The 66,813-nt window shown below is 40.3% G+C and overlaps 1 protein-coding gene across 4 annotated transcripts; it reads right to left on the bottom strand.

Moving 5' to 3' along the window:
• Positions 1-20,279: 20,279 nt before the first annotated feature.
• Positions 20,280-26,319, bottom strand: ZBED5 (zinc finger BED-type containing 5). Of its 4 annotated transcripts, none has more exons than XM_032426890.1 (3): positions 25,334-26,319; positions 23,648-23,762; positions 20,280-22,609 (listed from the first exon to the last, which is right to left on the bottom strand). In XM_032426890.1, exon 3 carries the CDS (start codon positions 22,435-22,437, stop codon positions 20,353-20,355), a length of 2,085 nt encoding a protein of 694 aa, XP_032282781.1. In that variant the 5' UTR covers positions 22,438-22,609; positions 23,648-23,762; positions 25,334-26,319; the 3' UTR covers positions 20,280-20,352. The 4 variants fall into 4 exon arrangements, with proteins under 4 accessions (XP_032282781.1, XP_032282780.1, XP_032282779.1 ...); XM_032426889.1 differs by having other exon boundaries at positions 20,280-22,578; XM_032426888.1 differs by having other exon boundaries at positions 25,003-25,553.
• Positions 26,320-66,813: the final 40,494 nt, after the last annotated feature.

Below are 66,813 nucleotides of genomic sequence, written 5' to 3'. Positions count from 1 at the left end.
ATCACATCCAGCAGCAACATTCCCCCTAGTTAGGACAACCAAATGTCTCTTAGCATTATCAAAATGTCCCGGGGAGGCAAATCACCGTCCAGTTGAGAACCACATTAGACCCTGATACCATGTTGAGCCTTGCTCATGGCATATGCAGGTTCAGCAATACAGGGGAGATGCAGTAGCCAAAGATGGGTTGACCTACAGTCATGATGAGATAAATAATTGACATCAAGATTACACATTCTGGTATCTAGGAGGAGCGTCTTGACCTACAGAATGCCAGGCAAAAACTTCCCTTTCAGTATGAGACATTATGGGTTCAGCTGTCCTTGAGACTAAATATCCAATGATTAGGACCAGACAGCTATTTCTGGGACAAATGAATAGGGAAGATAATTCCATACTAAGTCTCACTCAAAGGGAAGATAAAAATCTACTCAAACAAGTATCTATCAGGGATCTACAGTACACCTGTGTCAACATATAGGGGATGAACAGGTCAAGCCATGAAGAGCTGGGGCAGGTAGACATAGATGTGAAACCCCTTCTTTTAGGTTTGGGCTTATTCATTGGTATTAGGGTGCTGGGCTAGATAGATAACTCAATTCCAAAGTTATAGCTATGAGATAAGGGAAGACATTTTAATATATATTTAATATAATGTATATTATTCAATATATATTTCTTAGTGTCTACTATGTGCCAAGTACTTTAAAAACATTATCTCACTTAGTTAGTCCTTAGGGCAACTTTGGATTACTATCCTCATAGTATAGCCAAGGTTTAGAGGAGTTAATAACTTGCCCGAGGTTATACAGCTAGTATGTAGATAAGCCAAAATTCAAACCCAAATTTGTCTGACCCCCAAAACTTTGATCTTTCCAATCACTATGATGTCTTCTAAGGTGTGATAAGGAAATGATGTGAAGGAAATTTCAGTTTCAGTAAGGGGTGGGGTAGGGGAAATGAGTAGGCTCTGGGTCAAAGAGGAATTGTGTAAGGATGAGTCTTTACTCATACATACAAAGGTTCTTAGCAAATATTTAATGAAAGTTTGTAAAATAGTATTGTGTTTAATTAAGGGATTATGTTTGAGGGAGGCACTGATGAATGCTGGGTATCTAAAATATAAATAACATTTTTATCCCTGTTCTTTTTTTAAAAATTTTATTTTATTATGTTATGTTAGTCACCATACATCATTAGTTTTTGATGTGGTGATCCACGATTCATTGTTTTCGTATAACACCCAGTGCTCCATGCAGTACGTGCCCTCCTTAATACCCATCACCAGGCTAACCTATCCCCCCACCCCCCTCCAAAACCCTCAGTTTGTTTCTCAGAGTCCATAGTCTCTCATGGTTCATCTCTCCCTCCGATTTCCCCCTCTGCATTTTTCCCTTCCTTCTCCTAATGTCCTCCATGTTCTTAAAGAATTCTCAAACCAATATAGCAGATACAACTTACAATTCTACAGAATAATAATAATACTTGATGTGAACAAAATGCTATGGGAGCTGTGGGCTGATGCTCAACCACTTTCTAATCTGAAAAAACTGGGCAGGATTCTAGATGTGATTGAGTCCAATGGATCTTGTGAGAAATGAATTCAGAACTGAGCCATGTGAGGAGAAAGGAAAGATACATGGAATCTAATTTGCTTGTGTGGATTTGGCAGAGGTGATATATGTGATTCTGGAGCTAGCGGTTTCCTGTAACAGCAGTAGCAGCAGCTGCAGCAAGTCATGCAGTTCTGTGGTGAACAACAATGGCAGCAGCTTCCTACAGCAACAGTAGTGGGAACATTTCTAATCATGGTAGAAATACCATGGTTTTAAGGGCTGAAGGTTATTCCAAGGAGTTGGACCTAGAAGTTGCTCCTCTACTTCTTTTAATGATTTTGTAAGCACTCAGTTCCTCATTTTAAATCTCTTTTTGCCTAAAATAGATGATTCTGTGTTATGCAATTGAACACTGATGCAGTAATAAGAAAAGTTGTTAATGAATGATTTTCCAGGAAATGGGAATGTGGGATGCCTTATCTGACTTGGATGTATCTGAAGGCAGCGGGGATCTGGTTACTATTAGTGGAGACTGGTAGTCTAAGATACACAGAAGAGAAACAGTTATTTAAATGATCACCTATGGACTAAAATAAACTAGTAAAATATAAGCTAAACACCATTTCTGCCATCACATGGAAAGAGTCTCCCTGAGAATAAAGACAACAGAGAAAGGCAGAGTCAAGTGATGGCAAGGGATAGATTCTTATAGACATTTGAGTCCCTGGATCCAGGCCTATCTGTAGACTTTTCAGTTACATTAGAAAATACATTCCATTTTTGCTTTAAAAAATTATCATCTGGGGACCCTGAGTGGCTCAGCCGGTAAAGTGTCCGACTCTTGATTTCAGCTCAGGTCATGATCTCTTGGTTGTGAGGTGGAGCCCTGTGTTGGGCTTGCACTGGGCATGGAGCCTACTTAAGATTCTCTCTCTCTCTCCCTCTGCCCTTCCCTTGCTCTTTCCAAAAAAAACAAAACAAAACAAAACAAAACCAAAATTATCATCTGGTGTTATCCAGAATGAACTGCCTATCAAAAGTAAGACTTTGATGGACCAACTGGCTGCTAAGTCAGAGTATTATGAAATGCACAAGAAATACAAGGGTAGGGATTACTTCTAATTGTGCTAGAAAAACCTAAAGAAAATTATAGGCTCAAGATTTCACATTTTTAGCTTAGGACATGTTAAAAAAAAAAACAGGGGTTTTCTATGATTGCTCTAAAAACATCCTTTATCATTTTTTTTAAAAAAGATTTTATTGATTTATTTATTTGACAGAGAGAGAGCACAAGCAGGCAGAGCAGCAGACAGAGGGAGAGGGAGAAGCAGGCTCCCGGCTGAGCCAGAGAGCCCAATGTGGGGCTTGATCCCAGGACCCTGAGGTCATGACCCAAGCCAAAGGCAGACATTTAACCAACTGAGCCACCCAGGAACCCCATATATCCTTAATCTCTTAAAGCCACAGGTCTAACACACCAAAAATTAGAAATGGAATCTTCTTTGTAAAATGCTGAATTATGAAAAAGGTAGAATTAACACCTTCACTTGATCTCTGATGTGGAAGTTTTGGTACCGACAGTAAGAGAGTTGTATTCCAAACAAAAATGGTATCCTGTGCTGCCAAACTCCACCGAGTGTCCCTTGCCTGCAGAAGTAGCTCCCTTCTTGCCCTGGTCTTATCTTCCTTGAAAAGCCTAGAGACCTTATAGTAACCAATTTCCAAGATTTCAGTGATTTGTACCTCTTAGTATTAAATGCCCAGTGTAGTCCCCTCCCACAATGAAAAGGGCTGACCTTTATAACCTATAGGATATCACAGAAATGATGGTGTGTGGCTCCCAAGGCCAGGCCATAAAAGACAGAAGTATGAAATCTATGAAAAGGTTTCTGAAGAAACAAACATTGAAGAGGGTTGTCATTTGTATTGGATCATCCACCCCTACTTATGACCCCAAAGGACCTAGAGCATACCCTCTCTTTACCCTATAGCATGAACAAATAGATTGAGGAGTACAGCACAAGCATCCCTGAATGTTACTGTAATAGCTGTCCTCTGGGGATAAAGGTTGCATGTGTTGCCATTCAAATGGGTTTTCTAATTTCAGTGATGTTGAGGGATCCTGAGGTCAGGTAGCAGAACATAACTGCTATAGACACAGTGGGCACAATTACCAATAAAAAGTTGTACCAGAGTAGTAATTGAAAGGTTTTGATCTACAGAGATCTTTGGTGGTGGTTAACTTTTTAATGGAGTTTCCAGTATTAAAATAGAAGGGTAGCTCACTAAGGTCATACATATTTGTGTAATTGAACAATCCCTAGGTTGGGAAAACAGAAGCTAGAGATACCACTAAGAGTAATGCAATAGCTTTCACCCATTTCCTAGTTCTGGAAAGTTCACAAACCCAGAGGCCCTTGAATACGGAGTATGCTAGGTACCTATGAGAAAGGACCTTGTGATAACATCAAAAGTATGATGTATGAATCTCTCAGCCTTTCCCCAAAGGGACATACAGTTATTTCCTAGGATAAAAGTATGCAGTGGTAGGAGGGAAAGGGGGAAGACATGGACCATAGTGTTAATCCCTGGTGACCCAGAATACTATGCACACAAGACTCACTGGTCTTATTGTATATCCCCATCATCCAGTAGCAGCTTGCCTTTAGAACTCTTGAGTGGTCTTCTGAAGACTCAGTTCCAGTGTCAGCAGGGAGGGAACAATTTGCAAAGTTAGGGTGTTGTCCTACAGCAGAGATTAGCAAATTAGAGTCTGAAGGCTAAACCTGGCCCACATCCTGTTTTTGTACAGTTTTAAGAATGGCTTTTACACTTTTTTACATTTTATTTATTTATTTGGGAGAGAGACAGAGACAGAGACAGAGAGAGCATGAGCAGGAGGGAGGGGCAGAGGGAGAAGCAGACTCCCTACTGAGCAGGGAGCTCAACATGGGGCTTCATCCCAGGACCTTATGATCATGACCTGAGCCAAAGGCAGATGCCTGACTGAGCTCCCCAGGTACCTTGGCTTTTACATTTTTTAAGGGCTGTAAACAAAAACAAAGAATATATGACAGATACCATATGTGATCCTTAAACCCTAGAATATTTACTATCTGGCCCTTTACAGGAGAAAGTTTGCCAACTCCTGTTCTACAGTATTATGTGTTGTGAACTAGCAACTAACATAGAATGTTGTTTCTCCCTTATCTACGGCACAGGAGCTGGGGAACCCAGGAGTGAGACAGACAGCTCCCACTCATACCTATTGATCTACCCATAAAATGTTTTGCTTTCTATTCCCATAATTTTGAGGTTTGACCATTTAAAGGTCTCAATATCCAAGGGAGGAATATGCTCCCCAGCAAACTCAACAATGGTTCCACTTAACTGGAAGTTTATACTACTAGTTGATTATTTTGGGATCTTCTTGACATTCGAGCAATAGGGGGAAAAAGAGGTTATAGTGTAGGCTGGGACAATTTATCCTTGATACCAAGGGAAAGTGTGATTGCTGCTACATAACAGGAACAAGGATGAGAAATGTCTTGAAACCCGGGAGATGCTTTGGGTCACCTCCTAGTATTGCTATGTACAGTGGAAAATAGGAAACTATAGCAACTGAATTTAAGCAGAAGCGCCAAGGACTCATTCCTGAAGAATGAAAATTACCACATCATGTGAAAACCCCAACCAGCTGTAGATACTGGCAAAATGAATATGAAATAATGATGGATGTTATTAAAAAAAAAAGCCTCAAGACCAGTTATAGAAATGAGGATATAGTAGCTATCCATCTCCTTTGTTCTGTTTTATATGTATCTATATACGTTAATCATACCCATTGACTTGTTTTCATCCTACTTGATACAGGTATATTTGCAGTTTAATTAATGGTATTGTACTGGTGTTAATTTATTAATTTGTGTAATTTTAATATGGTGATATAAGATGTTAACATTACAAGAAGCTAGGTGAAGAGCATCTGTACTATGTTTGCAGCTTTTCTGTAAGTCTAAATTTATTTCAAAATAAAAAGGTAAAAAGCACAATTATAAAAACATAAAATATGTATTATAATTTAGACATACATATAATAAAAAGTGATGAAATTTTAGATGCAACCTGGCAATAAAAAATAAGATGCACTTAATGTTTGATCTTTTTAAAAAATACAGATGGCATTAGATATTTCTTCTAAATTACACTAGTCATACCAGGATTTTCTTCTATTATTTCTTCAGTTAATGCTGCCTTAAAATTCTCTCTCATCTCTTCTTTGGAAATATGAAATATTGGAATCTCTGGATTTTTCCTTCATCTTAAGCCACCTCTCCTTCAATATCTTTGTTCTTTTGGAATAATTTTTCAGCTTATTCTTCCAGTTTTGCTAATTTGCTTTTCCTCAAAGTCCACTTGCAGCTTAGACCATGCTTTATTTTTTAATTTAAACAATCTTTAACTCATTCTTTTTTCATGAAATTTAGATACAATATTCTCTCACAGTCTCTCATATTCCTCTGAGGATATTCTGCATAAGGATTAAAATTTTAAAGTACATGTAAGGTGCTTATTAGAACAATGCCTGATACCACACCCATTATGCAGTAAATAATTATTATTTCCAAGATCCTCCTCTGCTTTCTCTAATAACTATTTGCTTGGGTGTTAGTTCTTTTGTTGATTGGTATCAACTTTTCATAGCATTGGTTTTCCTTGGGTATTTGGTGGTTCTTGATTTTGTATTGATCTTCCTTGGGTATCCCTTCCTCGGGTGGTTCTTCGTCTTGGTATTCCTTGTTCTCTGTGCATGATGCTGTTTGTTTACCATAGTTTGCTCTGATGATTGTGAGGGAGGGCACAGTAACTAATATTCTGCGTGTGAAGTGAGGCTTCCTTTCCTGGATATAGTCTCCTGGGGTACAGCCTGGCTCATCTGCCACAAGCTTCTAGAGTCAATGAGCTTGCTTAGGGGCAAATACCATTCCAGAGTACCCTTAACTTTGAAGAATGAATGGATGGAGAAACCAACTCAACCAGAGGTTTCCAATTCCATTCCTTATGGTTGCTCTAGGACACTGTGCCCTTCCCCTCCACCCCAACCCAACTCCCTGTTATCCATTGCCTCTGAAGCCTGACTCTTGCTCTGATTTCATATGCCCTCTGACTTTCAGGGAGTCCTCAAAATTCCAAATCTGCTGGCAATCCTGGGCTCCAAAAATCCTCAATAATCTTGATTGGGTTTTTTTGTTTGTTTTTACAATTCTGTGCCTTTGTCACCTGGCAAATTGAGATTCATGCATTAAGACTCAAAGTACTTCTTCGATTCATACTTCTTTTTTTTTTTTTTTTTTAAAGATTTTATTTATTTATTTGAGAGAGAGAGAATGAGAGAGAGCACATGAGAGGGGGGAGGGTCAGAGGGAGAAGCAGACTCCCTGCCGAGCAGGGAGCCCGATGCGGGACTCGATCCAGGGACTCCAGGATCATGACCTGAGCCGAAGGCAGCCGCTCAATCAACTGAGCCACCCAGGCGCCCCGATTCATACTTCTTTAACCATATTTCTTCTCTGAACTTACATAGCTTCTTGTATACACCTTTATTGTTATTTACAAATGTCTGTATCCTTTCCTACTAAACTGAATAAATCAACAAATAAAAGATATGCTTTCCAAAGGTCCATCAATGACACTAGTATGCCCACCAGATTCTCTTCCTTATATGGTCTTGTTGAGAGGTGACTTACACTTCATGTGCTTTTTAGATGATGAACATTCAGATATTACTAAAATTTGAAATTTATGGTACCATGGACAGAGACTGAAAAAAGTTTAACTTGTCCTATGTATGAAGAAAATGATTAGGATGAACAATCCTAGGAAAAACAATTAGGATGGAAATGGCTTATTTTATCTTACAAAACAGATAATTTTAACACTTCAGAATGATTCATTTCTAGACAAGTTTATGCTAACCCTACGTTATTACCATGTATTCAATGGGAAAAGAGTAATAGAACACTGTGGGCTTTGTCTGGCAGATGTTATTTGGAATCTCAGGTTTGCTACTTATTAGCTTTATCAAACTGGATAAGCAACTCGAACATTCTGACCTGTGGGAGGGCGGTCTTCTAAAATGGCTCACAGTGCTGACTCCTGATATTCATGCCTTTGTGTAATACTCTGTTTTTGGTTGGGGGATATATTCCCTATGCTCTACTTTTCATCCCTGTGACTCATGTATTTTATAATTGGAATTTTGTACCTCTTAATCTCCTTCACCTATTTTTCCCAACCCCTAAAACTCCTGTTCTTGGGCAACCACCAGTTTGTTCTCTGTGTTTGAGTCCGTTTCTGTTGTAATACTCTCTCCTCTTGAACGTGGGCTGGATCTAGTAACTTGTTTTTGTTTGGTTTTTAAAAATCAATAGAAATTCATTTTTTAACTGTTCTTCTGGAGGCTGGGAAATCCAAGATCAAGGTACCAGCAGATTCAGTGTCTGGTGAGAGCCTGCATGCTGTTCACTTAGTGACTTGCTTTTAATGAGAGAAGACAAGAAAAGTGATGGGATAATACTTCCAAAATTAGGTTGTAAAAGTTTGTGACTTCTGTCTCACTGGCTGGCACTTTCTCACTTGCTCACTTTGATGAAGGCAGCTGGCATGTTGTAAGCAGCCCTATAGAAAGGTCCATGTGTTAAAGAGCTGAGGGCAGCCTCCCACTCAGTCCAACAGCCAGTGAGAAACTGAACCCTGCCAACATGAGTGAGTTTGGAACTGGATCTTCCCCAGTGGAGCCTTGACAGGACTGTAGCCCTGGTCAATAACTTCACTGCAGCCTGTGGAAGACTCTGAAGCAGAGTCTGAAGGTAAGCTATACCTAGGTTCCTGACTTACAGAAACTATGAGATAATAAGTTAATTTATTATACTGTAGATAATGCAAAGCCCTAGCTCATCTCTAAAAATGGAGCTGATAGCCTACCTCATAGAGTTAAATGAAATAATGTATATAAAACATTTGGCATCTAATATATACTTTTTGGGGTGGGATGGCGGGATGGGGTAACTGGGTGATGGGTATTAAGGAGGCACGTGTTGTGATGAGCACTGGGTGTTATATGCAACTAATGAATCATTGAACACTACATCAAAAACTAATGATGTACTATATGTTGGCTAATTGGACATAATAAAAAAGAAAAAAAGATTTAAAAAAAAAGGAGTTCTATAGTTGAAGATCTCTGGAAAATAGTGCCTACAATATACCCCACCCTCTTAAAGTTACACAATGCATGTAAGAGCCAAAATCCTGCTATAAAAACAGCAACATTTAATATCCTTAAAAAAATAATATATACTTAAAAAAATTTTTTTTACCAACATTAAGTTTTGGGTTATTTATTGTGCAGTAATAGTAACCAGGACATTATTCATACCTTTATGATAAATATTTCACAAAATGTGTGAAATACTTAGAAGAGTGTCTAGCTTATATTAACATTTAATAAGTATTAGTACTTATTCTCCAGATTAGATACTATTACCAGCACTAGAATTCAAACTATGTTTCCCTTTTAAAAATTTGAAAAACTATCATCCTAAACTTTTTTTCCCATTTCTGCCATTTATTCTTTTTTCAAAAATTTAAATTCAATTAATTAACATGTATTATTGGTTTCAGAGGTACAGGTCAGTGATTCATCAGTCTTATATAATACCCAGTGCTCATTACATCACATGCCCTCCTTAATGTCTATCACCCAGTTACCCCATCCCCCCACCTCTCTCCCCTCCAGCAACCTTGGTTTGTTTCCCATGATTAAGAGTCTCTTATGGTTTGTCTCCCTTTCTGGTTTTGTCTTATTTTTTCCTCTCTTCCCTTATGATCCTCTGTTTTGTTTCTTAAATTCCACATATCAGGGGTGCCTGGGTGGCTCAGTCGTTAAGCGTCTGCCTTCGGCTCGGGTCATGATCCCAGAGCCCTGGGATCAAGCCCCGCATTGGGCTCCCTGCTTGGCGGGAAGCCTGCTTCTCCTTCTCCCACTCCCCCTGCTTGTGTTCCCTCTCTCGCTGTGTCTCTCTCTGTCAAATAAATAAATAAAATCTTAAAAAAAAAAAACCTTCCACATATCAGTGAGATATGATAATTGTCTTTCCCTGGTTGACTTATTTCACTTAGTATAATACTCTCTAGTTCCATCCAAGTCATTGCAAACGGCAAGATTTCATTTTTTTGATGGTTGAGTAATATTCCATTGTGTGTGTGTGTGTGTGTGTGTGTGTGTGTGTGTGTGTGTGTGCACGTCTTCTTTATCCATTCATCTGTCAATGGACATCTGGGCTCTTTCCAGTTTGGCTATCGTAGACATCGCTGCTATAAACATTGGGGTGCAGGCGCCCCTTTAGATCACTACACTTGTATCTTTGGGGTAAATCCCTAGTAGTGCAATTGCTGGGTTGTAGAAAAGCTCTATTTTCAACTTTTTGAGGAATCTCCACACTGTTTTCCAGAGTGGCTGCACCAGCTTTCATTCCCACCAACAGTTTAAGAGGGTTCCCCTTTCTCCACATCCTTGCCAACATCTGATTTGTTAATTTTAGCCATTCTGACTGGTGTGATAATATACACATTTTTAAAAAGGTAACTCTTAACTCAAGTCCACTAAGTATCTCTACCAGGCAATGTCTTATTATAACACTGCTGACATTAAAATAATGATTTTTAATAATGCTATAGCATTTTGCAGTGATTTTACATACATCTTATTTTTCAGAGCAGGAACATGATTAAAACTATGGCATAAGAAATATATATGGTCTCAATCCTGGGTTTCTGCCCCAGAGTTCCTAAAACTCTTGGAATTTCCTGATAGGAAATTCTTTTGTCCTTCATTAGGAGTCCCTTCTGAGTTTATGTTAAAGAAGTGACTTAGGTAGGGCTCCTAGATAGCCTCAGGATGGGGCTAGTCACCAGAAAGACCTAGTGGTCAAAGAGTTGGAACTTTCACACCTACCCACTGACCTCTGGGAAGGGAGAAGTGGGGGAAGTCTACAGATTAAATCTCTGTAAAAACTCGTGAACAAGTTGAGCTTCTGGGTTGGTAAACATGTGAAGATGTGGGGAGAATGGGCACCCCAAAAGAGCATAGAAGCTCCTTGCTCCATCGTATATACCTTGCCCTGTGCATCTCTTCCATCTGGCTGTTCCTTACTAACATCCTTCTATAATAAACTGGTAAAGGTAAGTAAATGTTTCTCTGAGTTCTGTGAACAGCTCTAGCAAATTAATTGAACTGCAGAGGGTTGTGGGAACATCTGATCTTTAGCCAGCTGCTAGGATGACAACCTGGACTTGCTATTGGTGTCTGAAGGGCAGTCTTGGAGGACTGAGCTCTTAACTGTGGGATCTGACACTATCTCTAGGAGTAGTGTCAGAATTGAATTAAATTGTAGGACATCTGGGGTTCCTGGCTGGCTCAGTTGGTGGAACATGTGACTCTTGATCTCGGGGTCATAGGTTTGAGCCCCTCATTTGGTGTAGAGATTACTTAAAAATATAACCTTTAGGGGCGCCTGGGTGGCTCCGGTCACGATCCCTGGGTCTTGGGATCTAGCCCTGTGTCAAGCTCCCTGCTCAGTGGGGAGCCTGCTTCTCCCTCACCCTCTGACCCCCTCACTTGTGCTCCCTCTAATAAATAGTCTTTAATATATATATATATACACATATATACACACACACACACACACATATATATAATCTTTAAAAAATAATTAATTGTAGGACATCTGGTCAGTGTCTGCTAAGAATTGGAGAACTGCTTAGTGTTGTTGAAAAAACCACATACTGGAAAAAGGTGATTATTTCTCTTTTACAGATGAAGAAACAGGGTGAGAGAACTTAAGTGACTTGTCCAAGTTTCCACAAGTAGAAAGTGTCAGAGCTGAGATTCAAACCTAATCTTTTCTCTCCATTACCATGTTGACATTCAACACTTAATCAATAACAATGAAGTGTTGGGGATTATTCTAGGCCCTGAGAATAGAGAGGCAGATAAGAAAGTCAACGCCTCTGCCCTCAAGGAGCTTATATTCCTTTTTATACTATAAAACTGGAAATAATTTTTAATGAAATCTTTCCTGTTTATTCTGGATTCATTTTTTAACATATTATGACTTAGAAATGCAATGTGTACTTTACCATCAACTTTGTCCTAATCTGGGTAAATTTCACCAGTAATGTAATACAAAGCAGAGCCATGGTTGTTTCAGTATTTGACTGGCTAAATATTAGGTAAGTGCTCCATGCATACATCAAATAATTCTTCAGTGATTTTTGTAACAGGGTTTATGAAAATAAAGTTTGAACTTCAGGCCTTTCTTTCATAAGCTCTATTCATCTCTCGTTTTGGCACAGACTTTAGTTGATAAAAGTCTGTTTTCTTGAGTACAAAATTAAGCAAAATAGGTACAATTTTGGTGTTGCACTATTTAAGGAGTGCTGGACTTACTAGATGCTTGCAGGAACACTGAGAACCTCCTAACTTGTAGTCAATTTATTGTAAAATTAGTAAGACTCAGAACTTTAAGCTCACAACAGACTAGAGCTCTATGTATATTGTATCTGACTTGACATTGATGCCTTGAGAGTACCTTGTTTTCTAGAACAAGTACACAGTTTGTCAGAGAAAAATTTGTTTCCAAAGCCTTTCGGAAAAGGGATGTTGGTTTAGTTCCCGATAACAGCTGTCTGGTCAATGTACGGTGCTTTGATAGACCATATTTATATTTAAAAGCTGGAATGGGTACTTGAAAAGCGAATTGCTGTTAAGATAGATGTGTTCTAGAGTGATCTTCACTGCTGCCTCCTTAAATAGGTGCTTGGTAAGGGGAAAAAGATGGTGAATGAATGTTGCTGAGTCAATCTGGGAGCTTCCAAAAGTATTTGAGGCTTTGACAATATACCATGACTCCCTAATTTTATAAAAGATGATGTCTAACCTTTTCATTTATACATATAGAACAATAAAAAGCATTTTGCATTTTAAAGGCCCTTCTCTAAACCCAAAGTACTTTGTGTTAGCAATTAATTCTTCCATAGTTGTATCATGGTTATATAACCCACCACAGAATTGCCTAACATCTATGAAGTGCTCTGGAAATTGACATGAGTGATTTTTTTATTTTTTAAAAGATTTTTTATTTATTTACTTGACAGAGAGAGAGCGAGCGAGAGAGGGAACACAAGCAGGGGGAGTGGGAGAGGGAGAAGCAGGCTTCCCACTGAGCAGGGAGCCCAGTGTGGGGCTCAATCCTGGACCTGAGCTGAAGGCAGACTCTTAATGACTGAGCCACCCAGGCACCCCAAGAGTGATTTTTTATTTTTTTAAAAGATTTTATTTATTTATTTGACAGAAAGAGACACAGTGAGAGAGGGAACACAAGCAGGGGGAGTGGGAGAGGGAGAAGCAGGCTTCCCACGGAGCAGGGAGCCTGATGGGGGGGCTTGATCTCAGGACCCTAGGATCATGACCTGAGCCAAAGGCAGATGCTTAACGACTGAGCCACCCAGCCACCCCTCAAGAGTGATTTTTTAAAAAATATTTTCTTTTTAAATATTCGAGTTCGAGTCCACAACTCGAACTCACAATCCCAAGATCAAGAGTTACATGTTCCATCACCGAGCCAGCCTGGTGCCCCAAGAGTGACTTTTTTTTTTTTAAGAGAGGGAGGGAGAGCGAGCATGTACAGAAGAGTAGGGGGGGAGGAGAGCAGAGGGAGAGGGCAAGAGAGAATCTTAAGCAGGCTCCATACCCAGTGCAGAACCCAATGTGGGGCTCCATCTCACCACCCTGAGATCATGAGCTGAGTCAAAATCAAGAGTCAGATGCTTAACTGACTGAGCCATGCAGGTGTCCCCCAAGAGTGATTTTTAAAATATTGTTTTTGGGGGTGCCTAGCTGGCTCAGTCAGAAGAGCATGTGACTCTTGATCTTGGGGTTGTGAGCTCAAACCCTGCATTGGGTGTAGGGATTATTTAAATAAAACTTAAAAAAATATATATATAGTTTTTGTAGCATGGTGGAAAGCCTTGGAACAAAATTTTATTCTGTCATCCCAAACCAATTCAGTTCTTTATCACTGAGACTAGAGTTTACCTTACATATTTTGGGCGGGGAAGTAGGGGCTACTTCTTTATAAGAAATCTTGAAATCATCTGGTGAGGGAGTTCAAAATTAAGTTGAAAAATAATTCCAACAGTTAAATTCCTAAGGGTGAGTTCCTTTTGTTCCTCTACCAAAAATTCTGGAAGTCTCTTCCTTGAGGGACAGGGGAAAGGTGACAGCAAAAAGGACATGGTGGTAGCATGAAGTGTTACTAGATGAGGCTTGGAAACCCAACATCATCTCTTCACTCAATATATACATATTTAAGACCAAATCTGGGCATTTTTATACATCAAAGACTTTGATTAATGCACTACACTTACTTATGACAAAAAATAATCACCATTAAATCTTACATGCTCCCAAATTTAGATAGTTGCCAAATTTGTGCCACAAAGCCTAGCATGGAGCTATATGGGATGAAAAGAAGTCCAACGTATGTTCCCTGGTCTTATGAATGAAAATGGAGAATCTTTCAACAAATATGTACATTTTCTAAAGGGGTCTCTAATGTTCTAGGTCTCTTCAGAAGTGTATGAAGGGCCCAGTAGGACCTAACTTTGAGCTCTTCAAAAGAGAGGGTCCTATAGAGTGGATACTGTCTGTACTAAAGATTATAATAGCTCTTCCCTCAGTGCCCTCTGACATATTTACAAATACCCCTTGGAGACATTAACCTAACCCCCAACCTCTTCTTTTTGAGAACCACAATGGCTTCCTATTGTACTTGAAATAAAATCCATACTCCCTCTAATACCCTAAGAAATCTGATTCATTCCTACATCTTTGACTTCTATCATGCTCATGGTGCCCTTTATTCCATACATTCTAATCTGTTCTTCAAAGATACCAAGCTCTTTCTGTATCAGGGTGTTTGCATTTGCTTTCTCTCCATCTGGAGTATTCTTTTCCCAATCCTTCATTTGAAAGTCTCCTTATCTCTCAGGCTTCAGCTCAAAGGTCACTTTCTTGAAGACTTTCTCAGATTAACTCAGTTAATACGCGTCTTCTTTACTCTGACATTAACCTGTTTTTATTTTCTTCACAGCACTTAAGTTTTTCCCGCTAGAATGTAAATTCTTTGAGAGTAAATGACATCTTTACGCCCTTTTGTGTTACTATGGATCTAGTCCAAGTTTTGATATTTCTTTCGGCATGTCTATGGAGTTCTAGGAAGGTAGAGTCAAAGGTAGGCGCTTAGGTCACCACCTTAAACCTGAAATCTTAGCTTGTTTCGGGGAAAGGTTTGTTTTGCTCAAAGGGATTTGTCAAGAAAGCCATGCTAACTGCTATGTGACCAATTTTACCTGGTCAACAACTAATTCTTCCAAGAAGTTAAAACAATCCCTTAGGGAACTTTGTTTACAAACTTCGACAGAAAGTGACCTTTAAGAAGGACTACTCATACTATTTCTGCCTGATTATTGCCCCAATAAAGAATATGACTTATTAAACTTAAAAAAAATATCACACTGTATTTACCAGGGTCTCCAGCAAGTTAAAGAAAAAATAAGTTTGTTCTCAAGGTTAATTTCTAATTTGAATCATATACCTGATTCACAACTAGCCGAACCTTAGCTAGTAAGCAAAATACATTTATCAGGTTGTCCCACTAAGAGAAATAAATGGCACTCGATGATACCTAATAACGTCAATATATGCAACGATTTTGTTTCTGGTCTATAAAATATTACCTGTGGCAGAATTCTGAATGATAAAACTATAGTGGATGACTAAGTAACCAGAGATCAGGCTATCTGTTTGGGATGGCACTCATCTCATCATTGTGGTTAAGCTGACCAATAAATTCTAGTTTTATATTGCTTTCCCTTTAGACTACTATGTTATGACGATTTCGCCAATGGTAATAGAAAATCCAATGTAAGCTATCTTAATAAAGGGCATTTATTGGCCTACGTAACAAAAAATTACAGGCAGGATAGTGATCAAGTATGGTTCAGTCAGGCCTCTGGTTTAATTTCTAAGTTTTTGGCTCTGCCCTCCTCTATGTGTTGGCTTTATCCTTAGGCTAGAGAGATGCAGCAATTCCAGGTCTCCCAAGTACACAGGACCTTTAAGTGAGGAAACATCTTTTCTGAAAGCCCCTATAGTAAACAATCTGCCCTTGCTTTTCACTAGCCTATACTGGGTCACATAATACTCTGGACCAGTTCCTGTGGTCAGAGTAATACTATGCCTTAATACACTTAGATCCAGATTTCTGAACAATTTTTATAAGTGCAATGGCATTACACTCACCAGTGTGTTTCAAATGGCGGATCATGATCCAAGAATGCATCATGAAATTAATCTTTGGGTCCTAAACATCATTTAAAAAATTAAATAGATTTGAGATTGCATTGCACATATGAGGAGTATTATTTTATGAAACTTTGGTGCTCACATATACACATCTGGATTATAGTGTAAAATCTGCTTCTTATTGTGAATTAGGGTCAAAAAAAATGTTTGAAAGCTTCCATCTTAGGCAAAGTAGGTTCACTCCCCTATTGGAGTGGAGTCGGCTGTTGCTTAAGTACATGGATTATATAAGGAAAAAAATGGATACCTGAAAGAAAATTGATAGTTTGGGAGAGGAAAATAGATGCTGGGGATAGAGTCAACAATTTCTACTGCAGCCTGCCTGACACTTTATTATTTAATCTATACTGGATTCCAATACAGTCATAACCAAGCGTATTTTAATTCTTCCAATGTTTTCTCAATTTCAAAGTATACCTCCCTTCCAAAAAAAGCACTTCATTCCTTCCCCAGTTAAGTATCCATGGTGGGGCAATTTATAAATTTTGTCTTTTGGTTGGTAGAAAGTATTATGGTAAAATACTCATTGAAGCTTGGCTTCTAGGAAAAAAAAAAAAATTCCAAATAACTGAGAAAATCTTTATCATCACCCTAATCTTTATTTAGGTTTAAATTTGGATCTTATATGACAAGAACTTTAGAGCTCATTTTAGTTTAACTAAGTCAAGAAACTAAGGACTACAGAGGAGGATGAACTTATCTAAGCCAGTTAATTAGTCGCAGAACACAAGTCTCTTGACACCTGCTTCAGAATTCTTTCCATTGTACTAATTAACAGTGCAGTTATATCAACTTTAAAAAATGAAAGCAAGTACTGAACGTGAGTAAATTCCAGAGGCACCTAGATTTACACTTCTGATGGATTCTTTCAAGAGTTGTAGGTAAATTATATTTTTGGGAGTAAAACTGCATTTTTAAGGAAACATGGGAGCTTATTTACAAAATGCCACTTCTGAAGTCTTTGAGAGGCAAAGAATAGTTATCGCTTTATATGTTTAAGGCAGGCTAAGAACTTGAAAGCTAATTTTTATAATGTTACAGTATAAACTGTATTTCACCTTAATACTTCACCTTTTAAGGTACGGAATTCAATTCACTGAGTACTTTTTGTATGATTAGAAACTTACTAAGTTCTATGAATGATCCTAAAGAAGTCCTAGATACAAGAAATTACAATCAGTGTATTTATGTATGTGTGGTACTAGGAAACAATCCTCATTAAGAAATCAAGGCAATTTCAATTACTTTAATTTTCATTTCTATTAATTTTTAAGTAAACTCTATGCCCAATGTGGAGCTCAAACTCATGACCCCAAGATTGAGAGTCACATGTTCTACCGACTGAGCCAGCTAGGCGCCCCACAGTTTCAGTTACTTTAAATTCCAAGTGGGAAAGTCCTTTTGGGTTAGATACATTAGATGAACTGTTTCATGCACAGGCAGAAAGGGTAGCTGTCATTTGAGGATGCCGTAAGAGTTTTTTCAGTCCCCAAATCCCTGCCATTATGAAGAACGCCACCCATCTCTTCCTTTAAGAGTTGTTTCCTCTTTTGGGTGAAAGGGTTTGTAAGAGGCTTCCCTCTAGCTCCAGAAAGAGCCTCAGTATGTGGAGTCTTGGGGAGTACTGACAGTGCTCAAGACTTTGCTTGGCTTTTATTTAAGAAAGGCAAAGTCTGAAGGGTAGGTAGGGTTTAAACATAAAAGAAAAGAATCTTCTGTTTTGGGATTCAGTCATGGTACCTACAGTAGGTTTGGGTAATATAGAAGTTGCTGTCTGGAACTAGATTTGCCTATCATCCAGGAGGTCCCAGGTCCACCTTCAGGTGCTAAAAGTCCGCTCTCACTAGCCATACATGGTATCCATAGCTTAGTCTGAGAGGTTACAGAACAGATGAGAAGTTGGCATCAAGAACCAAGTTGGGTAGTGTTGGCAATAAAGTGATCTATTATCAGATTGCAGGGTCCCAGTCAACAGATTTGGGTTTAATGCAAGGATCTAGACTCTCAGAGGAGGAGGTTACAAGTAAAGAATTGGAAAAGAGAGGTCTTACATCTCAAGAGGGTGATACCCTGGACAAATAACTTAAGGGCTCAGGTTCAGTAATCACATGAGTCTCATTATCAGACTTGAAGTATCAGCCAGACACGGACATTATGGCATTGTATATGCCTCTCAAATTAGGGTAGATTTAATTCTAGGATTAGTTGACAAAAATTACTGCATGTATGAGCAATTATGATGAATCTTTTTTGAGAATTAATTTTCCTTGATGGCAATTTAATCCCTATTTTTACATAGTTTTATATTAAAGCAAGCAGTCATATTTTGAAGTAGACAGCTAATTTTAGGTGACTCTAGAGAAGAAAATATAGGATTTTAAACAAATGTCCAGATTTTAGTAGGGAGTTTTATACTCCTAAGTCACTGTTTGATGCTCTTAATAAAGGTTTGAAAGGCAATGCCCACAAAAAGTACCATCTATGGGAAAGACCTGTTCTTTGTTTTCTTAAGTAAGCTCTGCACCCAGTGTGGGGCTTGAACTCATGGACCTTGAGATCAAGAGTTGCATGCTGTATTGACTGTACCAGTCAGGGACCCCACATTTTAAATTACATTCTGCTACTTAATGTGTGACCTTAGGCAAATTCAAAAATTACTTAATCCCATAGGATTGCTGTAAAAATTATTGGTAACATACAAGCCATCTAGTAAGATAAAATAGGTGATTAATAATGTGACAAAACCTGGGCTAGAAATGCTTAATCTTGCTGCCTTAGATTAGGTCAGGCCCTATGGACTGGAGGGCTGTTAGTCTCCAGAGAACAAAAACCCAGACTAGAAGTTAATGTGGAAGTAAAGTTTAAATGGGACATGGCTGGATATGGAAGAGAACTAATATATGTTGTATATCTTTTCCTATCACCAACTGTTAGGAATTTTAGATAGGTAGTCATTTAATCTTATTAATAACCCTCAAAGAAGGCATAATTTTACAGATGAGAAAACTGAGGTGCAGGAAGCCTCAAACTGCCCAACATTAAATAGCTAATTAAGCAGTGGAGCAAGTCCCCCAGTGTAGTCATGCTACCACATTCTGCCTTAGTGAGAATCCTTCTACTCCCCAAAATGGGAACTAGGTTTGAGTAAGTGAGATTAAATAAATAATGGCTACCTATATAGGAGTAACATAAAATATGTGACATTGAGCTGGTGGCCTGTGATATGTGATGTGATGTAGGAAGAGATCCTAGGGACAGGAAAGTCAGACCTCCTTCATAGAACTCTAAGGATAAACTGACAGGGGTTTCAAGTCTAATCATCTTCAAGTACAGTAAAACCTCATTAGTCTATAGTATATGGAATTTACAATACTCTACATAGGAACTGAGAAACAATGAAAATACCTGGTAACATTCTTCATACTTCCCTCTCCCCCAATAGTTCAATTTGGATCAAAGCTGTGACATTATTTTGTGATTTCTGCCTAATCACCACACTGAATTCTAGGTAAAATAATTGAGCCAAAACCACAAAGGGTAACTAACATTCTCTACACATGCAGATATACAAATATAAACTACCATATCCTATTCCATTTTTTGATTCACCAAAATTTTTTCCTTTACTGGGAATTTTACTTTAGTAAGGCCTTTTGCTAGGCAATGGAGACACAGAGCTGAATAAGACCTTGTAAGAGCTTAGTCCAGTAACACTGGGAATCATGAGGCCACCAAGCAGATCATAGTTGAGACAGGCACAAAAAATAGGGCCAAAACAGAAAGACATAGAGAATCAAAGTACCAAAGATAAATTAGGTCAAACTATTGAAAAGCAAATAGGAGTTTGTCAGGAAACAAGGGGAAGGAATATTTTTTGAAACCTGAAAGCATGAAACAGTGTAATGTATTTAGGAAGGCAGCTATGCTCACCACTATACCACCAACGCTGTATTTAGGGAATGGCAAGGCATTCCATGTGATTGGAGAGCTGCAGGGTAGGCAGGACTAGAAAAATTCATAGTGATTGGATCCTAAAGAGATACATTATGCTAAGGAACTGGGGTTTTATCTTGTGGATCAACATTTCCCACAGTTATGACCATGGAACTCTTTGAAATTACAATGTGAAGAAGAAATACTACTAATTAATAAATGCTTAAAACTTCTGATTCTTTAGCTTTCTTAAAATCTAAGAAGTATAAAAAATATGAATCATTTTATTTAAAACCCCAAAATACCAGAGATGAAATCATCTTTTATTTTCATCTTATATTTGGTTATCAAGAGACATGCAAAAACCCTCTAATTTTAATGAGAACAGTGTTTTTGTGTCTTTTTATCACATATCCGCTTAATATTAGGTGTAATGTTGCTAAGTCGAATCCGCATATGAGGTGCAGCATCAAGTCTTTTCCTATATTTCGTTTTTGTTGCAGCATAATATGAAAATCCTGTTTCACACAGGTGCATTGTAGCAAAAGGAAGAAGTACACGAACCGCACGTCTTGCAATGCTTGGGTACTCTTGAATTAGGCTACTCCAAAAATCATTTAGTGAAAGTTCACTGAAATTTTGTTTCACTTGAGAATCAGATGTTAAATCAATCAGGCTCTCATAGTCCCGTGCTACTAATGAGGCTGGTTTAACAGTTACTGTAAATGGATTTCTAACCCAAGTGTTATTGTCATTTGTTACAGGAAAATATTTTAACAGAGTAGAGCGCAAACCCCTTAGATGCTGCACAATGGCACTACAAATATCTTTATCAACTGTAGAATTAATTTCAGTCAAAAAGTCACTGAGTGTAGGAAAACAATCAAAGTTTTCTTCTTCTACAGATGAAGCCCAAAATTCCAATTTTCTTAACAATGATGACATTTTATCAAATACTGTAAAAACTGTTACATTTTTCCCTTGCATTGATAGATTAACCTCATTTAATTTAGTAAAAATATCTGCAAGATATGCAAGTCTTAGCAGCCAAGATGAATTTGTTAAACAGTCAGACAGTCGAAAAGCAGAATCCATGAAAACCAATAGTTCACGACGAAGCTCAAAAAGTCTTACAAGAACTTTACCTCGGGAAAGCCACCTCACTTCTGTATTCAGAAGAAGTGCTGTGTGCTGAGCACCCATTTCCTCACATAAAATTTTTAGTAGCCTGGATTGATGTGGTCGAGCTTTAATGTAATTGATGATTTGTACTGCCTGATCTAGCACATTTTTCAGAGATGTAGGCATTATTTTAACTGCTAGTGCATGTCTATATAATAGGCAGTGACTACTGGTGCTTTCGGGAGCCACATATTTTATCAAGGTGACAGCCTCAGCAATTTTCCCGTCCATTGCCCTAGAAGCATCACTACAAACATCGACACATTTTTCCCATTCAATTTCATGTTTCTGCATAAAACTGTTGATGCAGTTGAAAATTTCTTCACCAGTAGCATTACTTTGCAAAGATTCACATAGGAGTAGGTCTTCCTCAATAGATTTATTAAACCTATAACGAACAAACACAAGCAGCACAGCAAGTCCTGAAACATCAGCTGATTCATCTAGTTGCAGTGAAAACCCATCACAAATTTTCAGTCTACAAACAAGCTCTTCTTCAATGTCAGCAGCAAGATCCTTAATTCGACGTGCAACAGTACTATTTGATAGTTGTACTGCATCTATTTTTTTACTATATTGTTCGTCAAACATTCGCATCACAACATCTTTTGCACAAGGCTTGATAAGCAATTCTCCAATAGTATGAGCCTCTCCACTCAGGGCTATATGGTAACTTACATTGTATGATGCCTCTGTAGCACTTTCATTATCTGTATTGACAATTTTAGGTGTTGGAGGTTTGTTATTTTCAGGTGAATCAAGATGTTGCTTGAAAAAGCTTATGTCTTTGTCTTTATAGGCAGCATGTTTAGTTTCCAAATGTCTTCGAAGCTTACTAGGGGCCAAAGAACTATTTGATAAAATTTTCTTACATAACACACACTGAGCATGAGGTGCATCTCTATTTCCAAAGTAAGTAAATCCAAAAGACAAATAACTTTCATCATATTTTCTTCTTTTTGGTTTCTTACTAAATGTTGTTATTTTGTTGGAACTGGACATAAATTTGACCCTGGAAAGCTCACCTTCTGATCTTTTAGAAACTGAAGGCTGCAGCTGTTCATCCTCGCTTTGTAATATTCCAACCTTTTGATCATTTGATTCAGACACAATTTGATAACAAAAAGATTCTACTTCTTGTTTAAGACTTCCTTGTTTCAGCAACAGATCCATAGGCAATGTGTTTGTAGTACAAAACATGGTTAATTTAGAATAAACATTGAGTATCACAAATGTGTTGAAATTATATGACAGGATACACAGAAGATGAGCAATCATCAAAGAGATGATATAGAGCAACACATCAGTTAATTTGTAAATGCTGCCTATGCATCAATGCGCAGATGGAACATCACACGTTCGTGTATCAGGTGATTTCTCATTCGACTTCCTGGTGCTCTCAGGTATGGCACACCTTTTCTTAAACGTAGATTATCACATAAAAATAAAGCTATAGAAATGAGTTTAGTAGTCTTAATATTTTAAAATAAACTATAAAGAAAACTATTGTTAGCATTGATCTTTTCCTCAGAACACTTATTAACATAGAGAATATTAATGTTCTATAAAACACAATTTGGGAACCACTGGGCTAAGAAATAATGAAGAGTTGATAAGTATATTTTTAAGGAAGGGACCTTGAGGAATATGTTCCATGGCAGGGGTTGGCAGACTTTTTCTGTAAAGAGCAATATAGTAAGTATTTCTGATTTTATGGGGCATATGGTCTCTGTTGCAACTATTCAACTCTATAGTTGCAGCACGGTAGCAGACATAGATAATGCAAAAAGAATGGACATAGCTGTGTTCCAGTAAATCTCTATTTACAAAAACAGACAGCACGGGCCATAATTTACCAACCCCTTCTCATGGTATATAGTATCTTGGAATCTCTTTTAGTTTTCTGATGCCTACTGCCATTAGATACATTCACTGTTGATAATATTATACATCTGAAGCCTCCTACCAGGACTAGTGACTATTTTGATAAGCTATATTAAAGACACACAAACACAGTTCAAAGTTCTGCAAGACACAGAATTCTGTATCCTAAATACTGTGCTAACACTGAAAAATAAAATGTAGACCAAAAGTTAGCTACTATTTCTCTGGAATTAAAATCACATAAATATTTATATCATCCAAATTAAGACCCACTGAAAGTAATGTATATTTCACTGATTACTCTGCATTCCATTATACTATAGGTGAAGACTTAACCAGGACCTAAAAAAAACATAAACTCTCATTTTAATAGGTTTATTCCTCATATAGTTTTTAAAATCATAATTAAAAGGGTAATGCAAATTTTAAGATCTTTAAAGACTACTACTAACTTTGCAAGTTAAGGCATACATATTTAGGTCTATCCAAATGTATCTGCTTTTGATTTAAACTTTATGATTTGGCTACAGAGTAAGCTTTGGATTTTCATGTTACATCCTAAAGCAAAATGGTTTTCCTTATTAATAGCTAGATGGTAAGATACCTGAAATGAGGAGTACTCCCTTCTGCAATCACACTCTCCACCTTGGCAGCTTGAAATGCAGATTCTTCAAAAGAATAAAATTAAGGGATGGGGTGGAAAGGGAGTAACCAAAAGCCTAGAATGAGAAAAATTAAAATTAGACACTGCAAAAGCAGAACTAACCATAAACCCCTAAGATGATCCTTCATTACAGTTTATTTTAGATCCAGGCAGTGCAAGTGATTCTTCACTGCAATGCAGTGAACTGAAACAGAAGATGCCTAGCATAGTAAAAATGCTAAATGTTTTCGTCTCACTTAATACCCTTATTATTTCATTGTTTTGAAACACTTTCCCAACCACTGACTTCATAGAAACACACGTAAAAGTTTCAAAAACTAAACCTAACTTTTAAAAGTGGCCACATTTTAATGTCTCTAAAACGAAACATTAAAAGTAATCTAAAATAGAACTATACAGGGAAGTGTTATATAAAATATGCATTTTTGCTATAACCATTTTTGTCCCCTCAACCAATTTCCTAAGTTAGGTTACTAATGTTTATTGAATAATCATTGTTTACTATGCTTGTAACTGCTAGATCCCTCATACAGATTATCTCATTTAATCCTCAAAACAAACGTGAGAGTCAGGGACTGTTAATAACCGTAAGAGATGAACTAATAAACAGAGAAGTCATCTGCTAACAACACATCTTGTAAGTGAAGAACTAAGAACAGAACCCAAAAAGTTGGGGCTGCAGAGCCCACGCATCTAGCCATTCCTTGTGTGTTCCTGAATACTCTAAATTTCTCAAGCACTAACGGGCGGCACAGAGAGAAAGGGATTACAACTGCCAATAAGTCGAGGGTCTCAAACGGGCAGCAGCAAAAAGCCCTACTCCATTATTGGGAGCAAAAGAGCCGTAGATTCTCGTTTCCACAATCCCGATTTTAATTTAGCAACAGAGAACTTCGTGGAGCTGCTGGTTAGGGTTAGGATCCCTTTCCCTGGCTACCCGAGGAGGACACAATGGAGTAGGAAGCTTTGTTTTCCCGAAGTAAGGCCTCATCCCCACCTCTTCTAGAGGTGCTTTCCCGAATCTCTCGAGGACAAGGAGTCTGGACTCCCTAGAGAGTCAAGCTTCTATTCCATTAATCCGAAAAGGCTGGCGGGGTGGGGGGGTGGGGGGGTGGAGTAACCCTGTTCCTTTGTCTCTTCTCTGGGTTAAACTGACAGGTAACACCATCCCTTCACCCCCACCTTCGGGCGGTTCCAGCTGTGAATACACTCAGGGGCAGGAGGGCCGGGTTAGAGTGCAGTCCAGTCAGAAAGTCTAGGCAAAGGTGGGTGCGGTTGCCCCTTCCAGCACCTACATGCTTCTTTAAACGGTCACTTCGATGTGCTGCCTGGGCCAGCGATCCCTCCTTGTCACAGGTGCGCGCTGCCAGCAGACCGCCACATCTGGGGGCTCGCCCACCCTCGCCTCCAAAACTCTTCTCTCGCGTCCCCGGGCAGTCTCCTCAGCACCCAACACTATCTCTCTACGTCACCTCCATCAGTGATGGAGATCGGTCTTTGCTGCGGCTGGGCTGCAGAGCAGCGCCGCGGTCCCCAGCAGAGCCTGCGGCCGCCATTTTAAACAGCTCAAGGCAGCGGCCATTTCAGAGCGCACCGCTCAGCCGCCGTGGCGGCTCTGGTCCTCACCTTCACCGAGGCCTGAACAGGGTCAAGAGCCAGTCGTCGCGGACTGGAAGAGGGGAAGGAGGGAGGGGGGAATGAAAAACAAAACAGAGGGAAGAGGGATTCGGGGACAGGGTGATGCTCTCAGCTCAGGGATACCGCCTATGCCACCTCCAGAGAGATCCGGTTCGCGGCTGGCGCGGTCGCTCCTCTGAAGATAAATTTAGCACTCTGGAGCAGCCGAACTTACAGTCTCCACGAGCGGCTCCTCTGCCGCCCAATCAGCTCCAGAGTTGCTCTCCGCCACCAATCCACGCTGAGCAGCGGGGCGGGACCAAAGGAAAGGACCAAGCTCGGTTGTTGCACGGCCCAGCGGCCGCCGAGGTGCTGGATTCCGGCGAGCGGGCCTTTTCAGCTGGTGCTAGACGTGAAGCGATTATTTTCAAACTTCCCTGGGTTCCTGTTAGCCCGGATGCTTGTTTAGAATGCAGGTTCCTGGGTACTGCCAGACAGAGCTTGTCGTCCCGTGGGTCTGGACTGGACTCCAGGAATCTGCACGCTCATAGCACTGGCGTTCTGCCCAGGCGGCGGTGATTTGTGTGGATTCGCAGTTACCTCAAGGAGCGCGCAGAGCCTCGGCTGCGGCTGCTTTCACGACCTCTTTGTTTCCCGAGCCGCACCCCAGGCTCAGGTTACGCAACCGCCTCCTCTTTCCCTTGTTTTCCCTCCGGAGTGGGGCAGGAGACGCCCTCTTCTTTCCTCGCCCCTCCCGACGATGCTGTGTCAGGGGCCCGGCGGAGAGCTGAGCCTCCTGCCAGAGCTCTCGGGGGATCCCAGATGCGGTCGGGGCCGCGGTGTAGGAGTGTGTAGGGATAGCGGCGTCTCCGCTGTGTCACAGGGAGAGTCCGCTTGCTGTCTTGACACCTCTCACAAGAGGCACCCTCCGCCTGCACCCGCAGGCCAGCCCGCTGGACTACACCGTTTGCTAGCTGCGGCATTCGGCTGCTTTAAGCCTGGTGCTCTCCCACGCCCCTCCCCTCTTAGGAAAAAGCACAGCAGAGGTTGCGGGCCTGTGTATTTCCCTCTTGGCAACCCGTCGTGGAGACCAGGAGCCGGGTTTTCCAAACTGGCCCCTTAAAATATATACACGTCTAGGAGTAATTTGTTACAGTACGAGTAGCATTAAACAGTAGGTCCCATTGTTTGTAATATTTTAGCCTTTCCAGGCCCCGTGAAAATAGCTACATGAACACTGGATCATGTTTTCAGGCACTGCATCCAATGACAAAATCCTCAGCTTGTGGTCAAAAGCAAGGGCAGCTTCTGTTTTTCTTAAACACGTTTCTTGCATATGTGAATAAATCTCTTAGGCGTAAAAAGAAGCCTACACCTTAACACAATTTTCAGGAGGACGGTATAGATGATTTCCTTGGACTGATAATAGAAGACACCATTTGGTCCTAAATATTTTTAAGCCAATTCAACTTATCTTCAGATTTTTGCCCTATAGTAGGCTATCCATATGTCTTCATTATTTTTAAAAAATTATTCCTGTGAAATCAAATAATCAAAATTTCAAGTTTCATTTGAACTTTAACCACAAAGGTGGGAATAATTTTTGGGAAGGGGGCTGCAGGTCTACTTGAAGAGCAAAGAATTTCCTTTTGTCATTGCAGGAGCTGTCTAGCTTGATAATGACATTGGAATAATATCCCGTATTTTCATATGTTTTATATTTCGGAATAAACTTTTACATATAGTTCTCAATTTAATCTTCACACATCTGGTTTGCATCTTCACAAACTGAGAAAATCTGAAACATTCAGATGATGGGAAAAACAGCGTTTAAACAAGTTCAAGTAAACTCTAGGACTTAACCTAGGTCTTAAACAACTGAAGAGTCTGATAATTAAGGACTTGAAACATAACAATTTTTTCTGTAATTGCTTAATCAATAAATTATCATGTAATGTCGATGAGACAGATTAGAATATAAATAGACAATGTAGAACTCAGACCAATAATGATAATAGCTAACATTTACTGAGTACATAGTACAAGCCAGGAGCTGTTCTACACAATTTTTAAGGTATTAACTCATTTACTCTTCACACACAACAACCCTACCAGATGATTGTTCCTATTTTACAGACAGGGAAATTGAGCAGATTGATGATAACTTGCTCAAGTTCCCAAATTTAATTGGTAGCAGAGCTTAGGTTAAGTGCAATGCTGGTTGTGGGAACTACAGCCCTGTGGGTCTAGATGGTGTGTGTGTATGTGTGTGTGCACATGCACTTGCAAACTCATATTAGAAAACTATTGTGAATAAGACTATAAAAAAATATTGGGTAAGTAAGTAGAGCCTTATTGTTAAAAAGGAACTCTGTTTGTTACGTGGGGCTCAAGTAAAATCATCACTTGAAGCAGTGACAAGAATTTCAACTGATATCCCAAATTTGCAGCCCCAGTTGCTGTTAAGAAGTCTGAGATAGCAATTCTGTTTGCTTTGGTTGCATGAGTTAATTTGCTTTGCAGTTAGGTTTACCAGAAGCATGTGATGAGACAGGAAGCCCTAGAGCCAGTATTGTAGGTCAGAGTGTCCCACTCCCTGCCCATTATACTCCTCCATCCTTCAGTATATGTGGGCTGTCCTGGGCAGGGAAGATGGCAGCCGAGGCAGGCCCTGAGTGAGCTGACAGCTGGGGGGCCATCTGCTGATCTTGCACCTGCCCCTGACCAGGGCAGCAAGTCCTTCTTGAAAAAGGATCTGAGTGGCACATCTTCATGTCTGGCACTGTGTGTAACCTTTAATATAAAGGTAAATTAGTACAGTTTTCATTATTTTTGTGTAAGTTATCATTATTGTGGTGGTGTGTATTTTGTCAACTTTTAAGATTTATAAAACACTTAAGAGTATGTTGTGACCACGTGTAGGAGATTGATTTATTGGTATTAGATTTACAAGAGTTACATAGGTGCTTATAAAGATTTCACTGGCTAACTATTAGATATATTTCTATTTATAGTTTAAAATAGCTAAGAAGGAAACCCTCGCTGGGACAGTGGTCTCAGGACCCTCGGGGTCAAAGAAAGACCGGGGGTGCCTGACTATGGCAGAGCTCCCAGGTATCGGAGCGGGAAAGACGGCTGCAGAGACGGAGCTGAGGCGTAGGCTCTCAGCTCGGGGTTGCCATAAACCGTGATCCACGACACGGTGGGGCCACTGCTCTTCAAGCAGGGACCCAACAAGCGGCAGATCCGGGGAGACTCCCCTTCCTCCCCTGGGAAGAGCGGCGTGGGAGCGCACTGCAGGGATCTGCTGGGTTTGGAGACTCCACACAGGGTTGCGTGCCAGAGATAGAAACGCTCGGTCACAGGCCGGGTGAGCACGGAGTGCGGCCGGAGACTGGGGAGATGGGAGTGACTGACTGCTTTTCTCTGGGGGTGCAGTGAGGAGTGGGGCCCCAAGTTCTCGGCTTCTCCGGGGTGGAGATTGGGAGGCCGCCATTTTCACTCTCGTCCTCCAAAGCTGTACGGAAAGCTTGCAGGGAACAAAAGCTCCCGAGAGCAAACCTGAGCAGATTACTTAGCCCGACCCTGGCAAGGGTGGGGCAATTCCGCATCCGGCAAAGACATTTGGGAACCACAGCAACAGGCCCCTCCCCCAGAAGATCAGCAAGAACAGCCAGCCAAGACCAAGTTTACCGATCAATGAGAAGGGCAGAACTCCCCCGCTAGGGGAATACAGCACATAGAATTCATGGCTTTTTCCCCCATGATTCTTTAGTCTTTCAAAGCTAATTTTTTTAGTTTTGTTTTTTTTTTCTATTTTTTTGGATTTTTCTTCTTTTTTTCAACCAACATCTTATCAATTCCTTTTTTAATTTTCATTTTTAGTCATATTCTATCCCTTCATTGTATTAACCTTATTTTTTGTATATATATAAGTTTTTCTTTCTTTAAAATTTTGGGATACAGTTTCTTCTAACAGACCAAAATATACCCTAAATCTAGTGTATGATGTTGTCCTAGTCTCTCACCTGATCACATTCTTTTTTTTCCTTTTTTCAACCAACTTCTTATCAATTCCTTTTTAAAAATCTTTTTTGATTTTCATCTTTACCATTATATTCCATCCCTTCATTATATTTACCCTTATTTTTGTATATATATAAGTTGTTCTTTCTTTAAAATTTTGGGAGGCAGTTTCTTCTAACAGACCAAAATACACCCAAAATCTAGTATGTGGCTCTGTTCTATTCACCAGCCTGATCATATTCTTTTTATTTTTTTCCCCCTCTTTCCCCCCTGGTTTTGGGTCTCTTCTGATTTGTTTAGTGTATATTTTTCTGGGGTCATTGTTATCCTTTTAGCATTTTGTTCTCTCATTCATCTATTCTCCTCTGGACAAAATGACAAAATGGAAACACTCACCTCGAAAAAAAGAACAAGAGGCAATACTGACTGCCAGGGACCTAATTGATACAAACATTAGTAAGATGTTGGAACCAGAGTTCAGAATGACGATTATAAAGATACTAGCTGGGCTTGAAAAAAGCATAGAAGATACTAGAGAATCCCTTTCTAGAGAAATAAAAGAACTAAAATCTAATCAAGTTGAAATCAAAAAGGCTATTAATGAGGTGCGATTAAAAATGGAGGCTCTAACTGCTAGGATAAATGAGGCAGAAGACAGAATTAGTGATATAGAAGACCAAATGATGGAGAATAAAGAAGCTGAGAAAAAGAGAGATAAACAACTACTGGATCACCAGGGGAGAATTCTAGAGATAAGTGATACCATAAGACAAAACAATATTAGAATAATTGGGATCCCAGAAGAAGAAGATAGAGAGAGAGGGGCAGAAGGTATATTGGAGTAAATTTATCGGAGAACTTCCTAATTTGAGGAAGGAAACAGGCATCAAAATCCAGGAGGCACAGAGAACCCACCTCAAAATCAATAAAAATAGGTCAACACCGCAACATCTAATAGTCTCAGAGACAAAGAGAAAATCCTGAAAGCAGCTCAGGACAAGAGGTCTGTAACCTACAATGGTAGAAACATTAGATTGGCAGCAGGCCTATCCACAGAGACCTGGCAGTCCAGAAAGGACTGGCATGATAGATTCAGGGCACTAGACGAGAAAAATATGCAGCCAAGAATACTATATCCAGCTAGGCTGTCATTGAAAATAGAAGGAGAGACAAAAAGCTTCCAGGTCAAACAAAAACTAAAAGAATTTCTGAACACCAAACCAGCCCTACAAGAAATATGAAAGGGGTCCTCTAAGTAAAGAGAGAGCCTAAAAGTAACATTGACCAGAAAGGAACAGAGACAATACACAATAAAAGTCACCTACAGGCAATACAATGGCACTGAATTCATATCTTTCAATAGTTACCCTGAATGTAAATGGGCTAAATGCCCCAATCAAAAGACACAGGGTATTAGATTAGATTAAAAAAAAACAAGACCCATTGATATGCTGTCTGCAAGAGACTCATTTTAGACCCAAAGACATCTCCAGATTTAACGTGAGGGGGTGGAAAACCATTTACCATGCTAATGGACATCAAAAGAAAGCTGGGGTGGCAATTCTTATATCAGACAAATTAGATTTCAAACCAAAGACTATAATAAGAGATGAGGAAGGACACTATATCATACTTAAAGGGTCTATCCAACAAGAAGATCTAACAATTTTAAATATCTATGCCCCTAACATGGGAGCAGTCAATTATATAAGCCAATTAATAACAAAATCAAAGAAACACATCGACAACAATACAATAATAGTAGGAGACTTTAACACCCCCCTCACTGAAATGGACAGATCATCTAAGCAAAACATCAACAAGAAAATAAAGGCTTTAAATGACACACTGGGCAGATGGACCTCACAGATATATTCAGAACATTCCATCCCAAAGCAACAGACTACACCTTCTTCTCTAGTGCACAATGGAACGTTCTCCAGAATAGATCACATCCTGGGTCACAAATCAGGTCTCCACTGGTACCAAAAGTTTGGGATCATTCCCTGCATATTTTCGGACCGCAATGCTTTGAAACTACAACTCAATCACAAGAGGAAAGTTGGAAAGAACTCAAATACATGGAAGCTAAATAGCATCCTACTAAAGAATGAATGGGTCAACCAGGAAATTAGAGGAGAATTTAAAAAATTCATGGAAACAAATGAAAATGAAAATACAACTGTTCAAAATCTTTGGGATGCAGCAAAGGTGGTCCTAAGAGGAAAGTATATAGCAATACAAGCCTTTCTCAAGAAACAAGAAAGGTCTCAAATACACAACCTAACCCTTCACCTAGAGGAGCTGGAGAAAGAACAGCAAATAAAGCCTAACCCAGCAGGAGAAGAGAAATAATAAAGATCAGAGCAGAAATCAATGAAATAGAAACCAAAAGAACAGCAGAACGGATCCATGAAACTAGGAGCTGGTTCTTTGAAAGAATTAATAAGATTGATAAACCACTGGCCAGACTTACCAAAAAGAAAAGAAAAAGGACCCAAATAAATAAAATCATGAATGAAAGAGGAGAGATCACAACCAACACCAAAGAAATACAAACAATTCTAAGAACATATTATGAGCAACTGTATGCCAGCAAATTAGACAATCTGGAAGAAATGGATGCATTCCTGAACAGACCCATAACCAGTAAGGAAATGGAAGCAGTAATCAAAAATCTCCCAACAAACAAGAGCCCAGGGCCAGATGGCTTCCCAGGGGAATTCTACCAAACATTTAAAGAAGAATTAATACCTATTCTTCTGAAACTATTCCAAAAAATAGAGATGGAAGGAAAATTTCCACATTCATTTTATGAGGCCAGCATTATCTTGATCCAAAAACCAGACAAAGACCCCATCAAAAAGGAGAATTACAGACCAATATCCCTGATGAACGTGGATACAAAAATTCTCACCAAAATACTAGCCAATAGGATCCAATAGTACATTAAAAGGATTATTCACCACAACCAAGTGGGATTTATTCCTGGGCTGCAAGGTTGGTTCAACATCTGCAAATCAATCAATGTGGTATAATACATTAATAAAAGAAAGAACAAGAACCATATGATCCTCTGAATAGATTCAGAAAAAGCATTTGACAAAGTGCAGCATCTTTCTTGATTAAAACTCTTCAGAGTGTAGGGATAGAGGGTACATACCTCAATATCATAAAAGCCATCTATGAAAAACCCACAGCGAATATCAGTCTCAATGGGGAAAAAACAGAGCTTTTCCCCTAAGGTCAGGTATGATACTTTATGTGGAAAAAACCAAAGACTCCACCCCAAAATTGCTAGAACTCATACAGGAATTCAGTAAAGTTGCAGGATATAAAATCAATGCACAGAAATCAGTGGCATTTCTATACACTAACAACAAGACAGAAGAAAGAGAAATTAAGGAGTTGATCCCATTTACAATTGCACCCAAAACCATAAGATACCTAGGAATAAATGTAACCAAAGAGGCAAAGATTCTATACTCAGAAAACTATAGAAACTCATGAAAGAAATTCAGGAAGACACAAAGAAATGGAAAAACGTTCCATGCTCGTGGATTGGAAGAACAAATATTTGAAAATGTCTATGCTACCTAGAGCAAGCTACACATTTAATGCAATCTCTATCAAAATACCATCAACTTTTTTCAAAGAAATGGAACAATCCTAAAATTTGTATGGAACCAGAAAAGACCCCGAATAGCCAGAGGAATGTTGAAAAAGAAAACCAAAGCTGGTGGCATCACAATTCCAGACTTCAAGCTCTATTACAAAGCTGTAATCATCAAGACAGTATGGTACTGGCACAAAAACAGACACATAGATCAATGGAACAGAATAGAGAGCTCAGAAATGGACCCTCAACTCTATGGTCAACTAATCTTCGACAAAGCAGGAAAGGATGTCCAATGGAAAAAAGACAGTCTCTTCAACAAATGGTGCTGGGAAAATTGGACAGCCACATGCAGAAGAATGAAACTGGATCATTTCCTTACCCCTCCCCCCACAAAAAAAATAGACTCAAAATGGATGAAAGACCTAAATGTGAGACAGGATTCCATCAAAATCCTTGAGGAGAACACAGGCAGCAACTTCTTCGACCTCAGCCACAGCAACTTCTTCCTAGACACATTGCCAAAGACAAGTGAAGCCAGGGCAAAAATGAACTATTGGGACTTTATCAAGATAAAAAGCTTTTGCACAGCAAAGGAAACAGTCAACAAAAACAAAAGACAACCGACAGAATGGGAGAAGATATTTGCAAATGACATATCAGATAAAGGGCTACTATCCAAAATCTAGAAAGAATTTATCAAACTCAACACCCAAAGAACAAATAATCCAATCAAGAAATGGGCAGAAGACATGAACAGACATTTCTGCAAAGAAGACATCCAAATGGCCAACAGACACATGAAAAAGTGCTCAACATCACTCGGCATCAAGGAAATCCAAATCAAAACCTCAATGAGATACCAGTAAGAATGGCTAAAATTAACAAGTCAGGAAACAACAGATGTTGGCGAGGATGCGGAGAATGGGGAACGCTCCTACACCGTTGGTGGGAATGCAAGCTGGTGCAGCCACTCTGGAAAACAGTATGGAGGTTTCTCAAAAAGTTGCAAATAGAGCTAGCCTACAACCCAGCAATTGCACTACTGGGTATTTACCCCAAAGATACAAATGTAGTGATCCGAAGGGGCACGTGCACCCCAATGTTTATAGCAGCAATGTCCACAATAGCCAAACTATGGAAAGAGCCTAGATGTCCATCAACAGATGAATGGCTAAAGAAGATGTGGTATATATATACAATGGAATATTATGCAGCCATCAAAAATGAAATCTTGCCATTTGCAATGACATGGATGGAACTAGAAGGCATTATGCTAAGCAAAATAAGTCAATCAGAGAAAGACAAGTATCATATAATCTCACTGATATGAGGAATTTGAGAAACAAGACAGAGGATCATAGGGGAAGGGAGGGAAAAATGAAAAAAGACAAAACCAGAGAGGGAGACAAACCGTAAGAGACTCTTAATCTCAGGCAACAAACTGAGGGTTGCTGGCGTGGGGGCGGGGGGGAGTGGGAGAGATGGGGTGGCTGGGTGATGGACATTGGGGAGGGTATGTGCTATGGTGAGCGCTGTGAATTGTGTAAGACTGATGAATCACAGACCTGTACCCCTGAAACAAATAAAACAGTATATGTTAATAAAAAATAAATAAAATACCTAAGAAAATTTGACTACTTGAGTATGCAAATTGTGTTAAATATTTAGGAATTATTTAATCTGTTAAGCCTGTGAATTAATTAAATCATAGTGAATAAGTGAAAGTGATTGTCCATATTTTTATGCTAAGTTGAGGAGACTTATAAATAGACTAACAACATTTATAAATTGAGTTTAAAGGCTTAAATGAGTTTACAATTTTAATATATTTTTGCCTATTAATAAACAAACCTTGCCAATTATCAATGTTTATTATAGCTTTTATTCTCTCCTAGTACTTTTACTATTCCTTCTATGTTCAATGATTCTCAAAATATAACACTTACATAACTGACTTCCCACTTGATCTTCAGTTCCTGATTTTCAAGTCTGTAAACTTTGTCTTTGAATATATACCAACAGCTCAGATTAAGCATATTTAAAACTTTACTAATTCTCTCTAATACTTGTACTTTCTCAATGACCTCATTTATGTTAAAGGTTTTTTTTCTTTTTTCTTTTTTCTTAACATATTATGTATTATTTGTTTCAGGAGTACAGGTCTGTGATTCATATCAACAGATTCATATACATATATGAATATATATATATATATACATATACACACACACATACCACATCTTCTTTATCCATTCATCTGTCAATGGACATCTGGGCTCTTTCCACAGTTTGGCTATTGTGGACATTGCTGCTATAAACATTGGGGTGCAGGTGTCCCTTCAAATCACTACATTTGTATCTTTGGGGTAAATACCCAATAGTGCAATTGCTGGGTTGTAGGGTAGCTCTATTTTCAACTTTTTGAGGAACCTCCATACTGTTTTCCAGAGTGGCTGCACCAGGTTATGTTAAAGATTTTATTATTCTTTTACTATTCCAGGCAAACTTGGAGTCAATAGTAGTCACTCTTGACTTACCTTCACATTCCATATATACAGACATCGAATTGTTACTTTCTTTGAATGTTGCTTAGGTTCATACCCTTCCTCCCATCGCTCTTCCATGTTCTCTACACCAAGCTCCAGAAATGTTCCTTCTAAATTATTACTACAGTCTTGCTGGCTTCCAGTCTCTTTCCATTTAATTGGTTTTGTATACCAATATTCCACATTTTAGTATCTTCAGTGACTCACTAATTCTCTTCTCTTACGGTATAGAATCATAAAACTTTAGAGCTGAAGAAAATCTTTAGAAAATAGGACAGTGCAATCAATCCCCCTTTCCCTCAGTTTTATAAAAGAGAAGAATCAATCCCAGATCTATTACATGACTTTGATGTCACATTGATAATTGGTGACAAAACTGGAATAAGATCTCCAGTTGTATGGGGCATAGCTTAGAATTCCTTTTTACCTCCCATTGTACTGGACATGAAACTGTTCATTTGGCAGATACACTGTAAATATTATAAATTAAGCCCTTTTTAATTCTCTGTTAAAAATTCTCTTTCTGTTGCAAAGGATAGAAATCCAACCCATAAGCAGTTAATTTTTTGGCTCACATTACTAAAAAGCCCATTGGTACAGGTATGGGTGGGTTCAATGGCTCAAATGATGTTGTCAGGGCTCTGTTGGACTCTATGTCTTGATAGGCCCTCTCTGAATGGCAGGTGTAATAGCCTCTGGCATCCCAAAACTTATGATGAAAGATGGCATCTTCCCTAATAACACTGGGAGAAAGGTTCCCAGAAAGGTCTTTCATTCTGTTTCGCTGTGCCTGTGAACCAAACACTATTGAGGGAAGGAATACTCTAAGTGGTCAACTTGGGACACTTATCTCCTTGAGTTTTGAGAACATGAGTTTACTCTGATTCACCACCAGAATCTCAAGGAATGATTGAGAGGTAGTCCCTAGAAGGAAGAGATTCTGAAAAACCCACTAAATTTACTCTCTTTGCCCTTCATATCTGATCAGCTGCCAAGAAGTCCTCCATTGTTATTTCTCTTTGTCCAACCTTTTCTCTCCAATTCCACTGCCATCCATTTAGTTCAGGATCATATTATTAATCTCTAACCAATCTGTTGGCTACCATCAGTCTCTATCAAATTTATCTCGCACGCAGATAAGCACTCTATTTACACACATTAAAGTCATTCCTTTACTCAAAGTATCCCTGTAGGGGCACCTGGGTGGTTCAGTTGGTTAAGCAACTGCCTTGGGCTCAGGTCATAATCCTGGAGTCCCAGGATGAGTCCCACATCAGACTCCCTGCTCAGTGGGGAGTCTACTTCTCCCTCTGACCCTACCCCCTCTTGTGCACTCTCTCTCACTCTCTCTCTCTCAAATAAATAAATAAATCTTAAAAAAAAAAAAAGCTATCCCTGTTGCTGGGGTGATAAACTCCTTGGCTTGGCATTCAAGGTTCTCACTAAACTGGTTTCAATTTTTCAACATTTTTTTTTATTTAAAGATTTTATTTATTTGTCAGAGAGAGAGAGAGAGAGCGGTTACAAGCAGGAAGAAGGGCAGGCAGAGGGAGAAGCAGGCTCCCTGCTGAGCAAGGAGCCCGATGTGGGTGGGACTCGATCCCAGGTGGGAAGTGAGGCAAGTAAGGACTGGATTGTCTGGAGCTCCCTTTCTTTCGCCAGTAATCATGTAATATGTAGGTTAGTTGTTCTGGCTTAAAGTCCAAACTTTGAGGTATTCATTTAGTTGTTTTATTTTTAATTTTTATCCCAAGCATAGAGTTTAAAATTTCAAATAGCACTAAAAGGATTATAAATGATAACAACAGCAATTCTTTGGCCCCTTCTTCAGGTGCAACCACTTGTAACATTTTATGCCATAGCTTTTGGTATTTGCCTCCATATTTCTCACTGAATATGTCTATAAATATTGGTATTTGCTCACACATGGCCCATCATTGTTCTCACTCTGAATCAACCTAAAATCACTAAAGCCGTCAGTTCATTGGCTCAATCCTTCAGTGTCCCAATCCCAAAATCCTGAGGGAAGAATCTGGTCCCAAGTTATGTTTTTTCATCAAGTCATCTACCACTGGCCAGCCCATGGGTGGGCTGCCCTTAAGTTGAATTCCCACTCTAACCTGCCGCCGGGGTGGAACAAGCTAGCTCTAGGCTGGCTCTAATAATTTGGCGTCTGATTGTAGCAGACATCACAAACTGATGCACTCAACTCAATTACAACTTCCTTCCAGCAAGTCTTATTGCTTGAGGCTGGAAACCTAGAGACTATATTTTCCAGAAGTCCTTACAGCTTGGACTGAAACCTAGTTTTTCCTTGATCATGAAATCTAGTTTCTGTAAAACAGATGTACTTTAATGAGATATGCAAGTTAAAAGTGAACGTTCTGAGGTGGAGGCTGTATTTCTACTACTTCTGTTATTTATACTGGCAGATACTGGTTTTTCTGAGCCAGCTCTAGCAGAGGCCCCAGTGTTCAGTCCCTAAATTTCATAGGTGATGAGAGACAGGGAGCAGAGTATTCATTTTGCTAATTCAGATTATGTCAGAGTCAACAGCTATGGAGATGGCTTCCCGATTTCCTAACTCCATAAGTGTGGCAGAAGCATGGTGCCCATGTTGGGCCAGTTCTGTAATGGTGTTCTGGAAGTTGTTCCTGAAAGCATAGCTTCAACTCTGTTCTTGTAGCCCTCCCATAGATATAAATCTCTAATTCCTCCTGGAAAATCACTTTCTGTTTAAGTTAGATATAATGAAAACTGTTATTTACAATTGAATTCTAAGTGATGCACCTTTCAAAAGTATTCTTTTTTTTTTTTTTAAAGATTTTATTTATTTATTTGAGAGAGAGAGAATGAGAGACAGAGAGCATGAGAGGGAGAAGCAGACTCCCTGCTGAGCAGGGAGCCCGATGCGGGACTCGATCCTGGGACTCCAGGATCATGACCTGAGCCGAAGGCAGTCGCTTAACGAACTGAGCCACCCAGGCGCCCTCAAAAGTATTCTTTAAATATTCGTTCAACCCTTATTTGATGGGGGCAATGAGAAACTTCATTTTCAATCAATTAAAATTACAAACAAGTCCCTAAGCAGTGTCAATATTTTGAAGCAATTTTAGCAATATATTTCATGTTTTTTTAATAGTTTCTACTCTCTTTTCACTTTTGCAATTTTTTCTGAACCAGACATGTTCTTTGAAGACATATTAAATGGTTTGGAATTTGTATTCTAAAATTGATCACTGGTTCCTGGCCAACAGCACTATCCATGAACTATTTGGTTTCAGATTTAGTCTGCCTGATCAATGTAATCTAATCATTCTTTCAAAACTGCAAGACACAAAAGCATATGACAGACTTAGCTAGACTTGGGGGTGGGGTGCTGTGAGGCATAGTGAGGATAGGTCCTAGAGGAAGATTGGTTTCATATCGCACCTCCACTGTTTGCTACTTGTGCGGTCTTAGGCTCATCTCAATTTCCTCATCTGAGATATAGGTTTAAAAACAATAACATACAAACAAATAATTGCTGGGTTTAAATGAAATCATACATGTAAAGCATTTGATAATATGCTTGGTATGTAATAAGCATTCGATACATATTAGATAATACTATTGTTTTTAGTTTCCTCTTTCTTGTACTATATTTCAAGCAGGGGCACATTTCTATTCCTCCACCTGTGTAAGAATTTGCCTGTGGAAACCATTGCCGTTTCTATAGTTACTAATTATTCCAGTGATTTTTCAGTACCCCTTATAGAATAATAATTCAGGCAACTGCCCAACCACCCACCTTTCAATCTGGCTCTGGCTGTGGTTGAGGAAGCATTGTGTGAGCAGCAGAAGCTGAAGGAGGAAGCAGTTCACTCAGAAAAGGAATATGGCAGATACTGCAGTGAGTAACATGTTTAGTATAATCCAATTTAATTTAAAAGGCTTAAGTCACTTTGTCGCTTTCAATTGTGACCTACCTTATAAATAAACGCTACCTTATAAACGTCACTCCTTTTGTAGACACTGTAGTGTAGTTGGTCTAGAAAGAACAAATTATGCAGCCCAAGTTGAGAGGATTGAATATGGCAAATCAAATGTCTTCTCACATTCTGGAATTGAGGGAATGAGGCAGGAAATATACTTGTATTGAGAACTTGGGTTTCGTATATTAATAATGGTTTACTTGGAACTTCGTACCTTACAGAGCACCTTTCCAATCTCTCTTATTTGAGCCTCAAGACAACCCATGTAGTTAAGTAGGAAGATATTCTTATTCTCACTTTACAAATGAGGAATCTGAAGTTTAGAGAAGTTGACGGGGTTGTACAAGGTCATACATATGGTTATTGGCAGCGGCAGTGCTTGGCTCAATCCATTTCTTTAGAAAGTTTTCAGAATTAAGATAACGCAGTTATAGAGTACCCCCGCTAAGTTATCGATCTTAGGCTAAATAATATGATCAGAGCTGTCGTTTAGAAAAACCCTATTTCTTCTAGGGTTGTCCTCTTATAGAAGGTGAAAACTAATCTTACTCTCTTGCTTTCTTTGGAAGGTTGATGTTAAACTGTTAAAAGCCATCCCTTTAAAAAGAATGCCAGACATAGGCAATTTTTAAAGCCAAAGTGAAGGTTTGCAAGTCATTTAAACACTCAATTACTTGGGGAGAGACTGAAATGCCAGGGGATGGGGTTATTTATGGCTCTGTGCTGAGAGCCAGTATATATATTTATTCGTACATGAGTGGAATCCTGGCTCTGGATCATTTCCTGACTTGTTTGAAAATCTAGACAAGTCATTTCTTATGTCTGTATTTTGGAATTATAGCCTTGCTTCCAAGGTGTGCTCTGTGAATAAATGAACCTCTATTTGTAAATCTTGTTTAAATTTCTCTGACAAAAGGTATATCAGTGTTGATAGTTGTGAAGGGTAAGGACACTGATAATAACAATGATGATATCAGTGTCTTGCATTTATGCAGTACCAATGCTCTGAGAAGCTTTGAAGAAGCTTCCCATGTCGCAAGTATTTTTTAAAAAACTGTAATTACAAACATTTCACAAGAAATTATTCTTCTTTTTAAAGATTTTTATTTTTAAGTAATCTCTACACCCAATGTGGGGCTTGAAATTTCAACCCTAAGATCAAGAGTTACATGCTCCACTGACTGAGCCAGCCAGGCGCCCCGAAATTATTCTTATTATAATTTTTAAGTACAGAATTCAACAACAACAAAAAAACCCAAGTATGATCTTATTTTATCTCCTCCCAGTCCTCCATTCCCCTCGCTCACCAAAGGTAATCAGTTAAAAGTTCGTTGTATACACAGATACATCTGTATATATAGGGATGTATATAACTGATATACATATTTTATAAATCACTCTGCAACATGTTTTGGCCTTATCAACATGCCTTGAAGACATTTTCATGTCAGCATATAAAACTCTATTTCTTTAATTTTAACAGTTGCAGAGTATTCTACTAATTTATTTGATTGTTCCCTTATGCAAAGATTTTTAGTTGTTTCTAATCCTTCAGCATTAGAAGCAATGCTGCAATAAATGTCCTTGTTTATACATCTTTGTGCATCTATGTGTGTACCTCTGTGGGTTAGATTCCTAACGTGGAATCACTGGCTTAAACTTTAAGCCTTAAAAGGTATGTACCTGTTACACTGGCCCCCAAAAGCCTATACCAATTTATACTTCTATAAATAGCACATGAGAGTACCTGTCTCCCCATCCTTGTGCTAACATTGTTTTTGATGTTATCAATCTTTCTAAATTTTGCAGTTTGATAGATTAAAACTCTGATTTTTAATTTTCTTTTACTTGATTTTTAATGAGGTTAAGTATCTCTTTATAAGTTTATCAACCATATTTACTCTTCTGTGAATTGCTGTTCAGAAGCTTTTGGATTTTCCCTATTGGGAGGTTTTCTCTTTCTTACTGATATGAAAAATTTATTAAAATATTATGATTATGAATTCTGTATTAAGCATGTTTTTCCCAGCTTCCTGTTTATGTTTAGAGATATTGTTAATGTTTTTTGCTGAGGAAAAGTTTTTAATTTCTATGAAATCAGTCTTTCCGTTGATGGCATCTGAGACTTGTGTCTTGCTTAAGGAAATTCTTCCACTACGTCTACCCAAGGTTATGAAAAAGTTATTTTTAATTTTTTCTATTATTTTTAAAGCACCAAGTGATCTTTAATTCCTGTGGAGTATATTCTGAATAGCTGTGAGAAAGGGATTTACTTCAGTATTTTTCCAAATGTTTAGCCAATTGTTTCAAGTCATATGCTAGCTAGTTCATTTTTATCCTAATGATTGGAGATGCCATCTTTCAGAATGATCAAATGGTTACAATTCTTTTTTTTTTTTTTAAAGATTTTATTTATTTATTTCAGAGAGAGAGAGCACAAGAAGGGGAGACAAGCCAAGGGAGAGGAAGCAGGCTCCCTGCTGAGCAAGGGGCCCAATGCAGAACTCGATCCCAGGACCCTGGGATTAGGACCTGAGCCGAAGGCAGACGCTTAACTGACTGAGCCACCCAGGCGCTCCAGACATTAATAATTCTTGATTCTCTTTGTAGGTAAAGCTATTTGCTTATTTCTGCATCAATATTGTATTATTTTATTTTTATTATTTACACAACTTTATAATCTATCTTGATCTCTGGTATAGAAAGTTTCCCCTCATTATTTTTTCTCCCAAATTGTAGGGCTCTATCTTGTGCATCTTTTTCAGTAGTAACATTAGAATAAGGTTTTCAGATTCGATAAATAATAATTTTAGGATTTGGGTTGGGATTAGACTTAATTTATAGGTTAAATGTAGGAGAGTTAGCATTTTTATGCTATTTAGTCTTCACATTCTGGAGCATTTTGTGTTTTCCCATTTATTTAGAACCATTATTTAGGTCTTCATTTAGGATTTTCAGTGTACGGTAGTCCCCTTTTATCCAGTTTCGCTTTCCATGGTATCAGTAATCAGTGGTCAGCTGGCCTCCAGAAGCAGATGATCCGCCTTCCGATGTATTGTCAGAAGGTAAGTAGTAGCCTAACGCTAAGTCACAATGCCTACATCCTTCACCTCACTTCATCTGATCATGTAGGCATTTTATTATCTCACATCATCATACAAAGAAGGGTGAGTACATTAGAATAAGATATTTAGAGAGAAAGACACACACACACACACACAGAAGCCATATTCACATAACATTTTTTACAGTATATTGTTATAATTGTTCTATTTTATTAGTTATTGTTGTGAATTTCTTACTGTGCCTAATTTATAAGTTAAATTTTACATAGGTATGTATGTAGAGGGAAAAGCAGTATATGTAGGGTTGGGTACTATGTGTGGTTTCAGGCATCTACTCGGGGTCTTGGAATGTTTGTAGATGTCCTTGGACTTGAATGAAGTGTTTAGTTCCTTGTCAATGGAAAACAGTATTCTGATCATATATAGTATGCAGTAGGATCATGATTCATTAAAGTATCACCCGTGGTTGCTTGGGAAGAAGTACGTCTTGAAGTAGTTGCCTTCCAGATCAAGTGGATGTTCCACTTAACCATTATGAGAGTAATGATGACAATGAAGAGTATGGGGTGTGATGATCTTATGACTACACTAGAAAAATGACAGAAAAAGACAAATTCAAGTCTTTAAAGTTGAATTCAGACAATCAGAGAACTTTTATGGCAAATCCTAAAAAAGTCTATTTCTTATAACTGTAAGACCAACTTTATTAAAAATGTGACCAGGTGGGTTGCAAAGTTATAAAGGAAATTGAATTCACTGACCCACCAAATTATTTATGTGACAGAGTATTGGGAACAAGTGGGATTCTAAGACTTGGATTGAACTTGGATGAAGTTAAATGCCCAAGTCTCTCTGAGCAAGCAGCCACAGCCCCTCTTCTTATGACTGAGAACACTGCCCTTTCCTTCTTAGACTCTAAAATCATCTTATTTGAGGCAGTTGCCTTGCAAGGGGATGCTTATTCTCCTCAAGGTCCATTCTCACTCTCCATTATTTCCTATTCTAGACCTAAACTAGAGTCAGATCTCAGAATGCTCAAGCAGAACAAATGAAGATTCTGACTCGGGAAGAAATTGCTTAGAGTACAAAATAAATGCAGGAGTTTGCTAATTCATATTGGTAGAAACCCAAGAAATATGTGTGAGAATAGATTCTAAGGATGTTAAGCCAAAAAGAACAGAATATAGTTTTGTATCGGGATTAATATATTGATATAGGTTACCAGGTATTCTGGATTTAAAGTGGGTTAGGTATTGGTTAGGTAAAGCTGGAAATGGCTCTAATAGTTTGCTTGGATGATTAAATTTTAGACTCAGTGATGGCCCACATTCAAGGAAGTCTGGTGCCAGAACTTCCCTGCTGTGATATCATGACTTATAATAAGCAATATATATTTGGTTTTCATTCCTTGTTTCTGGCACTGAGCTCCTAAAACTCTTGGAGTTTTCTAAGTGATAAGAGCGATAAAGGTGTCTTGATATCTGTAACAAACCCCTTTCAACCACACCTGGATTTATGTTAATGAGGTGACTTTTGGAAAGCAGCTATGGATGCGAGCTGGTTGCCAAGGGAAAGAACCGTGTGAGTAGAGTCCCACCCCTCTACCTTCAGGGAAGGGAGAGGGGCTGGAGAATGAGTTCAATCACCAGTGGCCAATGATTTAATCAGTCATGCCCATGTAATTAAGCCTCCTTAAAAATGCAAAAGGAGGGGCACCTGGGTAGCTCAATCAGTTCTTGATTTTGGCTCAGGTCATGATCTCAGGGTTCAGTAATTGGGCCCCGCGTTGGGCTCCATGTTCAGCGTGGAGTCTGCTTGAGGATTCTCTCTTCCTCTCCCTCTGTCCACCCCCCCCCCAGACTCTCTCTCTCTCAAATAAATAAATATTTAAAAAACACACACACACAAAAGGAAGGGGTTCAGAGAGCTTCCAGGATGGCAAGCACACATCTATGTACTGTGAAGGTGATCCACAAGGACAGAAGCTCCTGTGCTCAAGACCCTCTCAGACCCTGCCCTCAGCCCCTCATTTGACTGTTCATCTGTATCCTTTATCATATAATAAATTGGTAAACATGTTTCCCTGAGTTTTGTGAGCTGTTCTAGTAAATAATTGAATTCAAAGGAGAGGATGAAATCCTCTAGAATCCTCACGGATGATTTCTAGTCAAGTCAGACAAAAGTTGTGCGTAACTTGAGGACCTACTACTTACAAGTGCCATCTGAAGGTGGGGGATAGTTGTGTGGAACTGAGCCCTTAACCTGTGGGACCTGATGCTATATCCAGGTAGATAGTGTCAGAATTGAGTCAAATTGTAGGACACCCAGCCGGTGTCACAGACTTGCTTGGTGCAGGAATAACCCCTCACTTCTGGCATCAGACATGTTGGGAGGGTGGTAGTGGTATAAGAGTGAAGGAGACACACCAAAGTGAGTTTTTCCTACTCAGTTGGTGTCACCTTCTTGTTGGTGTCCCAACAAGTCCCAGAGGAGACTTCTTCCCCTAAAGCATTAAGAAACACATTAGTGAGGAAGACACTGGGATCTGTGACATGCTCTATGGTGTCTGTCCTCTGTAGCCCAAGAATGATAGTGGAAGATATTGCCATTGAGATGGATATAACACCACCCTTCATTTACCTTCCAATCATGTCCCTCTGCGTCTTTTTCTCTCATAAACACACATGGAGTCTTACTTTGCTGGGATTACCATAGGAAGTGAGAAGGCCTTGCATTCCAGATCTCTAATATTCTTACCACTGGCTGCTATATCATTGGCAAGTCACTTTAGGGATGTGGGAATTTCCAAGATTGTAGACCAGGGCCAGGTGTTCTCAAACCCTAACTCCTAGTTTCCAAAAATAAAAATGAGAAATGGGGGAAATTGTGCAAGAAACTAAGATAGTGTGTTATCAGTTAGGACCATTAGCCATTTTTCTAGTACTCTCAGGATTTATAACTTTATCAATAATGTGCTTTTTAAGATTTCAAATTAAGTCACCAGAATTGAAATGGAGAAAATAGTTAATTTTATCACTCATCAAAGAAACTATGTTGGATATTTTGAGACTGAAGTCATTTCACTGAAAATTTTAGTAGAATGGTTTATGTGTTTTTAGAATTATTGAAACATTATTAATTTACTGAAATGCTTTTACCTTATCATTGACTTAATAATAATTTGTTTACTAGACTGAGAATAGCAAGTCACTTCTAAAAGGAAAAGAAAATTTGCAGTAGATGAAGGACAGTGTATCTTGTAGCAGATCCATATATATCTAAACTTAAAAATTCAATACCAACACTTTCCTGGTCCAAAATTCAGGAAGCCTTGGTTAATACACTGAAATCTTGCTGAATAAATAGATGACTAAATGCTTAACCATAATCATCTGTGAAAATCTGAGTGCTTGTCCTGAGGCTTTGCCTGTGCCTTCAAACCCTGCATATCACTGCTCCTCATCTTTACAGCCAGGCCCGACCTCATAATTCCTAAAGGAAGAAAATGACTGTCACAGTGTACAAACTCCTAGTATGTTTGCTTAAGGATGGAGAGTCATAAACTGAAAGCAGGTGATTTCTTTTCCCTTTTCATTTTAGGTTATTTATTTAATGCCCCTCCCACCACTACCTTTTTTTCAAATTTATATGGGGCCACGCTAGCAGTTCTGTGTATGAATGGATTTTATGGAAACCCTTCCATTTGCTTCCCCAAGCCTACTCTCAAACTGTGACTTTTCCAGAATCTACTGATGGATCATTGCGTGTCCATGTTCCTTAGGACTTTAGACTCATGAAAGATATGAGGAGATAAAGTTAAGGAACATCACTGATATGATGTGTTGTCCTACCTTTCACTTTGGTGGCAGCTAGGACGCTATCAGTGTTCACTTTCCTATCCCTCCATCTTTCCCCTCCCCCCCCCCACAGGTAGAAACCAATGGTGGGGTGCCTGGCTGGTTCAGTTGGTAGAGCATGCAACTCTTGATCTTGGGAATGTGAGTTCGAGCCCCACATTGGGTGTAGAGATTACTTAAAAATAAACTCTTAAAAAAAATAAATCTAAAAGGAAAGAAAGAAAGAAAGAAAGAAAGAAAGAAAGAAAGAAAGAAAGAAAGAAAGAGATGGCAAACATGAGAACACAGCATTGATTCTCCAAAATTTTGGTGTCCAGACCACTTTACACCTTTAAAAATTATTGAGGATCCCAAAGAGCATTTGTGTGTGAGGGTTATATCTATTGATAGCTTCTATGTTAGAAATTAAAATTAGAGAAAAATTTTAAAATATTTATTTTTAAATAACAATAATAAGCTCATTAAATTTTTTTTTTAAGATTTTATTTTAAAATAAAATCAGGGACCACAACCTGAGCTGAAGACAGATGCCCAACCGGCTGAGCCACCCAGGCGCCCCTAAAATTTAAGTCTTTTTTTTTTTTTTTTAATTTAAGTCTTTTAATGTAATTATTTTGAGCTTTCCTCAGCCTCTTCTTTATGTCCTTGCTGTGCTGATTTTTTTTTTCTGTGATTCTTTTGGGGGAAGTCTGTCCCTATCCTCTTCTGCCTGTATTGGGCACTCAACTCTGACATTAATTGCCTTTTTATCAGTTTGATCAGTAAGTCAAATATTTATATCAAGACGTAATCTAAAAAGCATACACCGAAGTTGGAACTAGAGGGTATTATGCTAAGCAAAATAAGTCAATCAGAGAGAGACGATTACCATATGATCTCACTGATATGAGGAATTTGAGAAACAAGACAGAGGATCATAGGGGAAGGGAGGGAAAAATGAAACAAGACAAAACCAGAGAGGGAGACAAACCATAAGAGACTCTTAATCTCAGGAAACGAACTGAGGGTTGCTGGAGTGGTGGGGGGTGGGAGGGATAGGGTGGCTGGGTGATGGACATTGGGGAGGGTATGTGCTATGGTGAGCGCTGTGAATTGTGTAAGACTGATGAATCACAGACCTGTAACCCTGAAACAAATAATACGTTATATGTTAATAAAAAAATAACTTAAAAAAAAAAAGCATACACTGAGTTATCTTTACCCTATCTGCTTCGTATCTTTCAGAAATTCATCAAGATTGCTTTGGTGGTGATAGCATTCCTCTTGGTTGTTCTAGTACTACTTTGTTTTTCTTTTTATATCTTTGTTATTTCAATGGCATTTGGAAGAAGTGGAAAAAACCTTGATTCTGCTTGTCAATATTTTAAGCCCAGAAGTATTACTTGTATTTGGAAATAATGGGAATTCTGAGTTTTCACTAATTTAGATGGACCTTCCCCCCAACTAAATTGACTTGCACAGTGAGGTTTGGGTGCTTCAGGACTTGGAGGTGCTCTCTTCACCTCTTTACTGACTTTGGCCACGCTGCCTCCCTCCCAGAGTTCATTTCAAGGGCAGGGAGGTTATACATGCCAGAGATGTCATAGTGTATCAGCCTTTCTAGTTGGCTCAATCGCAGAGCAATGTTCTGTTCTTACTCCAAACAATTATTCATTGAATTTGGCAACAGGCTTTGGGCCTGGCTCTTAAGATCCCATTTAAAAAATGTCTATCCTTTTCAGTATGTTTTCATGACTTCATATTTTCTGGCCTGAAATTAAGATAAAAATATCTTTCTTTCCAGTGAGTTCAAAATCAAACAAATAAGATGAAAATCTTGTGGGAGAGATGTTTATTGGAAGGGAGGTTATAGCATAAATGGAGGATGTGTATCATCAATTGAACAATGCAGAATTCAGGATAATGTCCTCATTCACCATCAGCTTCATCATTTTTTTGCAGGTGAAAATATTAGCAGCATATCAAGGTCTTCAAGGCCAGGGAAGGTTAGACTCTATATTGTATTTACACTGGATATGTTTTACTTTAATAGAGATAAAGTTCATTAAGATCCCTCCAGAAAGTTGAAGTTTGCCACAAGTCAAAGGGATTTTTCTTTTAGGAAGATTTTCAAAGAAGGTATATTCATTCTGTTCCTATTGATGGTGTCAGATTCACTTTTAGTGCTTTGATATATCATACGGACATCTTAGAAATTCTCATTCAGGACTGGAACAGAAATTGTATTGAAGTACAAGTTCTTGAGGTGATAATGCTGCTCAGCTAAGAATAAATTAGTAAGTCAACACGTGTTGACTGAACCTGGATAAAATGGCTTTGAAGAATTTAACATTTCTATATGACTTATGGTTAGTAAGAAGACATTATTGTTCAGTACCCATAAGTAATAACAACAGCACCACTGTTTAATGCTCTTCTCCAAAGGGGGGCTGTGGAAGAGTAGATTATTGTTCAGTGAATCTTCATTCCCTCCCCTCTAACTCTTATGGTAGGGGTAAATATTCTTCTCTTTCTCACTGTTGTTGGACTTGGCTGTATGATTTGCTTTGGCTAAAGCAAATGGTATGCGGGCAGAAGTGATAACTACAACATTTGAGCCTAGGCCTTAAGAGAAATCGTATGCATCATTGCTCTTTGCTCTGGGAGCTTTTATCCTTTGCTGTGAGAAGAAAATGTCCCCAGGTAGCTGTTGCTCCTTCAGCCTGACTGTCCCTGCTTCCCTGCAAAATATGCAGCCTAAAGCAGTCTGTCTTAGCCAATCTGAAGACCTGTGAACTTGAAAATAATACTTATTGTTCCATGACAATTTTGTGGTGGTTAGTTATGCAGCAAAAGCTGATTTGTATAGGGATTTATAGCATTGCCTTGACATCATACAATTACTTCCTCTAGGATATTAAGGTAGTAAGTAGGTACTATAATTACTGGGTTGCTAGGTGAGACAGAATTTTCTAAATTTTGCCAGGAACTTCTTCTTTGACCCATTGATTGTTAGAGTATGTTTAATTTCCATGTATTTGTGAATTCTCCAGACTAGCTTGTTATTTATTTCTAGTTTCATTCCACTGTGGTTGGAGAAGATACTTTATGATTTAAATTCTTTTAAATTTATTATTTTGTGGCCTAGCATATGATCTATCCTGAAGACTGTTTCCTGTGTATTTGAGAAAATGTGTTGGGGCACCTGGATGGCTAAGTCGGTTAAGTGTCTGACTTTGGCTCAGGTCGTGATCCCATGGTTCTGGGATCGAGACCCAAGTCAGGCTCCCAGCTCAGCAGGGAATCTGCTTCTCCCTCTCCCTCTGCCTCTCCCCCTGCTTGTGCTCTCTCTCTCTCTGTCAAATAAATAAATAAAATCTTTACAAAAATGTGTTTTCTGCTGTTGTTGGGTAGAGTGTTTTACATATGTCTGTTAGGTGTAGTGGGTTTATTGTGTTCAAGTCCTCTATTTCCTTGTTGGTCTTCTAATTGTTCTATGCATTATTGGAAGTGGGGTACAAAGTCTCCAACTATTATTGTAGAACTATCTACTTCTCCCTTCAATTCTGTTAGTTTTGCTTCATATATTTTGGATTTCTGTTGGTAGGTATGTATGTGTTTATATCTGTTAACATCCTCTTGATGGATTGCCTCCTTTACAATATATAATATCCTCCTTTGTCTTTCTGATCAGAGCCTCTTTCTGATCTAGAGTGGTAAACTGGATATGCAACCTATATCGCTGCCCACTAACATCTGCTCTAAGCATAATTGCATTATACAATAAATCCTTAACATTTGCTGCACAAAAAGTATGAATGAGATGGATATTTCAAGGATGGAAATAAGGCCAGTGTGGCTTACATTAGTATCAAGTGGAATCAGAAAGGTAGTCAAGGGTCAGATCCCTTAGGGCTTTGTAAGATAGGATAAGGAATGTAGAACTTTATTCTTAATGAAACGAAATTTTAGTGGAGGGTTTCAAGCATGGGAGTTACATTTTAAAAAGTTCACTCTGGGAGCTAAATGAAGAATGGATCATAGACAGGCACAAGTAGAGAGCAGAGAGAGGGGGGATGTCAATGGCTTGGACCAGTGGGGCAATAGTGATGGAGAGAAGTAGAGACTTTGGAGGTATATCTTACACATAGAGTGGATAGGACTTGCTGATGGATTTATGTAGGGAATAGTAGAAAATAGCTTAGTGTGGTTTTTTTGGGGTTTTTTGTTTTTTGTTTTTGTGTTTTGGCTTGAATATCTGCATAGCCTTTCCTGAGACAAAAGGAAGAGTAGTAGCAGGTCTTTTTTGTTTGTTTTATTGGCTGGTTATTTGCTTGGGGTGAAGGATAAATCAAGAGTGATCTGTTTGGTCTTGTTAGTTAGAGATACCCATTTTAGGTAACCTTTCAAAAAGGAAGGAGTAGTTAGTTGGGTCAAATGCTGTGTGACATCAAATAAGATGAGGACCAAGCAGTGACCCCTGCATTGGCAATGTGGGGGTCATTGGTAATTCTGATAAGAGTAGTCTCTGGGAAGTGGTGGGGCTAGAAACATGATTGGAGTGGGTGGCCAGAGATTGTGAGATGGAGTGGAGAGAGTGTACAGAGATAACTCTATCAAGAAGTTCTTCTGTGGAGGGTTTGAGAAGTAGTTGGTAATAGTTGGTGGAAGTTGTGAGGTTTAAGGGAGTTTTCTTTTTAAATAAGATAGAACATAGCATCCCTGGCCCCAGCTAAATGCCACTAGGGCTCCCTGCTTGTTATGACAACCAAAATGCATTCTCATTCATTTCCAAATTCTTCTTGGAAGGGAAAATTCTGCCTTCTCCCTTTTCCAACTACAACATATTTGTGTAACAATGCAAATGATCCAGTAGGGAGGGAGAATGCAGGAGAGAAGCATAACTGCAGGAGTGAAGACTGAATGCAAGAGGGGATAGGATCGAGATTGGGCAGGGATTGCCCATAAGAAAGCAGAAGCAGAGAGAATGTGTATTGAGTGGGTAGGTTGGTATCTTGTTGGTGGAAAGATTAGGGAGAACTCTTAGTTGCTTTTTTTTTTTAATGAGGTGTGATGGGTGGTTATCTGCTGTGTGTAGGGGCAGAAGTATTGGGAATAATGGATTTGAAGAGGGAGAACATGGGAAGTAGTTGTTTTGAATGATAGAAAGTGAACACACTGGGGAAGTGTTATCACATTGAAAGAAGCTTGAATATCCATTTGAGATTTGATTGTTGCCCATTTCCTTTCTTTTTTTTTTTAAAGGCTTTATTATTATTTTTTAAGTAATCTCTATATCCACGTGGGCCTCAAATCTACAACACCAAGATCAAGAGTCACATGCTCCACTGACCAAGTCAGTCAGGCTCCCCTGATTGTTAATGCATTTCTACCATTCAACTCTGAGCTCTGAGTGCAGAAATGGTGTCTCTTTTGTTGTGCACCAGTGTACCTGCAGTACCTGTCATGGTACCCGCTGCCTAGTAGGTACTCGATAAATATTCAATGATTTAATAATGCCTGACTCCCTGTTGAAACTGCTATCTTAGAAGACACCTGTTTTTTTTAACCAGTATTTCATAGTCCTTGTTTTCCAGACATCATTAACATTCATTCATCACTTCATCTCCATCTTCTGAGACCTCTGTGCCTTTGGCAGGTCTTGAGCTGATCTGCTTATCCAAGTGACACCAGTCCACTTGCTTATCCACTTGCTGTTGATGCTTTTCTTGGGCTTCCCTTGTGGATCTACTTGTCGTGTGCTTAGTTCCCTTGTTATCTGCTCCTATAAACTCACATATTCTCTGAAGAGCTCCCAGCTTTGTGCATTTTCCCCCTCCCCCTACTTCCATCAGCATAGGTGCCCTCCTCTCTCCAGGTATCAGCTTGCTCCCTCCTTGGGGAATCCCAATATTCACAAGATACACTAGCATTTTACAACTTCTCAATTTTTTAAAAATTACACATATATTACATGTGTATTGTAGAAAAAGGTAAGAAAAAACAGATACAGCATCTTCATACTAAAAGTATCTTTCTCAAACACCATCTGGTAGATTGCATCGATTGCTGTTTCTCACTCCCTCCTTGCCAGTAAGATTATATTTCCCTTCCCCCATTGACTTGGAGCTTGGCCATATGGCTTGCTTTGGCCAATGAAATGTGAATAATATGACTTACGTTATGTCTGAGGAGAAGTTTTAAATGTGATTGTCTGATTTGGCTTGGCCATTAGAGTTTCTGCTTTTTGCCATGAGCACAGCACATCCCAAATGAGGGCAACTCCCTCTGCCTGGGTCCTGGAATGAGAAGAAAAGTGGAGCAGAACCAATCCAGCCCATAGCCTGATGCTCTGTGTAGTGAGAAATAAGTGTTTATGTTTATAACCCACTGGAATTTTGTTTTTTATTGATATTGAAGTAAGAGCTAAGACACATGACTTCCTCTGAGAATTGACTTTCAAGCTCAATGCTCTCAATCTCCAAAACAAGGATATCATGCATGGTGCCAGACTCTCCTCTTGTACCCATTGATCAGGACATTTTTCCCCACTGAACCCAGATATGACCTCAGAATCCTCGTGACTATGGCATTCCAGGGAGCTACTACAAGAGATGGCTGGTGAGAGGAAACCTTTATGCCATGCTTCCCCTACTCTCTTCTGTCCTCTAAATTCATTGATAAGTTTTGTTTGAATGGGTCCTTCAAAGCAGGAACGTCCTTGGAAATACCAATCAGATCTGCCTTGGCTCAGAGAACTCATTCTTTATTTTTAATGCTTATCATATCATTAGTGTCTTGGAAACAATAATACAAGATGAGAAGGAAACAAACTCATAAAGGTGTGACTTGCTCAAGGTCACATACTAGGACTTGAACCTGGTCTGTTTGCCTCTAATGCCATGATCTTTCCATTACATCCATAGGACCCAAGTATGGCTAAGGGATTCCACTGGCTAGAGCCCTTGGATTTCTTCTCTGTCTGGGCCCCAAACTTCATTTCCTAGACTCCAGAGGCACTGAAGCAAATCGGTTCTTCAAATCCCCTTTCCTCCAGAGAGCTGATATCCAAGTGTCCTTATGGATGAAGAGAACTGCTATGGGATTGTATCACAAAGGAATTATTAGTGGAACTAGGAGAGGCACACAACTGGCTCAGGAAGCCTGTCTTCCTAGCAAACGCATCTTCCCGAACTCCAACCAAAGCAGCATCTGGGGCTTTGTTGAGAAAACTGACCAGGAAAGCCAAATATCCTTCACGTGTCATTAAATGTCAACCTGTCCATTAAAAAGGCACGGTGGGGTCTCCATCAAAACATGGAGTTGCAGGATGAGGTAACTAACATCTGTACTACTAGTTTTCTGGGTTATGGTAAAGGACAGAGATTCACTGGGGTAGTGGTCCATAGTTTTACCTGCAAGGCGACTCATCCATATACCTGCAAGGCAGAACCAGTCATTATAATGGGGGTTAACCAATATGAAAAAAGAATTCCCTGCTAAGATATAGGGGTTTCATGGGTTATCAGGCTAAATGTTCATCGAAGCATTTATAGCTCTGTGATGAGGTTGCTTTTGTCCTGTTTTATGTTTATCCTTCAACTGATGTCATTTTTTTTCAAAGTGGTTATGATTTTGGCCTTGTCATTTCTGTCACTAGGCAGCTTCCAAATTGCCCATTCTTGGCAATGTTTAATGCCTTTCTCCTGTCCTGTTGTCAGGGGCAGCTCATTTAAGCGGCCGAGAGGACCTGCTTTATTGCTCAGCCAGCCAAGGCCTAAGCTGTTTCATGACATTTCAACGTGAATCAATGATAGAAATTTCAATTTGTTCCAGAAGAGAGTTGTCAACAGGCCCAGAGCTCAGAAAAGGAGTGGCCAGCTCTTTTGGAGGCATCAGTTTGAGTGTACATGGATGAAAGGCATGCTCACTGCTGTTTCAGCATGCATTTACTCTCTGAAACTCATCCTTATTTATATGTGAGTACGGCTTCTGAAGAAACTTGAGTAGTCCTGACACTTGCTCATGAGTAGAACTCCTTCTTATCTATTTTGCTAAAAGTAGTGATCATAGGTTGTTCTTGCCTGTCCCTTTGGGGGACTACCCCTCCTCCACTCCAGTGAATGGAGCGATTTCAGACTTTGGTTTCATGGGTAGGCATGTGACTCAGGCCTGTTCAAGGAGAAACATGAATTTGACATAAGCATGGGCATGTTAGCTGTATTAGTCAGGACCCTGGAAACAGATGAAACTCTCAAACTGGGTTATCAAATAACTTTCCCACAGAGGTGTGTGCAGAGTATAAGAAAACTCGAAGTGAAAGTGAAGTTCCTGGGTGGTGTTGGTACCACACATAGGTTGTAGAGACATGATTGAGGAGCCATTACTCAAACTCAAAGAGAAAAGGATAAGTAGAGAGAGCTGAGGCAGGACCTCTGACTATTGACCATGAGACATAGCTAATCCATGCAGACTCTTGCTAAGGGAACTGGAGGGAATGAACATCCTCATCTCATTCTTTTCTCTTCCTTCAGTCTCCTGCTGGTCTTCCTACGACAATGCACAAAGGAGAGCATAGGGGAAAGAAGCTACTGATGCATCCCCACACAGGCCAGCCTCTCAGCCTCAGAGCAGGGAGAAGGGTGGAGAGTGGATTTGAAGGTCAAGCTGAAATGTTCAGCACGTTAGGAATTCAGGCCAATTGACAGTCAATCCTGGGACTTTTGATGGAACAATGAGGAAATAGGTACTCTCCTTCCACTGGGATTTCTGTGGAAAAGAAGCTTGGAGCTACTGGGGATCCTCTTGTCATTACTCCAGAGAGAGGAAAGCAGAGCAAAGAGATGGGGACACATTCCCGATGACACCACTTAAGTGATGCATTACTTTTTAAAATTGTAAGTGATGACACACTTGGATCCAGTTACACTTGACAACTACCTTTAGAATTTTCAGCCAGGCGCCAATAACTTCCCCTCTCCTCAGCCGATTTCCACACTTGCATCTGAAAAAGGCCTGATGAATACATGGTCTGTGCAATTTAGTATATTGCAAAACTTAGCTCCTGGAACCATCCAGACGATCTCCTGCCACACCCAGTAGTGGCTTCTAACCTATTCATTTCACTAAATCTGCTCTCTGACTGTGCAGGTGCCAGCCCCTGTCTTTCCATAACCCTCTCTAGCTGTAACTTGTTCCTTGGTAGTCCTGAGATAGCCGGGGTATTCCTGACCCAGATGCACCATGGGACAACATCTGGAATTTTATGAATCCAATGTGTTTGTGACACTATTCAGTATGGGAGAGGCACTATTTCAAAATAGGAGGGAAAAATAATGCAGGTCTCCCTTGGTAGGGAAAAAGGCTAGAATGAATAGAGACTGAGGTTAGATTATTTGGTTTTTTAAATTTTGAAAAAGATTTTACTTTTAAGCAATCTCTATACCCAACATGGGGCTCAAACTTACAACCCCGAGATCAAGAGTTGCACGCTCTACCGACTGAGCCAGCTAGGTGCCCCTGAGGTTAGATTATTTAATTGAGATACTGAAATGTGTGCAAAGTTTATAAATGCTGGGCCAGGTTAAATAATTCCATGGGAGAACTATTTTAACATAAGGATAGGCTTAGTCCATGTGCTTAGCTTCAGAAACACCTGTTCTGAGGGATACTTAGCCTCAAAGGATACTTGATAAGTCAGCATCTTTGATAGGTGGTGTGTCCTCTATTTACAGGCAGCCCTCTCTTTGGAATAATGTGCATGTCCTTTATTATTATGCTTTTCACCAGCAAGAAAGAAAAGGGAGATAGTTTGTGGGCAGAGGGCCAGGAGAATTCAGTCTTCAGAGCAGTTCTGCATCTTGACCTTCCCCTGTCTCCATCTCCAGCATTCTTCCCGTCCATACAAAGCAGAGAGTGAAAGATCTCATCTGTAAATACAGGACTGGGGGTGGGTGGTGGTGGAAGGAGGCTGGAGCAAAATGTGGCAGAATAGACAGAGCATAGACTTGGACCCAGATTCTTCCATTTGTTAGCTGTGCAACTTTGGCTTAATCTCCCTGAGTTCCTGTTTCATCTTCTGTAAAATGGAGATAATAACTTCCTCAGAGCATGGTTGTGAGGATTAAATGAGATCGAATGAGCAAAACTTCTCTAATGTACTGCTTGGCAAATGTCTTCATAAATGGCCATAGCAACATCAGTGACGCCAAGTCTGGGCAGGTCGGGGATCGTGGCACATCAAACACTGAATCTGACGAGCATGATGCCTGGCATTCAACAGCAAATGCTAATTACTATCTCCTTCTGGCTTTCCCCAGGAGTGCTTCCTCCCTCCAATGGAATTCTCCACTAACTAAGCAGGGATGTATAAGATGATGGAGGCAATTAGAGTTTTAAATAGCTTCTTTGACCCCATAGTCCCATTTCTGAGAATTAGCCTAAGAAATAATATAAAAGAAAAGAAAAAGTAGCCTGTGCCAAGATGTGTACTACAGGATTATTTATAATAGTAAAAAAAACCTGCCAATATGTGATAATGGGGTCAGTTCAATTATGGTAATTAACTAAATGGGTTATTCTGCAGTCATTGAAATGATAACTTCAAAGAGTATACAGCAACATTAATATATTATTTAATATAATTTATTAAATTATAAACCTGGTAAATCAAAAGAGACACACAGAATTGTGTTTATACTCTGACACACTATGACACAGGCTTATGTCCATTATCAGGGCCCCATTGGAGTCTGTGTTCCCCAGGTGCTTCATTTTTTTCATCTTTACACATTGGGTTTGTATTCAGTTGGGGAAATTCCCTAACTTTCTGAAACTCAGTTTATTTTTTGACCAGGTGTGAGTATTTATTATATATAAACCTTACCAAGGCCAGTAGAGAGAGCACTAAAAAAATAAAAACAATGTGGGGCACCTGGGTGGCTCAGTCGTTAAGCGTCTGCCTTTGGCTCAGGTCATGATCCCAGGGTCTTGGGATCCAGCCCCACATCGGGCTCCCTGTTCAGCGAGGAGCCTGCTTCTCCCTCTCCCACTCCCCCTGCTTGTGTTCCCTCTCTCCCTGTCTCTCTCTCTGTCAAATAAATAAATAAATAAATAAAAATAAAAACAATGTGATTCTTTGGGGTAACAGGCTTTTTTTTTTTTTTTTTTTAAAGATTTATTTATTTATTTGAGAGAGCGAGAATGAGAGAGAGTACATGAGAGGGGGGAGGGTCAGAGGGAGAAGCAGGCTCCTCGCTGAGCAGGGAGCCCGATGTGGGACTCGATCCAGGGACTCCAGGATCATGACCTGAGCCGAAGGCAGTTGCTTAACCAACTGAGCCACCCAGGCGCCCGGGGTAACAGGCTTTGTGATGAGTGTTGATAATGCATTTTAACTCCTGCTGATGGGCACAATGTTTAATTAACAATATTTTAAATTAATATTAAATAAAATATATTTAATTACTATTAATAATGTTTAATTAACAATAATGTACCTTAGAATTATGGAATGATCCTTCTGTTTCTGTTTTACTTTGCATAGGGAAAATGAATTATTGGATAGTAAATATTTAGAATAAGGCCTGACATAGAGTGATCAATACAAAAGAGCTTACAGCCTCGCCCTTTATTACATACAAGGTGCTACTCTTCTATGAATGAACTCCTATAATCCCCATGACAATGCAGTGAAGGAGGGACTATTAGTATCCCAATTTTAGAGATGGGGAAACAAGCATAGAGAAGTTAAATTGCTTGTCTAGGGTCACATCACTAGTAAATGGCATAGCAGGAATTCCCCTGGGGGCCACGTGCCAAAATCTCGCTCCTCACCATTCTATCACAGTGCATGCTCATAAAGGAAAGCTGGCTTATGGAAAAGAAAACCAAGTGGCCCGCTGAACTTTTCGGGGAATTTGGTCTTTGGGTCCCTAAGCCTTTAGGGAAGGGGATGAGGAGGGTCTGGAGAGGGGGAAGAGAGGAGCAGGGCCTGGCTCTGGCCCTTGTCTCTGCACCTTCTGGAGTGGAGGGAAAGGAGAGGTTGGGAGTAGGGGAACCTTTGACTCTTTCATTCATTGGTGAAGAATGTCCATGACAGACATGTTGTTAAAGTCAGACCTGGAGTCTGGCAGACAAAGAAAAGGCTCTGAACCATAGGGGGCCACTCTTAACTTCCAGGGACTTAGAACTGGATGCTTGTTTGAGATATCGGGAACAACATGCCCTCCCCCAGCCCAGGCACACAATTTAGCGAATAGGAAACAAGGCCCTCGAGATGGCAAGTGCCTCCCTTCTGATGCCTCGTTACATTTCCCCTCAAAAGTCACCCCAAACCTGTAGACAGAAATGTTTGCAGACAGATGTGAGACTCCCCAGTCTCCGTGCCCTGTCAGGGCTCTGCAGGAAGCGGTGTTGTCCTCTTCTCTCAGACCTCCACTCCCTGAGAGCCTGGAGAGCCTCCCTCTGATCTCAGTGAGACAGTGGGGGCGGCGGTGGGGGTGGGCTGGGCCTGCTGGGACCCCGGCAAGGTCAGCATGAAATCAGAAGCTGAGCCCAGGGCAGAGCTGTTCCAGGTGAGGGAGGGATTCCAGGAATTAGGGCCCAAGTTGGGGCCAGCAGCCGGGGGCTTGATCAGGGAACCCCCCAGCTGCTAGAACTGGAGGGCAAAGGAAGACCGAGGATCAGAAGCAGGCAGGGACCAGGGAGCAAATCCTCGCTCTCTTCCTGTCCTGGGAATGATCCCGGCTAAAGGAGGACCCAGGGGCCGGGGCTGAATCATGGAGTCCTCACCTGAGACCAGGAGGCGAGCCAGCACTGCCCAGCAAGTTGAGTCAGAAACACGTGAGAGGCTGTGGTCTAAAAAGGGAAGTCCAAAGGGTCACCAAAGTGAAGGGGCCTGAAGCAGCAATGGCAGCTGGGATAGGGAGCCAGGAATCTGAGAACCGGAGAGGTGAGAGCAAAAATAGTAGGTCCTGGGTAAACAGGAGTGGCCTAGAACAGGTGCGGCTCGTGGCTCACTCTGGTGGGCCAGCTAGGCATTGTGGGTATGGGTCTGCTAAATTTAAAGGGCCACGACTCAATAGCCTGGGTTGGGTCTGAGACGTCTGGACACAGTTTGCCCTGGACCTGGAGCTGGCAGACCAGGCTGAGTCTATGGGGAAGGGGGAGGCCAGTGTTGCAGATAAGGACAAATCCCGATGGGCACGCGGGTGGAGGGACACGTCTGAGCACTGGGGCCTCGGTGCGGTGGGGCCCGCATGCTGAGGCCTGCCTGAGAATGGAGGGCTGTGGGAGAGAGGGGCCGATGAGTCACCAGTCCCAGATGTGGAGCTGATGCTGCCGGCAGCTTTGGGCTTCTCGTCAGCAGATTTGACCACGCCTGGGCCAGCTGTCAGGCTCGGGCCACTGGCCCTGTTCCTGGCACAGGGAAAGCCTCAGAACTTTCTCCTCCGTGAGCGTTCCCTCTTGGAGATGTTTTGTAGCCCCACAGAACCGCATTTGGGTGAGCAAACGCATTCTCGGAGCCAGGCTTTACAAAGTTGATTTGATGACACATCTAGGCAGAAGGTGAACTGCTCCAGTCATTGACTCACTTCCCCCTGTGGGTGAATTCTGCAATGAGTGGTTCATCTGAGCAGTGGAACTCCCTTCTCTAGCACACGCAGACCTGTCAGTGTACACTTGGCTGCTCACATAAATCCTTGGCACCTCCGAGGCTGTCCCGGGTTCACCCCTGAGACCACGTGGTTTCTCTTGCCGGCGACTCCAGCTGCTTCCTGGAACAGGCCAGGACACAGGGATGATGTTCTGCGGGGAAGGCTGGGCCGTGCCAGGCGAGGCCTCGACACACATCTGGATGCTTAACCCCCAGCATGCCGTGGCAGCCAGGTGGCTTAATCTATGTGTCTGTCCTTTTAAATCCTAGCTTCACGACTGTTTTAGGCCACTTTTATCATCCCAAAATAGCGCTCTGACCATGACTCCAAAGAAGGGCCCCTGGAGCAAACGCAGTGGGCTGGCTGCCAAGGCTGGCAGAATGAGGCACAGTACTTGAAATAAATGCGGGGTGTTGGCTTACAGATTCTTCTCCTCCACATCGTGGATGAAGCAGATGACTTCTCACCCCAGATTCTGTTTTTACCCACTTTCCTACTCAGAGTCGGGGGTGGGAGGATTTTATAAAGCTTAAAATATATCCCCAAATTATATCCTGCTTTCTCTTGAGTTTTAATGTAGACTAGGGATTCTTTCATGCTTTGACACAGCTAGGAATTTTTTTTTTTTTTTTTTTTTTACTTTTTCAGTTTCATTCTGTTGTAATTCATGCCTGCAGAAGAACATGAAGTAGTAAATCGAGAGGCTTAGGGTCAGGTCTCCGCTCTGCTCAGTAGTAGCAGATTCGGGGCAAGTCAGTTCATCTCTCCGAGCTTCAGTTTACCCGTTGGCAAATGGGGGGTCAGTTCCCTGAGGAAGCTGAGAGCATCCATGGGGCAGGGTGACTTCCCGCTTTGTAGCTCTGGAGTCTGAAACCCAGCCCTTCACTTCCCACTCTTGTTATGACAACAAGTTAGATCACTTGTGGAAATGCTTTGAAAGCTAAAATGCTACATTTCTGAGAGGGATAATCATTACTACACACCATGCCAAAAAAAAAAAAAAATCAGTGTTTCTTCTCTTCAGCCTTCTTCACGCTCAACTTAGCCTCGTCAGTGTTGTAGCGCTTCTTCAGTATCCCTGGCAAATCGTTTCACTCCAGACCCAAAGCTGGACCACCTCCTTGATTCCATTCACAACACCTTTGCAGCTGCCTGGTTTTTGTTTTTGTTTTTGTTTTGTTTTTGTTTTTAGAGAGCTCCATAAAGGGATGCCTGGGTGGCTCAGTTGGTTAAGCGTCTGCCTTCGGCTCAGGTCATGATCCCAGGGTCCTGGGATGAGCCCTGCATTGGGCTCCTTGCTCAGCGGGGAGCCTGCTTCTCCCTCTCCCTCTGCCTGCCGTTCCCCCTGCTTGTGCTCACTCTCTCTGACAAGTAAATGAATAAAATCTTAAAAAAAGTGTTCCATAAGTTCTTTTATTTTTTATTGAGATAAAAATAGACATAACATTAAATTGACAATTTTAGCCATTTTTAGCAGTATAGTTTAGTGGCATTAAGTTGTGCAACCACCACCACCACCATCCACCTCCAGAACTTTTTTCTTCCTTCCAAGCTGCAACTCTGTACTCAGGAAGCAGTAGTTCTCCATTCCCCTTCCTCCCACTCCTGGCAACTGCTGTTCTGTTTTCTGTCCTTAGGAATCTGACTACTCCAGGTCCTTCATATAAGCGGAATCATCCAATATTTGTCCTTGTGTGTTTGGCTTATTTCACTTAGCATCTCATCAAGGATCATCCACGTCTGCTTCTTTTCAGAGAAATAAAATTCCCAGAAACTTTTAAGCAATAGGTTTGTTTTTTTTTTTTTTTAAAGCCAACACTTTTCCCAGAAATTATGATAAATGAGGGGGGAAAGTCTGAATGGACATACCCGCTTTTGTGTGTGTGTGCTCTTGTAGTGCTCCAGTTACAGTTAAAGTTTGTAGGTGCTGTTTATAGCTGTAAAGTTGCTTTTGTAAATAAAAAATAAAATACACTGTGTATCTGTATCTGAATCTCAGCTGCCCAGGAGCTGAGTGAGTGTGGAATATTTGGAATGTGTTGTTGGGCAACACTCTTCCTCCCAAGTGTTTATTTGTAACTGATGACTTACCTGGGAACCGGAGAAGTCCTGAGGAAGGAGACTTAAACCACGTCCACAAATGGGGGTTAAGCACTCAGTGTCACAGCTGATGGTTTGGGGTTCTGACTGAAGCCAGTTTTCAGGAAGGCAATTTGGACCCTCGTGGGGGGGTTAATTCACTGAAAGGGAAAATGTAGGCTGGCACGGTGAGCCACACCCAGCCCCTGAGGGGAGCAGCATCGACACCCCAGAGCACCCCGGGAGGAAAGGCCAGGAATAAAAAAAAAAAGAAAACTATTAAGCTCTGTAATGCTTTGGGACCCAGTGCAAAGCGGTCAAGGAAGTTACAGCAGGACGACGGGGGGCCATTTTCCTCTACCCCATGGCAGTGACTGCCATGTGAGCTTCAGCAATCTGGTGTCAGAGAGAGGGTCTCCATCCAGCTCAGCAGAGTCCACGCAGGGACAGTGGTGGGCCTTTTAGTCACTGAGATGATGTGAAGCAGGCAGGAATCCCAGATCTCAGGGCTGGGGCAGGGCACATCGACAGCTCGGTTTGCATGGACAGCAGCACGGGAGGCCTGAGCTGATTCACGTTCACGTGTCAAGACCCTTGGAGACTCCTGTAAAGTCCTGGAGGAAAACTTTGTAAGAGACTGTAATTCTTCACAGGCTGGATTGGGGGCTGGGCCACTGAGATTCAGACATTCATGTGACCATGATGCTAGTTGTACCTATTGGCTGGTGCACGTCAGCAACCTTTGGGTTACCTACGTTTTGATTTGTTAATAATGCAATTATTATGTGATTTATTCTGATGATTACTCATTTGTTAATGTCATTTAATTTAAAATACTTCAAGCAGAGCTGACAAATTGCCAATATGTTGGGACTATACACCTCTTGCTTTTGGCTTGTTTATGAAATGCACTGAGAATCAATGAAATCATCATGATTATAGTCTGTGTTTTGGATTTAGTCACATTTTCAGAAAACAAGAAGACATTGAGAAAACAGGAGGCAAGAGAACCTCAGAACCTATGGAATATAATGTTTCTGTGTGGAAGTTTGCTAAATCACTCCTCACTTCTGAGGGGTTGAACTAACAGCATTTCTTCCAATGCTTCATTTATCACTGTCCTAGATGGCTGGGAACTGAAGGGGTGTTTGTTCAGAAGTGACAGGGTTTTTTTGTTTTTTTTTTGTTTTTGAGCTATTCTGTGTTAGTTCCCTTTAGGACCATGTTTGGGTATTTCTACGTGTCATGTGGGTATTAACTACTCTTGTTTGAAATGGTTCCATTCAGTCCTACTCAAGTACAGGCACTGGAGGGTGGGACCTCTTAAGATCCCCATTTTCCCTTTGGTGGGGCTTATGAGTGTCCTGAGCCATTGCAAAAAGGATTTTTCTCATTAGGTAGATCTCTTGGGCTAAGAAAAATGCCGAGACCTGGGTGGGCACTGTTGCTGCTGGACCAGGCGTGGCTACGTAGAGGCAACCCTTTGTGGCTTGCCTTCACTTGAGGACAATGAGTGCAGCCTAAGGAGCTCATCAACACAGGCAAACACCGGGGGAATTTGGGGTTGAGCTCCCATGTGGCGGCCTGGCCCTGCCCACTGACAGTGCTCACTTGGGCCCAAGTGGAGCAGGTGGAGCAGTCTCTTGAGGTTGACTCTCATCTTCCTGTAGCCTCTTTAAGTCCTGGAAGCTTTACTGCCTTCCTTCCCAGACCCCTGAACTCCCACCCACGGCGACTCCAATGTTCAATGGATCTGGCGATCTTCATCTGTTCTCTTTTCAAGCTATTTTTTTCAACTGCTTATTACCGAAATCTTCAAGCATACAGAAAAGTTGAAAGAACGGAACGGTGACGCTTGCATGCACTTGATCTTGAATTAAAGTAATTGTAACATTTTGTCATAGTTACTTTAATAGAAAATCTTATATATGAAACACTTCAAAGTAAATTGTAGACTTTTCCCTCCTAAACACTTCAGTATTCAGTTTGCATCTCCTAAGAATAAGGATATTCTTCTATATAAGGATGCCATGATAGCATCTAAGAAAATTAATAATAATTTGCTAATATAATCTAATATAAATAACATTTAATTTTCCCCATTGTCCCCAGTAGGAACTTTTTAACTGATACTTTAGAATCAGGATCCAATCAGAGTTCACGCATTGCTCCAGTTGTTATGGATTTTAATCTCTCTTATTCTAAAACAATCCTCCCCACCCCATGTTTTAAAAATCACACTGGCACTTGGGGAGCCAGGCTAGTTGTCATGTGGTATGTCGCACCTTCGGATTTATCTGATCACCTCCATGTGGTATCCCTTAATTTCTTTTCTTTTCTTTTTTTTTTTTTTACGATTTATTTACTTATTTGAGCACGAGACAGCACACATGAGGCAGGGAGGAGCAGAGGGAGAGGGAGAGAGAAACTTCAGCAGACTCCGCCTTCAGCACGGGGCCCACACAGCGTTCAGTCTCAACCTGAAGATCACCACCTGAGCTGACACCAAGAGTCAGATGCTTAACCGACTGTGCCACCCAGGCGCCCCTCATTTAATTTCTTTTAACAGAGCCCTGACACTTTCTGTAAACTGGAAATTAATTTTAAAGGCCTCATTATATTTGGTGAACAATTTTGGTAGGGTGGTCAATTTTTTTTTAAAGATTTTATTTATTTACTTGAGAGAGAGAGAGAAAGAGCAACTGAGAAAGAGAGCACGAGCAGGGAAGAGGGCCAGAGGGAGAAGCAGACTCCCCGCCGAGCAGGGACCCCGACGCGGGGCTCGATCCCGGGACCCTGGGACCATGACCTGAGCCGAAGGCAGATGCTTAACTGACTGAGCCACCCAGGCGCCCCCAATTTTTTTTTAAATGGACAAACATTGCCCTATTCCCTTAAGGGTTTGCCCTTTGAATTTCTCTCCCTTTTTCTGTCAAAAAGCTTAGCTTTGGCAAAGTACTGTTTTTTCCTAGCTATTACTACTGAAATATTTCATCAACCCATTTTGGAGTCTTGTTTGGAGGTTTGGAGATTGGAGATTTGGAGATGATGTTTGAAAGCTTACTGCATCAAGCCTTCAAAGAACATTGCCACCTGCCGTGGAGGCTGATGCTTTTGGAGCAGGTGAAAAGTGAAAGGGAGCAGAAGTCATGCCCCCAAAAGTCTTGCTCCCCAGAGCTGGAGGGGCACACTCTGCAGAATCCCAGATGCCATTCCCGGATCCGTATCACATGAAAACATATGATTTGGGTCATTTTCCAATACCAGGTCCCAAGGATAATGCTTCTTTTGCAGCCACTCACATTTATTAGCAGTACCATCATCCTTAGCTTTTTTTCTGTTGACTCAGATCTTAGAGATTAGTAGGAAGATAGATTATCTCACTGTGAAATTCATCTTGATTCTGTATAGAGTCTCATAAGAGTCTCTATCCTGTGGAGACTTTTTCAGTACTCTCAGGAAATCAGTAGGGAAGGGACCATTTGTTTCCATTCTGTAGAAAAAAATTCAATCTTGAAATTTTTCTGTCTTTTTTTTCTTTTCAGTTCAACAAATTTTTATTGAACCCATATTTTGCACCAGGAGCTGTATATCAGGGAGCACAAAGTTAGCTTGAGCCCGCATGTTGTTTATAGTGCGGAAGAAGACACATAAACAGATACCTTCACTATAAAATTTCAGTAGGTAGTAGGTATCAAGAGGTCAGAAATGAAGGGTGTATCTTAGCCTTCCTGGAGGATCTGAGGCCTGAGCTAAGGCTTGAAGGGTGAGCAAAAGCCGGATGCCAAATGGTGAGAAGAACCTTCTCACCTTGTTCAATGTGGTTTTCAAAGCATCTAGTACACGGTAGACATTCAATAGAGTGAACTTATAAAAGAAATCTCCAGGTGCCTGCCTGGCTCAGTTGGTAGAGCATGTGACTCCTGATCTCAGAGTTGTGAGTTCAAGCTCCATGTTGGGTATAGAGATTACTTAAAAATAAAATCTTAAAAAAAAAAAGAGAGAGAGAGAGAGACTGGACGCCTGTGTGCCTCAGTTGGTTAAGTGTCTGCCTTCGGCTTGGGTCGTGATCCCAGGGTCCTGGGATGGAGTCCCCCATTGGGCTCTCTGCTCGGCGGGGAGCCTGCTTCTCCCTCTGCCTGCCACTCCCCCTGCTTGTGCTCTCTCTGACAAATAAATAAATAAATTAAAAAAAAAGAGATCTCTGCAGAGGATGTGGTATAAGCTCAGAAAAGGTGTGGGAAATATAAATAGTTCAGAATTACAAGCAGATTAATGCTTACCCTTGATGGGGTCACAGACTCCTTTGACAGACTAACGGAAGCTGTGGCAGACATGTGGTGAGGCAAAAACACATCATGCCGTGCCTCGGGGTAGACAAGCATCCAGTGGAATACTTCTGCTTCTTGTTGTTGGGTCACTTACCTCTTATTGACAGTAGTTTGCTGAAGGATCACTTACTTTTAGCAGATTCTCAGGGTTTTTTCCACCATGATTGTGTTTTCCTAAAAGCTCCCAATTTCACAAGTTGATTCTTTTTTTTAAGATTTTATTTACTTATTTCAGAGAGAGAGAGAGCATGGGCAGGGAGAGGGGCAGAAGGGCAGAGGGAGAAGGAGACTCCCTGAGGAGCAAGGAGCCCTTTGCGGGACTCGATCCCAGGACCCGGGGATCATGACCTGAGCC

This window comes from Phoca vitulina, unplaced genomic scaffold (genome assembly GCF_004348235.1).
Source record: "Phoca vitulina isolate PV1807 unplaced genomic scaffold, GSC_HSeal_1.0 scaffold36, whole genome shotgun sequence".
NCBI lineage: Eukaryota > Metazoa > Chordata > Mammalia > Carnivora > Phocidae > Phoca > Phoca vitulina.
Note: the sequence above shows the minus strand (reverse complement) of the source record. Positions and strands in the feature narration are given on the sequence as shown.

Coding starts and splice junctions, on each gene's coding strand:
- ZBED5 (XM_032426887.1), bottom strand. CDS start 22,437: ATGATTGCTCATCTTCTGTGTATCCTGTCATATAATTTCAACACATTT.